The sequence below is a fragment of the Danio rerio genome, chromosome 9, assembly GCF_052040795.2.
Source record: "Danio rerio strain M-AB ecotype USA chromosome 9, GRCz13ab, whole genome shotgun sequence".
Taxonomy (NCBI): domain Eukaryota; kingdom Metazoa; phylum Chordata; class Actinopteri; order Cypriniformes; family Danionidae; genus Danio; species Danio rerio.
Window position 1 is genome coordinate 7,044,173 of NC_141029.1, and position 72,089 is coordinate 7,116,261.

At 34.6% G+C, this 72,089-nt stretch overlaps 1 long non-coding RNA gene across 2 annotated transcripts; it reads right to left on the reverse strand.

Annotated features, from left to right (window-relative positions):
* Positions 1-1,423: 1,423 nt before the first annotated feature.
* On the reverse strand, positions 1,424-43,725 carry LOC141376064 (uncharacterized). Of its 2 annotated transcripts, none has more exons than XR_015499105.1 (2): positions 43,650-43,725; positions 1,424-2,077 (listed from the first exon to the last, which is right to left on the reverse strand). It is a non-coding gene; the product is annotated as an uncharacterized LOC141376064 (long non-coding RNA). The 2 variants fall into 2 exon arrangements; XR_015499106.1 differs by lacking the exon at positions 1,424-2,077 and adding an exon at positions 37,068-37,777.
* Positions 43,726-72,089: the final 28,364 nt, after the last annotated feature.

Below are 72,089 nucleotides of genomic sequence, written 5' to 3' on the forward strand. Positions count from 1 at the left end.
TATATATATATATATATATAAATATATATATATATATATATAAATATATATATATATATATATATATATATATATATATATATATATATATATATATATATATATATATATAATTCACAGATGAAGTCAGAATTATTAGACCATGTTTGAATTTATTTATTTATTTTACTATTTTCACAAATAATGTTTAACAAGGAAATTTTCACAGTATGTGTGATAATATTTTTTCTTCTGGAACAAGTCTTATTTGTTTTATTTCAGCTAGAAAAAAAAGCAGTTTTTATTTTTTTTTAAAAACCGTTTTAAGATCAAAATTATTAGCCCCTTTAAGCTATATATTGTTTTCAATAGTCTACAGAACAAACCATCGATAAACAATAACTGCCTAGTTGACCTAATTATCCAAGGTAAGCCTTTAAATGTCACTTTAAGCTGTATGGAAGTGCCTTGAAAAATATCTAGTGAAATATTATTTACTGTCAACATAGCAAAGATAAAATAAATCAGTTATTAGAGATGAGTTACTAAAACTGTTATGTTTATAAATGTGCAGAAAATATATTCTCTCCGTTAAACAGAAATTGGGGGAAAAATAAACGGAGGGGTGGGGGGTTGTGGGGTGGGGGGGCTAATATTTCAGGGGGGCTAATAATTCTGACTTCAACTATATATATATATATATATATATATATATATATATATATATATATATATATATATATATATATATATATATATATATTTATTTATTTATTTAGGCAGTTAATAATATTCACCCTAAAATATTACTACTACTACTACTACTACTACTACTACTACTACTACTAATAATAATAATAATAATAATAATAATAATAATAATAATAATAAAGGAAAATTAAAGAAATCTTATAGTAGAAAGAAAATATAGAGAAAAGATATATAGGAAATTTGAAGAGGTCCTTGCTTTCTTTATTATAAAAATATTCGGGGGAAAAAAGAATAAAACTGTCAGTTCTGCCTTTTACTGTATACCTGTTCATTATTTGGATAAAATGTCCTACTTTATATTAAGTGGCCTTAACTACATGTATTAAAAAATAAAAAATAAATACAATGCATGTACTGTTTATAATGTAGTGCAGATCACTTTTGGTGTTACTGAGGGTAGAGTAGGGACAGGTTTGATGGTATGGGTAGGTTTAGGGATGGGTTAAGTATAAGTGAGACCAACCATGAAGTTATATGTTTAATTACAGAATTTGGTTACATTATAATTACATAAATGCATTTAATCAAGCAAATCAATGTAAAAACATGTATTCATGTAATAAGTACATTGTAACAAATGATTAATTTCAGTTTAACATATTAGTTGAGGTCACTTAATGTAAAGTGGGACTGGATAAAATGTTAAACATTTGTAACAATGGAAAACACATCCTTTTGTTGCTATATAACAAATGTCTTTTAATTACGTTGTGGAATTACAAGCTTGCATCTTGTCTTAAAACGTACAATATATCAAAATCAATATATTACAATTAAAACTTCCCAAAAACAAACAATTAATAAATGATTTTTTAAACTAAGACCCAAATACTGCACAACTGGGTTTTAAATGACTTAAATTACAACACAAGCTTCTATTATTTGTCCAATTATGTTTTCTACCTTAATCCATTCCTCTCCATCATTTCAGATGCTTCCGAAAGAAAACTTTAATCTGAAATATTATCATCAGACACATATTTTCTTTTTTAAAAATGGTCTCCCTCACCCAAAACCATCCTCATCGTCCGTATGGGATCTTCTGGTTGTATTGTGTGCAGTTTTCCGCTGGCTTCTTCTCAGCATGCATCACTCTGGTGCTTTTTGTGGCCAGAGAATGGTAAAAGGCAATTACACACATGACCAAGCTGATAGCCAGACAAATAGCTGCAGCCTTTATCATCGGGGAGTGAAGGCGCTGCTGTTGCTGTGACCCACTGCTGTAGTTTGCATTTCAATTAAAAATGGATGAAAACTTGTCCTATTTCATTCAAAAAGCAATTGTAGGACTGAGCACTGGATAAGGGTGGAAGAGAAGCCAGGTTTGCTGTAATGGAAAAAGAGCAGAGCAAACAATAAAAAGATTGTATCGAGAGGCAACATACTTTGTTTCTTTCATTCTCTTTCAAAGGCACTATTCAGATGGAAGCGTGTGTAAATTGAAATCTTAACGGTTTATTTGTATATATTCTTTAATAATTTGACTCGATTCGTTGTGAACTCAAAGGGAATTAAAAAACACACTTGCAGTACTTGTTCATAATGCTTCCCAAAAAAAATGTCAAACGTGCCATGATTGAAGTCGCTTGCATGATTAAAGTTCCACTGCACTGTACGGGTTGAAAAAATCCATAATCAGAGTGTGCTGAATATTAATAAGTCCTTTATGAGAGGTTAATTTCATAAGCATAAACAAAAAGCCCTGACGTTATGTATTGAAATCAATCAAATAATTGTTTAAATCCTACTCATGCTTTTCTAATGTGATCAACAATCTCTAGAGTGGTGCGGGAAAAAAAACAAAAAACAGATGCACTTATTTTCAGGTCCACCTACATATATAATGAGATGGATTTTATTTAATGCCTATATTTGCACTAGTTTATGTTTGATTCTGTTATTGAATTTTTTCATAATTGAGTTTTTTTATATCCCTCCCTCTAGTGAGTTTATATCTCACTGTTTAAACCTTTCTTCTCAGATGTGTGAATTACATCTAGCAATTTTGGGGTGGTTCATTCCACCATAGCGACCCCGTATTAGTAAAGGGACTAAGTCAAAAAGAAAATGAATGAATAAATGAATGAATGAATGAATGAATGAATGAATGAATGAATGAATGAATGATTGAATGAATGATTGAATGAATGAATGAATGAATGAATGAATGAATGAATGAATGAATAAACGAATGAATAAATGATTGGATGAATGAATGAATGAATGAATGAATGAATGAATGAATGAATGAATGAATGAATGAATGAATGAATGAATGAACGAACTTTGGATTATGAATGTAAGAGAATATTAAATTTGTCAATAACTTTGTATTATTCGTGTTGTTTAAAGTGTTTATTTGCAGGGGATAACAGAAAGACATATATATTTTTTGAGAAGCACTTTTTGATGTTTCCTTTACATTCACAGTTGTCATAATTATTAGCCCCCCTTTGATTAAATTATTTCCCAAATGGTGTTTAACAGAACAAGGATTTTTTTTTTTTCACAGTATGTATGATAATATTTATTCTTCTGTAGAAAGTCTTATTTGTTTCATTTTGGCTAGAATAAAGGCTGTTTTTAATTTTTTTTAATCCATTTTAAGGTCAACATTATTAGCACCTTTAAGCTATATTTTTTTAATTGTCTACAGAACAAACCACTGTTATACAATAACTTGCCTAAATACCCTAACCTGCCTAGTTAATCTAACTAACCTAGTTAAGCCTTTAAATGTCACTTTAAGCTGTAGAGAAGTGTCTTGAAAAATATCTAGTCAAATATTATTTACTGTCATCATGGCAAAGATAAAGAAATCAATTATTAGAAATGAGTTATAAAAATGTGTTTAGAAATGTGTTGAAAAAATCTTCAATCCGTTAAGTGAAGTTTTTAAACTAATTTCGAGAGGAGCACGTGATATAATTGACAGCAGCTGGCCACCTATCTACACTCATTAGTTAGCCAATCAGATCTGTCCTAACCCACTATAAGTAGCCTAGCTAGACATTACTCCCTTATCTTCGTTTTCCGAAGAAACCCCCCATCCACCCCTTTCTCCTCCTTTTCTCCTTTACAAAAAGGGGAGCTCTCGAGAACCACCTGATCTCGTACTCCCCTCACATGCTCTATGGACCTGGCGGGAGCCCTGGGCTCAACTATCTCCGAGCTCAGGGTTCTCTCCCGGGACAGCATGCCAAACCTGCTTACAGCTGTCAAGCAATATCTAAGTGTGAACTCTTGAAACAGAAATTGGGGAAAAAATAAACAGGAGGCTGATAATTCAGGGGGTTTAATAATTCTGAATTCAACTGTATAAGGCAGTGACATTTCTTGTTCTATTTCATGTATAATTTCTTTGCTTTTTTCTTTCTTTAACGCTGTTCATGTGAGACTTAGGTGTTGCAGGTAGATAATAGGAGAGAAACTGTTTTCTGCTGTTCATTTATGGATAAATCTATCTAAATGTTTAAGGAGACAGCAGTTAAAAGTTTTACAAGGTTAATGTCATAGGATACAGGAATCAAGTGGATTTGTTTTGATTAAACTAAGATTTGTTTATAGATTTTATTTTGTAATGAGTAGTAACTTTTTTCCCCACTTATTTACTTAACTGCATTATGGGACCTTGGTCTTTCCTCCAACAACTTTTAATCTGAAAATGTTGAAAAGGTGACTTTTATGAATATATTTAATATTTTGAAGGGATACATTGTCTGAGATGTTGTTGTATAGTATGCTGCGAAAACCTGATAATAGGCTGCCAGTACATTTTCTGTTATTTTATAGGCTTATTTTTCTCTGTATTATTTGTATGCACTGTAAAAATAAATTCGTAATTTTATGGTTTATTTCCAGTAGCTGGGGTGCCGTAAAAAAAAAAAAATTAAAATAACAGCCGTTAAATTACAGAAATTTCCTTGAATTGAAATCTCTGTTAAATTTCTGTAACTAAATATCCGTTATTTTACCATAAATACACCATCGGGTCTGTAAATCCTGTCCACTTCTAATTCAGTTATTTTCAACCTACCCTTTAAAGGAACACTTTGTCCTTTTATTGCTCTTATGCAATATCCCCGTTTTTGCATATTGAGTATTTTTGGACATCAGCTCCTCTTTGGAGAAGAAAATCTGTAACCACAACATTCAACCCTGCTCGAGTCAGCCTACATCATTATAAAATAAAGTGAATGCAACTAAAAAAAGAGGATACAAACTTCCAGTGTGAAGTCAGCATATTACAGTACTGCTGCTGAGCAAGCACTGATGACTGCAGATAATAATCACTGGCTAATGGTCACAACACTTGACATTATAGTCCAGTATCCAAAACTGAATAAAGATGAGCCAGATGCAGCACTACAGCTTTACTGTTACAGTAAACACCAGTGATAAAGTTTACAAACCAACAGACCAAAAAAAAAAAAAAAAGAGATAATGTTGTGTGGAATAGAAAATAGATTGCTTACAGTTTGGAATACTGCAGCTTGTTTATTCTGATGTTCACTGTGTCAACTGTAGAACTGTCAATAATACAACAGCAGGGCCGGATTAACCGGGCATTATGGGCACAGAGCACTTGGGGCCCCTGCGAGGGGGGGAAATGCCGATTTTGGAGTGTCTATTTAGGCTAAATGCAAATAGCACACCTTGTTGGAATAAGCTAATTGAGTGATTTACGTTTGATTGACAGACACAACATAACTAAATAGCGTGACACACAGCAGCGTGAGTGATGTAGCTCGTAAATCGCATGGCAACTTGTTTTGCTGCGATTATGAACCCGGTTCGAATCCAGCGTCTGATGAACAAATTTTTCCTCCCACTGCATTTTAGATTTTGCCTACTCTTCATCATGAGGTAGACAAGTATGAATCATTAATAAGTGTGTGTATTATAGAAGACTCAGATTCATAGAACTGGATTGGAGAGGTGTTATATCCAAATCCAACCCAGGCTTATTCTAGAAATGTAGCCCCACGGACGTTTCTGGAGACCGCGAAATACTCCCCAGGTACGTATTTGTGCAGTTTTTGTTTTCCCGGATCTGCGAGAGACCGCTGTGCTCGCTTTTGCATATCAAATGTCTGTTACGAGCGTGCATCGTTAGCGCTCGTGCTGTTTTCGCGTAAAAAGCCGCCGAAGGCTGCTGTCGAGCGACCGTTTGTCCACTGACTGACTGACCAAATGACTGAACAATTGACTGGGCGGCCGGCCAATTGGCCAACCCAGCCACCCTCCTCCTCCTCCTTCTTTCCTAAACCCGAGCGACGATTTACAAAAGCCATCCAGAAAAAGAAAAGCCCTCGTCCAATTTTGACCGCGTTTTCGAATTTCACCGCATTCTCGCCCTGTTACGAACTCGTTCGCTTTATTTTTTTATTCTGTTTTTTGTCTTACCTGATTTCTAGAACCGCTCTTCCCCGGACTCGAAACCCGGTCGTCACCGCAGCCGGCTCCTCCTCCTCCGGGCCTCCGCTCCACCGATGTAATACGACAAACAGAAAAGGGCAGAAAAGCCCTCCAGATGGAGGTGAGCGGTAAGTCGGCGAGCACGAAAAGGAGCGGCATCACACTGCCCCATAGCGTTCGCTTGAAAAAACGGAATGCGGCCATATGTACCTCCATCCGCGTAAATCGCAGTCTCCAGAAACGTCCGCGGGGCTACATTTTTAGAATGAGCTTGGGTTGTCTAAATCATATGCATTATATGTATGTAGAAGTAAGACATTAAAAATACCATTAAATATTATTATTTTGTTCTACTTCAGTGAACTTGAACAAGTATATTAAAATCCATTAATTTTCACAAGTTTTATTAGTATTTATTTGTTCAAAGTGTGCTTTAAATGCTTTAAAAATGTGTTAAATCTCTGTAGACTAGATTATAAATGTACTGTATATCCTTTACTTTAAAAATGCGGGCAATATATTATAGATTCATTTTATTTGAAAAATATTATGCTATTCTTATTTTTTAATTTAACAATAGGGGTGCGACCAGGTGGGGGGCCTACAAGACATTGTGCCCAGGAGCCTCTGAGTTCTTTATCCGGTCTTGTACAACAGAGTAGTTTTAAAGAATATAGGATTCATTTCAGTCATGACAGACAGTTATCTACTGTTGTTTATTCATATGCATTACTGTAGTTCTCTCATCTGGGATTCCTATTGACTTGCTTTTGAGTCTAATCAATATTACCAAGAAACTGTAAAGCTGTGCTAAGTGGAGACTGGAGATTGTTAATTACCACTAGGCTGATTACTAATTGATGGATACATCTCTTTAAACTTATCTCTAACCTTTCCTGCCTATCATGTTCTCCTTCATATAAAAGCTTGATAGAAAATAAAGAGTGAGCAAACGGATTGCACACAGCCGCTACATAAAATTAACAGAACTCTCTTTTTTTTTTTTTTTGGCTGCTTATGTCTGTTTATTGGGTTCATAAAAAGGTATCTTATTATATTAAAATAGAAAATAGTTACAATTACAGTCTGGTCACAAAACTTCATTGGCTGTGTAAGCTGATTATCGATTTAATCTGCTTCTGAACACATAAGTTCATGGCCCAGGTGATTAGTTGCCTTCGCCTCAGCTTCCAATGAGCTTGCTTCTCAACATTAACGTACCTCGATTTTGTTTGTGCTATTGCAGATATGCCTGGATACCCTCCTCCGCCATAGCTCCACCTGTGTGTAGATCTATCTGCTATGAGAAGTTCATGTATATTACACTGTTAACAATGTCCTGTTGAATCTACAGCAACTTACTGTCAGCAGTTCTACAGTAACTTACTGTATATCAATTACAGCAAGAATACTGTGTTTACATTTACAGCGCAATACATCTTGCTGTGTATGTATTCACCATATTGTTTATATTTACCTTAAAGTATGCAGTATTTTCAAAAGTGCAACTTTAAAATACTGCATAAATGGTAAAATACAGTTCATATTACAGTTAAATACTGTGTAATTTACAAAAAGTTTTAACAGTGTATGTTTGCACTGTTATAATCTCAAACAGATTATAGAATATTCTTTGTCAATATAATGGCAGTAGTGAGTCTTGGTACTTGCTTTGTGTCAATAACAAACTCTCTATGTCGCCAAGAAACATCAACAATGTTTTATGTTGTTTACTATTCTAAATTTCTTAAAGATTTGTCATGACAAAACTGTATATGTAATTGGAAGTCATTAACTTTTCAGTGTTTTTAAATAAATGTTTGAAATGTAAACATTATGAAATTGTCAAATACAGATAATTAAAAATGACTGCTTTATATATATATATATATATATATATATATATATATATATATATATAAAGCAGTCATTTTAGAGTCATCATAGAGAGTTTGTTATATGTATATATATGTATATATGTATATATGTATATATATATATATATATATATATATATATATATATATATATATATATATATATATATATACACACACAAATATATATAATGTATTTATGTATGTATGTATGTATGTATGCATGTGTATGCATGCATACATACATACATACATACATACATACATACATTATAATGTAATTTATCCTTGTATTATTATTATTATTTTATTATTATTTAATTTATTTTTTTTGTTAAACAAATTCAAGCATCTTGTCATGATCACCAGCGGTTGATAACCACCAGAGGTTGCTGAAAAACATTCACACTCACACAAACCACAAATCCGCCATGTTATGGACTACAGATCCCAGTTAAGCAATACACACACAACCGCTTCCTGATCCTGACTGATTGCCTACACACAGCTGATGCTGCTCAAGTACTGATCACACACACACACACGGAGCACAATTGTAAACATGAAGATCGCTAAAACTGAACTTTGAAAATAGTTTGAAAGCAAATTACAGCTAAGAGAGATTACCTTAATGCTTTTAAAAATTCCAACTTTGAATGTTAGAATCTTCTAAACAAATAGGGCATGGGGGGTAAGTGGGAATAGAACACAGCCAGGAACTATGTTTTTAACTACAGCTAAAGAGGTGTAGTTGCAAGTGCTCAGGTTTGCAACACAGTTTTCGAATGTTCGTTGGAGCGACGGATTTGGGAAACGCCAAATCAACAAACTATGTTTGTAACGACTGAACTTACGACCTTAGTTTGCTAACAATGGTTTTGGGAAACGCACCCCAGAAATGATTGAAAAGGGAGTAATATGTGACCCTGGATCACAAAAAAGTCTTATATTGCACGGGTATATTTTTAGGAATAGCCAAAAAACAAAACATTGAAGAGGGTCAAAATGATTGATTTTACTTTTATGCCAAAACAGAGAATAATATTAAGTAAAGGACATGTTCCATGAAGACATTTTTTTTCCATTTTCTTACTGTAAATGCATCAAAACTTTATGCTTGTTTAGTGATGTGCACTGCAAAGATCTTTAAAGGCAATTTTCTCATTATTTTGATTTTGTTGAACCCTCAGATTCCAGATTTTCAAATGGTTGTATCTCAGCCAACTATTGCACCATGCATCAATGAAAAGCTTATTTATTCCACTTACAGATTATGTATAAATCTCAATTTCCGAACAAACAATTACACTTACGACTTATGTTTTGTGGTTCGGGGTCACAAATACAGTATGTAGTCGGTTGGCACCCATTTATATCCACCCTCCTTTCTAATTAAACCTATTGTTTGCAAAACTAAATCGTTCAGGTCAAGACCTCACTTATGGCGTTGTCTGTATATAAACTCTTATCTACAGATCTGAGCCAACGCCGAGCACTGCCAAACACTATCTCTGCCAAACAACACTGGCAAACAACACACAGGCCGTTGCATCATGACTTTAGCGAACGAGATGCAAACAATCGAAAAGCCCTGTCCCTTTACATCGAGACCAAAACAGAAGACGAAAGAGACTATGATGATCAAAGACGCAAAACCAAGGCCCAGGTCCTCAGGAGCGATGCCTGGGCCAAGCAAGGAACAAAGGCAGCAGTATTTCCAACCAGATCACTCTTCACTCATATTGACTGGAAGAGGCTGCTCCTATAAACATTTATGCTGCTAAGTGTTTGAATCGTCCCCTGTGTTTGGACTCTCAGAGAGAAGCAGAGGATATTCGGGTCCCTTTGAAGAGTGACTTTGGCCAGCCTTCCCATCACCCTTGAGAAGAGTTCTGTAACTTCATAGCGAGCCGTTTTTCCTCAACTTCCTCTCGCTCCGTCGACTCAGCAGAAAAGTGCTGCATAACCTGAGGACATGTATTATTCCCCCAGTGCTTACCGCTCCGCACACCGCCTGTGGGGCTGCCTTTGTATGGGCATTAATGTATTATTTACAGCCAGGGCTGTCGACGTATTTGATCATGCCTTGATTAAAACACCCGCAACCTTGAACAATTAAGCCGCTTTTCTTCAAACTCGTGGTGAGCAGATATTGAACTTCTGACGTTTCACTTCAAAACACGGCTCTACAGAAGATTCATATCAAAACAAGGACATAACTAGAGAAAGAGACATCCTTAAAATAAGATCACACATAAAAACTGGAGGATTCCTCTAGAAATTAACACACTCGGTGCTTTATATTGAAAATGGTTATGCTCTATATGTAAAACACCTCAAAAATATATTGTTTTATCAAGTTAATTGTTAAAAAACGACACCTATACTATACACACAGTTTACTGCAGTTTCTAACTGAAATGAAAACAAGTGCAGTAAAAAATCTACAACTTCAATCAAATTATGATTACAGTGTCGGCGCAATAGCCTAGTGGTTAGCGCACTGACATATGGTAGTGTGTCAGGACGTCCCGAGTTCGATTCCCGGCTTGAGGACATTTCCCAACCCTACCCCCCTCTCTTTCTCTCTCTCCAACTTCGCTTCCTGTCTCATGACTGTCCTAGCTAATAAAAGCAAAAATGCCAAAACTAAATGTTAAAAAATAAAAAAAATATATGATTACAGTGATGGGTTACTGATAACTGATGTCTTATTTTTGTACGCTTTTTCCATGCAATCCTATGGGATTAAAATACATTTTCCAGAATGTTCTGTATGATAGACTAATGCATTTAGAGATTTTTGTCCAGGGGCGGCTGGCCATCTGGCAAATGCCAGAAGGGCCGGACCATTTTTTAAATGTGGGCCGGTCAGCTTTTTTAATAAATTTTTTTTAAATGTATTTTTTTTACATGCAGGCAGCTTTTATCTCTTGCAAGATGTGAATATTATGATGATTATAATAATAGTAATAATAATAATAAATGTTAAGCATTGGCACAATCTGCAACGTCCGTATGGTTTCGAGATGGGCCGACCCAATCAGAGGTTACCTGGCACATAAAGGAAATGCACCAGGATATATCCTACTAGGGTGAACTGGGGTGTTTGACTTTATATTTTTAACAGAATATTGTCTAAACATTACAGCGCTATACAACAATTTACTGTTGTCTCCCTTTTCAATAAATATAACATGCACAAAATCCTTATAAATATACATTGCACAATATAAATAACACAGATTTTAAAACGAATTTAGCTATAAATTCGCTGTATATTAGCTATACAGTCCTACACGGTATGTGCAAACCCATTTGTATGTTAACCAAAAAAAAAGACTTTCCACTTCATGTTATCGAGGAAGCATTAAGAATTTCATGCCTAGATAAGTGAATTAACTAACACTTCCATTAGCGGTCATGAGGGACACGTTGCAGCGTCGTATTCTTAATTAAAGAACACTCCTGACAGCTTGTTTCCCCACTCTGCTGGTAAATGAACCATATCAGATTCGCCATGTAGGTAATTATGAATGTTAATGCAGAGGGTTCTTCTCAAACGACGACCCCTCGCACCATATCCACAGCCATTCGCTTCTTCCTCGCTTCATCTGCGGCATTATTTTTCATACACGGAAAGAAAAGCGGCATTAGAGGCGCGATCAGACAGACGTTACCTCAGACGCGGCATTACGCTGATATTTGCTCTTATGCATTCGCAATGAAGCATGTGCAAGAACTAGAACCCAATTCGGCTTTCAGAGACACTGGGCGACTGTTCACTTCTGTAAACACTAATACACCTCTGTGCTCTTTCTCCTCTCCCTCAGACGCTTTTACTTCGTACTTCTTCTTCCTTTTTTTCGCCCTTCATCCTCTCTTTCCTCTCCATCACCCTCTCGCCCCCACAAGATTTGTACTTGCTAATGAGGTGCGAACTCCTATAAGAGAGATTGCAGCAGTAAAGGACCTGCTTTTAGTCCTAACACTTTACTTTTTGGTTTGTCTTTTGTAACTTTTGAATAAGTCCTGAAATGTAGACTTAAACACTCATGTTTTACTGAGCAAGTTGATTCACGGCAGCTAATGGCGAATTCATGTTCAATGTTTTAGGTTCTGTCTATATTGGATTATGTGAATCTATTGTATAACATACAGAAAGTTCACTGAAATACACACACCATACCGAAATACTAAATGGTTATTGTTTTTTTAGTGTTTGCAGATTTTTACAGTTTGATAAATGATGATGAATATTGAACTTTTTTTTTTTTTTTGGTGTTTGCAGATTTTTACAGTTAGATGAATGATGATGAATATTGAACTAATGTTTTTTTTTTTTTTTTTGTGTTTGCAGATTTTTACAGTTAGATGAATGATGATGAATATTGAACTAATGTTTTATTTTTTTTTTTTGTGTTTGCAGATTTTTACAGTTAGATGAATGATGATGAATATTGAACTAATGTTTTGTTGTTTTGTTTTTTTTTTTGAATTATTTTAACTTTTTTTACAATATTAATTTTGGGTGGCACAGCGGCTTAGTAGGTTGCCTCACAGCAAGAAGGTCGCTGGTTCGAGTCCTGACTGGGTTAGTTGGCACTTGTGTAGATTCATGTTCTCTCTGTGTTCACGTGGGTTTCCTCCGGGTGTTCCGCTGTCCCCCACAGTCCAAAGACATGCGGTATAGGTGAATTGAATGAACTAAATTGGCTGTAGTGTATGAGTAGTGTGTGTGAATGAGGGTATATTTGTGTTTCCCAATACTGGGTTGCAGCTGTAAGGGCATCCGTTGCGAAAAATATATGCTGGAATATCATTCATTCACTTATTAATTTTCCTTCGGCTTAATGTCTATTTCAGAGGTCGCCACAGCAGAATAAACTGACAATATTTACTAATATTTACAATATTTACAATCTAACTATCAATATTTACACTCAGTGAAAAATGGGTTGTTTCAACTCAATTTAGTGTGAAAATATGGACAAGCCCAAATGTTTGGTTAATTGATTGAATTAAATTCTTAACTCAACAATTTGGTTTGGGATGCATTTGACACAAAATTACCTTAAAACAACTCAACATTTTTAGAGTGTACTATGAACATTTACAGTGTTTAGCATAATTGAGTACACACCCTTTTGAAAATTTATATTTTTATCCATTTCTCTGTGAATAAAGGCAATGTATTTTGGGACAGTTTATTTAATTCACCTATACCAGCCTGATGTCACGAGGAAACATAAGTATTTTACGTTTTGTCAGGCTAATTCATACAAATTCATACGAGTTCAGTCATTTGAAAATTTACCATTTTTAAAATGAGGCACCTAACCCCAACCGTCATTGGGTGATGAGCAAATCGTACTACATTGTACGAATTCATACGAATTAGCCACTAAATCAAAAAGTTCTGAAGTCCCGAGCCATGACTCGAACCAGCTACCTTTTTGCTGTGAGGTGACAGTGCTAACCACTGAGCCACCGTGCTGCTATCGATATTTCATGCAAATGATTATTTACAGACTAGCAAACACACAAAATATGACAATTAGCCTCAATTATTTCATTATAATTTAAGCGGAACATATGATACATAAGGCAGAGACAGTCAAAATATTCAGATGAAGTAAGGTTGCACGGTGTACTAGTACCGTGGTAGTTTGTAAATGGTAGTATCATCATTGACGGTCTATCTACGATACATAACGTTGCATGTGGAAAAGTCACTAAAATGCTCACATTGTATTTTTAATAGTCTGTGGAGCCCTTTAGGATGCACATTTTCTGATGTTTTCTGACGTTTCAAACACACACCTAAATCGGTTCATATCACCTCCTGTCAATGTGATTTAGTTGCTACAGCAACCGCAACAATTTCTTAAAAAGAGTCACAAAATGAAGTTTTATTTACTTTGGATTGTTACCTGATAAGAGTGAAAACAAAAAAATAATGTTAATAATAATAATAATAATAATAATTATAGATGAAAAATTCTGAATAGCATTGAAACTATTTTTGACCACCTCATATACTGCACTTCCTTCGTCAGTTGAGAAAGGTTATCCTGCCACAGGAGCTGCTCATGCAATTTTACTCAGCTATCATCCAATCCATCCTCTGCACTTCAACCACCGTCTGGTTCAGCTCAGCTTCCAAAACCGCCTTCCGTAGACTACAGCGAATAGTCCGGACTGCTGAACGTATCACTGGCACTACCCTTCCTACACTTCAAGAACTGTACTCTTCCAGAGTGAGTAAAAGGGCTCGCAAAATCACTCTGGACGCCTCGCACCCAGCACACTACCTGTTCGAACTGTTACCATCTGGTCGGTGCTTCAGAGCACCAAGCACAAAAACAGCCAGACACAGGAAAAGTTTCTGTCCTTAGGCCATCTACCTCATGAACAGTTAAATATTCTCCTACTGTGCCATAAATATGTGCAATACTTTCCCATACGCACTTGTACACTGCACCTTATATCAATATACAATGCAATACTCTCCATTTGCATTTGTACACAACACCTTATAACCTGTATATTTATAACAAATCTGTACATACAACTCAACATCCAGATTTCTTGACTAACTGCATCTCTGTTTAATGTTTATCATCTTTCTTTTTATTTTTCCATATTTATTTTGTGTTGTCACTTGTCACTTTATGTACACTGGAAGCTTCTGCAGCCATAACAAATTCCTTGTGTGTGTGAAGCACACATCAGTAAAACCGATTCTGATATAGCCAAATTCTGTTGGAAAAATGCTCTTTTTGTAACAAAGTTCATTTTGTATAATGTGTATCTTTACTGTAATGTGTTTTTGTTGGACAGTTGTCTACAAAATAAACAAAAAGATTGAATACATTTTAGGTGAAGTGATGTGCAAATAATATTTTTTTCAGTTAAAAGGGAATTTTACATTAAATTCAAGTAGAATAGTAGTACCTATTATAACATGTAAAATATAGTATTTCTGACAATTTTATTTATAATTTGAGTTATGAATTACAATACTGCAATACTATTTGGTATTGTGATACTTCAGCTGGTATAGTATTATAAGACAAAATAATGGTATCGCGACAACCCTACTTTAAAGTGTGAGACTTGTTAATATTGAGTGTATTGTAAGTTAAGATTTTCAAGACAAAATGTCCTTATAAACACATACAAACATATTTTTTGCCATAATGTGATGTAATTTGTTTTATTAATCAAAGGTGATCAAACAAAGTTTTTGTAATAAAAAAATGGTTTATGTAGGAGATGAACCTGATATAAAATAAAATATTCCTTCATTCATTTACTTTTCGGCTTAGTTCCTTTATTAATCTGGGGTCGCCATAGTGGAATGAACTGCCAACTTATCCAGCGTATGTTTTTACACAGCGGATGCCCTTCCAGCTGCAACCCATCACAGGGAAACGACCACACACTCTCATTCACACTCATACACAAAAGACAATTTTATCTTACCCAATTCACCTATACCGCATGTCTTTGGGCTGTGGGGAAAACCGGAGCACCCAGAGGAAACCCACGCGAGCGCAGGGAGAATATGCAAACTTCACACGGAATTGCCAACTGACCCAGCCGAGGCTCGAACCAGCAACCTTCTTGCTGTAAGACAACAGCACTACCTACTGTGCCACCACATCACCCTAAGATAAAATGATAATTTAAATTTTTTTTTTGACAAAAATAAAACGGGGCCCTGCACACATCTTAATGAAAAATAAATAAATAAATAAAATTAATGTTTATTGTGGGCTAAAGTCTGTTACACTACAAGAAACTACAGGGTTCATACAGTCATGGAAATCAGGAAGTCATGTTATTTTGACATGGCATTTTTTCAGGCCTGGAAAAGTTTTGGAAAAGTCTTATATAAAAATCTCTGGTCCCACTTTATATTAAGTGTCATTAACTACAATGTACTTATATCAAAAAATAAATACAATGTACTTACTGTGTTTATAATGTATTTGAGAACACTTGTGGTGCTTTTGAGTTGGGATAGAGGTTGGGTTATGGACAGGTTTGGTGGTATGGGTAGGTTTAAGGGTGGGTTAAGGTGTAAGGGAGGGTCAACATTGTATTTACAAATTTAGTTACAAAAGTTAATTACAGATGTAATAACAAATGTATTTAATCAAGCATAAGTACACAGTAAATACATGTATTTACACAATAAGTACATTGTAACAAACTATTAGATCCTGTATAAGTACATGTTAGTTAAGGCCACTTAATCTAAAGTGGGACCAAATCTCCATATAGGTTATTTACTTCTTTTCTCTCCTTGGCCAATCACATACTGTCACATTAGTAGTGCGGTGTAAGCATTATCTAAATCAATTGTACATAGATTTAAGTATAAATTGAAACTAAATAGACTGTTTCCTATTTTATGATATGCTGTATTAAATTTGAACATGCATAATTTTTTCTCTTTTTTCTTTTCACATTATACAAAAGTTCATTTTGTATAATGTGTATCTTTATTGTAATGTGTTTTTGTTGGTCAGTTGTCTACAAAATAAACAAAAATATTGAATAAATTTTAGGTGAAGTGGTGCAAATAATACATGTATTTACATGAATTTAATCAAGCATAAGTACACAATAAATACATGTATTTACACAATAAGTACATTGATAAGTACATTGTAACAAGCTGTATAATGGGACCAATTTTACATAATGGAATATAAAGGAATTTTTATATCCTGTATAAAGGAATTTTATAATTTTATAAAGGAATTTTATATAAAGGAATTTTTATATCCTGTATAATGGGACTAATTTTTTATTTTACCACACATATGTAGACACTACATGAAACATTAGGTCCTGAAAATTTACATGAAAGTCTTGGAAAAATCATGGAAAAATCTGTTTAAATTTAGTAGTAAAATGTGTGTGAACCCTGAAACTAATTCAGCCATAAATCCTGCTCACCTATATACAAATGCATGTATCGATTCACGGTGAGAAACGCACAACAAGCTCAAACAGTTCAGAAACTCCCGTCCCAGTACACAGCAGTTCCATCTTTACTTGTCAGAGTTACAGTTTAAAATCAGCCTAATCCATCATTCTGCTATGTAAAACATTAAATTAACGTCACCACGGAAGAATGGATTTTTTTCGTCCTCAGAAAAGTACGAAGAAAGCGCTGATTAAGCATAAGAAGGTTACCACAGGGAAAAAAATAAGACATTGTGTATCCAAATTTACTTTCATCAGCCAATTCTCAATCACGATTACACATACTGTATATCTTCCCTCCCATTACTGACCAATCCTTCCAAAACTATACCGTATATACAAAAAAATGAAACAACTCATTCATTAATGCCTTGCCGAATTTGACACAGTGCATTTGCTTCGTTTTATTTCCTTTCCTCGACTTTATGCAGATTGTGTGTTTAAGACTTATGGCAATAGCGGCCAACTTATGTATGCAAATAGATTCGCCTCTCTGTTGGGTGAGATTACTGTGAAGTGCTGCTATTTGCATTTGAAAATGATCCGGATTGGAGTGAGCGTGAGGCGAGGTGCAGTTAGGGATGATGGGTAAAAGAGAGCTTGCCACGATAAGCTGAAAATTGTGTTTGCCTAAATGCTTGCAGCAGCACACCTCGCCAACGCTTTGTAATTTCCCTTTTCTTTTTTTGTGTCGGTCCCTTTTTTATGCACGTGGTTTAACAGTAACGCTGTTAACAGAGCTGCGGTTTAATACCGAGGCCTCTTTTAAGTCTTCAGGGTGGCGTGATTGCTCAGACTGTGGATTACTAGTCCTCAACAAAGTCAGATGTCAGAGAGACCAGCCGGTACCTGCAAACGCCACTGATCACATTGAATTAAAAACACTGTGAAGCACTAAAGCTCTGACCAACACACACATGATTCTTCTTGGGGTGGATGTGGTGGAATATTTATTTCTAGGATTTGGCATTTGATGTGGATGTTCCTGTTTATGGTATCAACCTTTTAAGAGAGTGTAAATTAAAAGGGCTTAAGGAAAAGAAAACATGTAGAGGAGAGCAGGGCGGTTTAAAGTGTAATAAATGTAAGGTCAGTAATTATGGTGGCTTGAGAAAGTCAACATACTGTTATACTACATAAACTTAATATTCTCCTTCTTCTTCTTCTTCTGAGGCTAATTTCTAGATGCATCTCCTCCTAGACCATTCATACTACAACCACCAAATAACACCAAACCTCCAAACTGGTCTGACTTGGTTTTTTCCAACTGATCCGACTTATGGTTTTCCGAAAATTTAGAAAAGTCCCATTTACTTAACATTGGATCAAATTTTGTGACCTCATAACTTTACGCCAGTCTGTCATATACTGTAGGCTTAAGTTTGGGGTCATTTAACTCAGACTACCAATCTGCCAATCACTGATGACCTTTAAAGGGCCATATAACCCCCCTGTTTCAGCAGGGTGTTTTGACACCTCTACTTTGGAAAAAGTCAGGAAAGTGGGCGTGTCCAGCTCTGTTTAGGGGGGAGTGTCGGAGGAGGAAAAGAGGGAAGGTGCATAAAAATTTGCATAAAAACGGGAGTGTCGGTTTGGGCACGCACTGATTTTCACAGAGGCAAAACAAACACACAGACACAGGAGAGAAAGACAGTGACTGTGTTTACATGGACATCAGTAATCAAATTATTTGACAAATTATTAAATGGTGGACTTTAACTGCAGTTTGGTGCATTCTTTCAGGTATTTCATTCATGACCCTTGTGACAAACAAGATATTTGATTCGAGGAGCTGCTGGAAGCATGTATTTTTAATGCAATGTTTGATACCGCGCACGGCGAATGAGAGGAAAAAAAACCTCCGCATTTCCCGGATACTTAGATGCACTCGGTAAGTAGCGTCAGAAAGCCGTGTGAGTTATTCCTGTCACAAAATGTGGCAAAAATCCTACACAATGGAAATAGTTCGATTGTGGTGCTTACATGTTTTTTACAGCATTTACAGCAGATTTTTCAGTCCATAATATTGTAGTGATATTAACGTACGGTAAACTTTGTTAACTTAGAAATCATATGACCAAGGTTCGTCTTTAAATGCTAGAGAAGTACTGCTGACGATATGAACTAACTTTGCCTTTGAATAAACAAAGACCACTAATTGCTCACTTACCAAATCTGCAAAGACAGGACAATCAACACCAACTGGAGCCGCGTCTTTATTAAAAGGAGAGGAGAGGCAAATCCGGATTTCACCATTTACAGATCAGAAGTTTTTTCTTGGACACATATTTCTGTCGAACGTCGCGTGCACTGTATTCTAGTCCAGCTGCACTCTCATGGAGGGAAAATAAAAACAAAACCTTAACTGCAGCAAATTATAAAAGCAACACTGACGACCCGTATTTCCGAACAATTCATGTTCTCCTGCTTGGCAACACAAAGTGGTGTCTCTCTGCCGTCTGAACACTGTAACAGGTAAAAACAGAAGCTATCATGCATATTAATGAAGTTGCACCGCATACACAATAGAGCTCGCTGATTGGTTTGAACAAGTGTTACTCATGCATTAATGCAGCACACTCAGAGATGTAATAAGGCACTCCCAAGTAAAGACAGCCAGTTTACACGCTGGAATACACGCTAAGATCTCATGGTCGAGACGCAGCTTTAAAAATTTGTTTCAAACCGGAAGTACAAATTTGCTCAAAATAATGCAAAAACAACCAATTTTCACTCTTTTCAATGTTATTTTCAATATGGCATTAACAAACATGAATAAATATTGTAATAAATGTGTCGTTTATTGTTTGTTCATGTTAATATGAATAGCATTAACCAATACAAGTTTCTACAAATATCAAATATCTGTTTTTTTTTAACTTTAATCATACACTACTAAACGTTTGGGGTTAGTAAATTTCAGAAATGAATACTTTTACTCAGAAAGGACACAATGTTTTTGTCCATTAAATAACTCATTCCGTTTGTTGCTCCAGGACTGATGTCACATATTTGTTTATGAAATAATAAAATGTTTAGTGCGGTACTTTTTTTTTTGCATTACTTAAGCATTTATAACTTTTATTCATTTTGAGCATTATGAACCTTAGATGATGGATAATAATGCCCAGGGTGTATTTAAAGATACATGAACTGTGAATGTAGACCAAATCATTCAGCAACTGTAAATGTTTTAGCTTGGGAAGATGATTTTTGAGAAAGTGCCTCTGACGGTGATGGAGAGAAGGACATCGACATAAAAACTTTTTTCAGAAATCTCATTTCGCATGCTATCTTCATCAAATTTTAAATATTAACTCATGAGACACTTGGCTTTCAAGTCATATTTTTGCTAGGACTTTACATTAATGTTTTCCTGTGTTTGTATATGGAAAGCAAATATTGAACACAATACTATTTTTTTCCTCATGACTTTATAATGTATAACTTTATATATTTCATAACATGTAACTTCTCCTTTTATCACAGTAAATCTTAAAGTATCTACTTTCCAATGATACATAATTTGTGTTTGTAGCTTACTGGAGTCAGGAACTTTTACTATTTAAAGTTAGGTAGGTGTAAATCCCCAAAATTGAGCGCTGTGCAGTGTTTCACACAATCAGCATTTATATGTAGCCCCGGACCTTTTTTAAATATTTCCCAAATGATGTTTAACAGAGCAAGGAAATTTTTACATTATGTCTAATAATTTTTTTTTTTTCAGGAGAAAGTCTTGTTCGCTTTTTTTCGGCTAGAATAAAATTTTAAGGTCAAAATTATTAGCACCTTTAAGCTATATATCTTTTTGATAGTCTAGTCTGTTATACTAAAATAAACTGCATAATTACCCTCTTCTGCCAAGTTAACCTAATTAACCTAGTTAAGCCTTTAAATGACACTTCAAGCTGTATAGAAGTGTCTTGAAAATTATCTAGTCAAATATTATTTACTCTCATCATGGCAAAGATAAAATAAATGAGTGATTAGAAATGAGTTATTAAAACTATTATGTTTACAAATGTGTTGAAGAAATGTTCTCTGTTAAACAGAAATTGTTAAACAAAAATATGCACGTTTCAAAGTTTAACTTAATAGTTAGATTGATATAAGCTGAGATGACTAAAAAAAAAAAAGTACTAGTTAATTTGATTTTTTTTAAAAATAATAATAATAATTCAGGCACCGATATTTTTTTACAGTGCAACAACCATGGCACAGCATTTAAAATACACTCATGAAATACCATAGGCCAGGCCCGGATTGGCTAATCGGGAGGACCAGGAGTATTCCTGGTGGGCCGGTTTGTTTTTTGGCCACGAGGGCCGGAGGCCCTCTTGAACAGTCGCATTTTCATTTATTTATTTATTTGACCTTAGCCTCTTTTTATTCATTATTTTACTACAGCTCCACTTTTATTTTTATTTTTTCAGCCCCATGAGCAGAATGCAGCCTGCAGGTTAATGATGTCCAATAAAGAAATCTATGAAGTCCGTTTCTTATCAGATGTTGACTTTTAAGCCTCCTTTCCACTGCACAAGACAAACAATAAGCGACAGACTGGAAGTCATTCATTTTCAATGGAGAGATTACTAATTAATTGGATTATCAATTAACAAGGTAATGTTTTGTTTTGTTCAGAGAAAAAGAAATGTGGAGAGAACACTTTTTTTTCAAGAGCTAATTAATAAAATAAATTTTTTATTGATTAAAATGAATACTGAACTTGATTATTCACGCAACAAGTTCTCTCTCTGACACACTCTTTATCTTTTGAATATTGCCATAAATAATTAACAATGAAAGTAAAATTAAAAAATGTAAAAGAAAAATCACAATCTATTGGCATTAGTACTCCAACATACTGTTAAGTTTGCTATTAGGAACAGAATCTAAAATCCAAGCACGTCAAACTTTAAATCCTTTGAGGTAATTAAATTCAGATTGACTTCATTGTATGTATAACAAAACAGATTTCAGCGTTTTCAACACACGCACACACACACACAGCCCTTTTGCAATGTCATATTATGAGTTCGGTAGAAAAGTAACATTGATCACATCCCACATTAACAGACCGAACTGACTCCCTGAATGAATTAAATCAGCCCAAATGAGGATTTCTCTGACATCAGCCGTTTTTATCTACAGTAAGATGCGTGGGACCCGCTCATGTGTGTCGCATCCTGGAAGAGCACGAGGTCGCCGCCGCCGTTAAAGCCCCGTATGAAATCTCTCAGAATGGCGTGTCTCCACAGCACACAGACTCCTGGCTGAATCCCATTAAGCCTGCACAGCGCTGGGTAATGGGATCGGCCACGGGCCTTTATGTTCCTCCTCCCCGCGACTCCCCCTGCTCCACATCACGGCCCGCGAGGATCCAGGATAACGTGCCGCAGCCCGAGCCACCGTCACAGATGAATATTCATTAGCGCAGCTTTTCGCGCATTTTCTCCAGGACTCTGCAGCCGCCCCTCCTCTGCCCCTCTGCGGGCTGAAGCGGAGAGAGGAAGCGGGGCGGGTGAAGGGGCGACCGGGTCTCGTAACACCTCAGGCTTTGAGACATGTGTGCACAATTTCGATTTCATTTGGGTGAGCTTTTTTTCTTTTTTACTCAAGACGTTTTGAGGCGGACGGGCTCGTGGAAGCAGAAAATGTACTATATGGAAGGACAGTGGAATAAAGCTGTGACAAAAATGATTGGCAGTGTAAAAGATGAACTACAACGAGTGCTGTTTTTGTGTGAAGAAAACAAAGATTATCAAGGAAACTGAACAAGGAATGGAAATTTATTTTGATTCATAATCTTTTGATAAATGTAGTAATCTAATGTAAACACAGTTTGTATATTAAAATCATAATTGTTGATCAGAAATGACTCGTATTCAATGTATCAAAGCAGATAAAATGTATTAAACTGTAAGATAAGACATCAGTGTGTACCTCTGAGATTAGGCTAATTCATTTATTTGTTGATTTTTATTTATATATATATAATTAGGCTGCTTGTTTATTTTTCTCCAATTTCTATTTAATGTAGAGAAGATTTGTTTAACACATTTCTAATCATAATAGTTTTAATAACTCATTTCTAATAACTGATTTATTTTCTCTTGCCATGATGACAGTAAATAATATTTTACTAGATATTTTTCAAGACGCTTCTATACAGCTTAAAGTGACATTTAAAGGCTTAGGGTAGGTTATGGTAATTATGCAAGTTATGAAATAATGATGGTTTGTTCTGTAGATTATCGAGAAAAATATAGCTTAAAGGGGGCTAATAATTTTGTCCCTAAAATAGCGTTTAAAAAAAATAAAAACTGCTTTTATACTAGCCGGGAAAAAACAAATAGGACTTTCTCCAGAAGAAAAAAATATTATCAGACATACTGTGAAAATTTCCTTGCTCTGTTACACATCATTTGGGAAAATTTTAAAAAAGAAGAAAAAAATTTGAAGGGGGCTAATAATTCTGACTTCAAATAATATAATTTATATTAGTATTTATTATATATGGAATTCATTAAAACAAAATGAATTAAAATGTAATTCTTTATCGTTGTAAGATTTTATTAATGTTTTTTTTTCCTGCTTACCAGGACTTCTATTTGATCAAAAATACAATATAATCAACAAATAAACGAATTAGCCTAATCTCAGAGGTAAACACTGATGTCTTAACTTGCAGTATAATTCATTTTATCCGCTTTGACACACAGAATATGAGCCATTTCCGATCAACAATTATGATTTTAATTTACAAACTGTATTTACATTAGCCTGCTACATTTATCTCAAGATTGAGAATCAAAATACATTTCCATTCCGTTAAAAAAAAAAAACAGTAAAATGGTAATTTTGAGAAGTAGTACACTGTAAATTTTGATTTAATTTTAAATGTAATTTACACTTAAATTTACAGTAAATTACTGGCTAATGTTACGGCCCAAAACTCAAAACTGGCTCGAACAACAACATCATTCAAGGTTTTGAGCCGAACATATGAAAGACACAGACGATTAAATTAATAAATTGGCGTCCCGTCAATACTCTTTAATATTCAAAATCATAAATTTCCAAAAGAGACTAAACATTAACAAAAATCCAGAAGACAGGTAGGATGGCTAAGGAAAACAGGTCTTTGACTATACTGTTTTTAAATAGACAGATCTTACCTACAACTCCCGTGCAAGGAATAAAAAACAGGTGAGTCTTCCGGGCCACTGCTTACCTTTGCTAAACTAAATAAATAACAAAACGTGACTAATTGCATTACTTTCACAGTAAAATACTGCATGTAAATTCACAGCAAATTACTGTGAGGTAGTATTTTGTTTCATTAAACTTACTGTGAAATTACAGACATATAGTGTAAATTCACAGTTGATAATACAGTCCATTACTGAGATTTCACAGTATTATCTTGTAGAATAACTATATTTTACTGTGAAGCAGGCTTTCCTCGGCTAATCATTCTGACATTTACCCTGACTTTGAAATCATTTTGGGTGTTTAACAGTGTTTGGTTTGGTTTCAGGAATCGATTACTTTTGTTCTAGTTTATTATGTTTTTGGCTGAGCACAAAGTTATGTTCATTAAAAATTATTTCCTTTTCTATGTTAGCCTTATAAAATAAATAAAGGTGCAGTGCACCCAAATATGAAAATTTACTGACATTCATGTCGATTCAAAACAGGATGATTTTCTTTCAAGTTATTTCTGAAGATAGGTAAAAATCTGCGGAATTATTTTGGAAGTATCATAACTAAAACCTTAATATGTGAAATAAAAAAATATATCTTTTTAACTTTAATTTAATGTTTAAAATGCAAATCCAATCAGATTCACTTTATTTGGTAAACAAAGCAAGTCTCTCATATAATATCTCTACTAAAAGACAGAAAATATTACTGTACAAACTGCATTATACATCAATCAGATGAACATTTTCACATTAGTCCATAATATTACTGTAATTAAATTAGAAACTGAATAAATATAGATTTACACACATTTACTCAAGTAAATAAACAGAATTAATAATGGGCTAAAAATCTGCGGAAATCTGCAAAAAATCTGCGGAATTCTGCGCGCACAGATTCTGTGTGGGCCTAGCTATAACTAATATGCAAAAAAAAAGCCCGTTTTTCAGTAAATTGGTAAAATCATACTACCTGCCCTAATTTCATTCATAATAAAATTATGAATACAACACATTACTGGGAATTTTTACAGTTTAAAAAAAAATTACTGTGAAAAATTACAGAAATATGTTGTGAAAATCTGGAAAGTTTTTACAGTGTATGCTATCACCATATAAAACCAATTTTATTTAGAAAATATTTAAAAATATAAGCTGCCTTTTTGGCATTATTGCCCAGTCTTCAGTGTTATGTGATGTACTATGCTGATGGAATGCTATAGAAACATTTCTCCTTTACATAAATGTCAATGCTGAAAAATAAACTCCTTTCAGCTTTTTGGATAATAGTAATTGTTTTAGTCAGAATATGACAGTTTTAAAAGATTTCAAACAAACAAAACATAGAAATTGTGTCACTTATGAGCAATTTAACACATCCTTTCCTAAATAAATGAACTAATCATTTTTAATTATATGTTCTTTTAAGACAAACCTAGGAAAAATTAAGTCAACAAACATACAAAAAAAAAAAAAACTTAACCAAAAACAACAATTTTATTGTCACTTTTGATAAATTTAGCACATCCTTTCTAAATAAAAGTAGTACTTTCTTTCATAACATAAGGAAGTACTGAACCAAGCCTCTGATCAGTATACGGTATGTTTAAAAGCAAAAATACAGTTCATTCAATCTATTATCTAATTTACTAATACAACAGCTTTATTCTTTTCATGATTACAGTTATATTTTATGTTTATTGAATTGTGATTAAAACATTGAATAAATTCCAGCAAAGAGTGCTTATTTATTTATTTATTTATTTTATTTATTAATCAAATATTTTAGACCAGATTTTAATTTTAAAACGCATATACACAATATTTCTCTGAACATTATATTATTAAATATTTACAAATAAATTAAATCCTGCTTGTGGAAAAAAATGCTGACGTTATGTAAACTGCAATGCGTTACATTAAGATAAAATTTCTCCATTTCAAACTTACAGAACACACATGTAATGCACACAGAAAACAGTGGTCAGGGAAAGAAAGCACCATGACCTCTGACTCTTAAATTACTGCACATCTACTAGTGACCTGGACCAGCAGCTGAGGAAAAAACACGTCTACGCAGCGAAAACGCTTGTGTTTGAGCCTCAAGCCTTCTTTCCTCAAGCCAAGTCCTCTATCGCCATTACTGCTATATCAGCAGCCCGACTCAGCTTTGAAGTTTCTGCAAATCTCAGAACAAAAGCATGAATTATTCCTATTTTTATAATGACATCAACCGCACAGTAATATACTGATTCATTTAGTCTGATGGGGAACGGATAGAACAACATATTAAGGCAAGAAACTGCAGGCTAAATAAAAAAGATATATATAAACTACCGGTCAAAAGTTTGGGTCAGGATTTTCATGTTTTTTTTTGTTTTTTTAAGAAAATGAATCTGTTCATCAAGGTGGCATTTATTAAAGTAAAAAAAAACTTTTTTATTTATTTATTAAAATTGTAAATTACAGCAGAGCAAAGATAAATAAATCAGTTATTAGAAATGAGTTACTAGAAATATGTTGAAAAAACCTCAGCGGAAACAGAAACAGGGGGGCTAATATTTCTGACTTTAACTATATATATATATATATATATATATATATATATATATATATATATATATATATATATATATATATATATATTTATTAATTTATTTTATTTATTTATTAATTTATTTTATTTATTTATTTATTTATTTATTTATTTATTTATTTATTTATTTATTTATTTATTTATTTTCTGTGGTCATGCACCCGTCAATTTTGACACTAAGGGCCTTTTGGATTTAAATAGTGTTTTTTTTTTTGTTTTGTTTTTTACTTCAGTCAAATGGAAATAATATATCCAAATTAGACTTTTTAATGTTTCTTTTATCACACTTTATCAGTTTATGCTTGTACATTTCAATTTCAATACATATTTTAGAGTCTCTTGCACTGTGTGCAAAAAACAAAAACTTCCTTTACAACAAACATTTTTATTTATAGAGGGATATGTTCACAATGTTTGTGCAAGAAATATATGCATTTTCATTGATTAATGTGTCGATTTCATATTCAAACATAACAAACATATGATACTACATAGGGGACTGTTGCAACACTTTCCTTCAGTTTCTCAGAGACTGAGAGATTTCTTAATCACTTTTTGCGGAAACCCAAAATTTTTATATAATAAACCCACATCTATTGAACACCCACCCACATTGATCTAATCCGAGTACATCTGAAAATACATGCAGACATTAAACTTGAACAGATAAAGTCAAACGCTGCAACTGACCCCGAGCAGGGGGACGATTGCAACTACCCACATTCTTTAAAATGTGATAATAAAACCATATTCTAAAAGCATCAGGTATATTTTATTTATTTGTTTGTTGGGGTAAACAGACTAAATGAAAATTGGTTAAATTGATCCATGTGTTGAATTGGATAGAAATATAGACTAATAAAAGAACAAGCAACAAGGCCTAAAAAACTGAACAAAAATATAGTTTACTGGAAATCTAGACTGAACCTTTACTAAACTACTCATTTGCAATTAATTAATTAATCAAACAATAATTATTATTAGTTATTATTATTATTTCTTTTTTTTCAAATTAAATCATATTTAAACTGTAGTAAAATTAAAATTGTACAAGGTTTTAAAGTAATTTTGTCATAGGGGACAGCTCCAACAGCATGTTGCAACTGTTTTAACTCTGTCAATCCTGATCAAACTGTCTATGCAGGGAGATACAATAGCTTTAACAACTATTTAAAGCTAAGAAAACAGTGATTTAAATTATACGAATGAATAATTAATTTTTAATTACGGTAGTTGCGGCTGGAAGGGCATCCGCTGCGTAAAAACCTGCTTGATAAGTTGGTGGTTCATTCCGCTGCGGCGACCCCGAATTAATAAAAGGACTAAGCCCAAAAGAAAATGAATGAATGAATGAATGTTTGAAAAAAAAAAAACATTAGACAGTATAAGAAATTTTCTGAACATTATTATTATTATTATTATTATTATATAAAATATTGTGCTCATTTCTCTCAGATTGAAAGACGGTCTAACTGAGAATATGTATTAATATCATCACTCTAGCTCATTTCTGGAAGGAGAAATAAGTCTTGTTGCAACTACTCCATGTTGCAATCATCCCCACTCTCCCGTACGAAATTCATAATGTAGTATAGGGATAATATTTAGTTATTTTTTACCATATTGTCCATATAGTGTCCTTTCCTCCTGATCAAAAGCATGTTTCTTCTTTCACATTAGTCTCTCTATTTGCGTTATATGTTATTAATTTACCTAAACCTTCACAGGGCAGACTTAAAAAAGGCGGAGCGAGTTTCAAATGAATGAGAATAATAGTGACCTTTGCCAAGGGTGATGGATGAGAGAGAAACGCTCACTGGCACTGGAGACGTCACCATCACAGCCCTGACAGCCGCGGCGGCGCACATGAATATGTACGAGCCACATCTGGACAGCTGCTTTGGCCAATGCACTCCTGGTTAGGCGGTCTATGTGTGTGAATGCATGCACATTTGCATAAACTGTGTGCTTGTGTGTGTGTGTGACAGGTTCCATTCCTTATGCTATTTACTCAACCAAGGCTCATTGGAAAAACGTGCCTCTACCATTTTTGTAAAACTCCAAAAAAAAAAAAAGTACCTACTGTACAATTTTGAGGCAAAATGAATATTAGAGTCAGTAAAACGCCAACAATGTTTACTCTGTTCAATGTAATTCTGATTAACAAGCAGATTATCTGATAATAAAGGCCTCTATTGTTGTTCCTAAAATTAAGAAAGTCACGTGATACATCCAATACTTGAATTAAATTTATTGCACGGGTGCTCCTGTAAAATCTCCACTAGTTTTTCCTTCATTTCTTGGGTCCAAATAAACCCAAAATGAGCGCTTTTAACTACACCCTCAACCTCTCGCTGGCCTGCAGGTACACACACACACACAAGTGAATGCTGCTCTCTCATTGGCTGTAGGCGACGGCTCCAGATATTTAGCATTCCAAATATCTCACAGGCATCGGCTACTCATTGGCGATTCTCTTAGCGTCTTTGATAGTTCATACTGTGTGATTGACACTCATGTGCACGATCACGATCACGATTTGCCTGTGATTTCAGGCATTTGTTGGCGATTTCTCAAAACCTGTCAGCGAAATCGGGGATAAAGTCATGCAGTGTGAACTCTGCATTACTTCCAGTGCATCTGAGATTGTCATTAGCCCCATTCACACAGTGATACCGGTAAATATCCGGAAAATTTCCAGAACGACTTTAACCGGTAAAATCAAAAAAGCGCTGTTCACACAGGCGAGGACGTTACAGAATTTTTCTGAAAAAGACCAATCACACATTTATTCCAAAATACAGGTGAATTCTGACATCATTAATCACAAATGACATCTAAATGGCTGCGCTTGTATTTGTAAACATTTGACTACATTACAAACTGTTAGTATTGTGAACAACTTCAACGAAAACATATAGAGAAACACTTTCACATCTTGAGATGTTCATAATATGTATGTGTGCTGACGCAAGCTGCTTCACGCCTCAGAGCTTGAAGGTAAACAAACAATGGCTTATCATAAGCATTTTATAGATATAAATTACTTACACAGTTGGCATAAAGAAGGAACATAGAAATGTTATTTATACGTTTATGTGCATAAACAGTGTGGATGTTAATGCGTCTGAATGTTCTGATTGGCTGGACGTCTCACGTCCGCGTGTTTTAGATGTGAACGCGCTTTTTCCGGCAATCTTCCTTCTGCGTTCACACAGCGCAGCATTCCGGCAAATTACCGGTAATGTTACAATTTCTCTTTCCGGAAAATTGGAAAATAACTAATTTATTGGTATTTTCAAATAGGGCCTGTTCACACATACAGAACTTTCCGGGAAATTGCCGGTAATTTTCAAGGAAAAGTCATCTGGCCCCAGATGATTATTAAACAGCATACACGTAGTAAAAAAAGGTGACCCTTAGGCTTTGTGATCTCCAAACTGCCACAATACATAGAGGAAGTAATGTTTTAAAAGTGAAACATGTTTTTTTAGCACCATCCATTGAGAATTTCTCTTTATAACTGCTACGAACCATAACATATAAATTTAGGCAAAATATCTACTAAATTTTCATGTGTTCCTAAGAATTATTTGATCAAAAACATACATTTTAAGGGCTAACTTAATACAATACAAATATACAAACATAATTCATCCCTCAAAACGCCAGCCAGCCAAAGCCTATCGGGTAAAGATGTTTTTCTAACATTTCCTGAGGTGAACTTCACTTGTATTGCAATACAACTTGGTCAGAATACATCCGTCAACTCACGACAGTTTGGCGTGACACATAATTACTGGCTACCCCTTGGATGTTTGAAACCATATGGTTTCTGACCCGTTTTTCATTTCAAGTCATTTTCAATTAGAGAAAAGCACGAGGACGTTGCGCGCGAAAGAGAGCCGTAGCATGTTCTGACTTCATCCATCACACCATTTAATCTGAGGGGAGAAAAATACATAGAGAGAACCAAGAAAGAGAGCAGGAAAGTGCGTCTTCTATTTATACAGCATCTGGACTCTCTTTTCAGATTATTTGTTCTTGCTGCACCCAGCAGTGTATGTGCGCACATGTGAGAGCGAGGGAGAGAGAGAGAGAGAGGAGGGAGGGAGGGAGGCTTTGTTACTCTTACTCAGTTCACCTCATTGAATTGTAAATAAGGTGTGATATTTTTACAGAGGGAAAAAAACCTGCACAGCCGGTGCACAGCAGACAGGCCGTCTGAATGTCTGAATGTCTGCCCGCGCTAAGCCTTTCCTCCAATGTAACTACAACACACACAAAAAAAAAAATCTGCAGCCTCGGCCAACGCGTAAGGGAAATTTGAGTTTAAACACGTAATTCTTAATCCCAAAACAAACAGAAAGGAAGGCCGCCGCATAAATCTAAACACTGCGGTTCAAGACTTCAATTCATTTACAAAGCCCTGGACGGATGAACTGACTATCAGTGACAACTTAATGAAGTTTAAGTGCGGGTAATATTTATGGTACCTTTTTCCGTTGATAAATAATAAGAAGCATAATATGCGTTTAGTATGGTCATCCTAATTGGTGGTTAAAAGCAAACGTTTGACAGAGAAAATGAAAAGGGAAATATTCAGTATTATTACAAAAAAAAACTTATTAGTTTACATACATCAAGTTAGGTAAAATTATGACTGAATGTTTACTTCTAGATAATATACATTTAAGGACCAGGAAACAATGTACATAATATATATGAGCAATATCACACAAGTAGCAGTGCGATATTGCTGTATATCGGCACTGGAGGGAGGAGTGCCTTAGTGCCCCCACCAGTGCCGATATACAGCCATATCGCACTGCTACGAGTGTGATATTGCATTCATACAACAGTTTCAGGGCATAATAGTGTATATAAAAACAAAATCAAACATGGAGAGTCTCAAAAACCCTTTTGTATGAGGAACTACTTTCTTCCGAATTCAAATCATAAGCTGACAGTTAAACAGTTGAGCAAGCATCTTTTAAACTTTAGATCTGTAGTGTCTGCTTTTTGCTGGCTGTATGTGGGCGGAGTAATACACAAAGGGTAAAGAGGCTGTACGGGTGCTGATATTACTTAAATATATCTTGGCTATCAGCCAATCAGATTCGAGAACCAGACAGAACTGTTGTATAAATAGTAATATAGTACAGTTGAAGTCATAATTATTAAACTCCCCTAATTTCTGTTTAACAGAGACATTTTTTCAACACATTTCTGAACATAATCGTTTTAATAACTAATTTCTAATGACTGATTTATTTTATCTTTACCATGATGACAGTAAATAATGTTTGACTAGATATTTTTCAAGACACTTCAATACAGCTACAGCTATATATATATATATATATATATATATATATATATATATATATATATATATATATATATATATATATATATATATATATATATAGCTTAACGGGGCTATATGACCTTAAAATGCTTTTTTTTTATAAAACAAAATAATACAAATAATACTTTCTCCAGAAGAAAAAAATATTACCAGAATTTTTGGGAAATATTTAAAAAAAAAAAGAAAAATAATCAAAAGAGGTTTAATAATTCTGATTTTAACTGTATATAGTAAGTAAAATATTTTGTGGTGAGCTTCTCTCTTTACTCAAATAAAATGAGCAGTATCTCATTCTAATGGGACAACCTGAACTATTAAAGATGTACAGTAGCTGCATACAGACAATTACTAAATAATTATATAAACTGAGGAGGATTAAACATGTCCAGAAATTTACATCAAATCATTTCTGACAATTTGTACACTACTGTATGACAAAGGATCTAAGGATCTGTAATATGGTTATAGTTATTTAATGAAAGGATGATTTTCTTCTTACAACCTCAAATCAAAAAAGGTTGGAACAGTAGAAATGCAAAAAAAAAAAAAGAAGAAGAAGAAAGTGGTGATTTCCTAATTAACTTTGACTTGTGTTTCATTGCAGACAACATACACAAAATATTTAATGTTTTGTCTGAGCAACTTGATTTCAAATATACAAATAAACTTAATATACTTAATATAACTTAATTTTAAATATACATCCTTTCCTGTCATTCAGACCTGCAACATTTTCCAAAAAAAAAAAAAGTTGGGACAGGAGCAATTTAGGGCTGGTAATCAGGTAAACTGGTTAAATAATGATGTGATTTGAAACAGGTGGTGTCAACAGGTGATTGTAATTATGATTTGGAACAAAAGCAGCATCTAAGAAAGATCTAGTTCTAGTTCTGGGAGCAAAGATGGGCCGAATTTCAGTGCATAAATGACAAGGGCACGAGCCTAAGCTGAACTACTGTGATCCCTTAGGCGACACTGCATCAAGAATCATCATTCGTCTATGAGTGATATCACCACATGGAATGCACCATCATACAGTGGAAACCGTATGATGAATCAAAATTTCATGTATTTTTTGGGGGTAAAAATGGACCCTGACCAAAGAAGAAAAGGATCATCCGGACCGTTACCAGTAACAAGTCCAAAAGCCAGCATCTGTCATGGTAGTGGATTGTGTTATTGAAATTAGGTAACTTGCACTTCTGTGATGGCATCATTAATGCTGAAAAATACACAAAGATTTTGGAGCGCAATATGCTGCCTTCTTTTCCAGGGACGTCCATATTTCAACAAAACAATGAAAAACCACATTCTGCACACATTGCAAAGTCCTGGCCGCGGAGGAAGAGGATACAGGTACTAGACTGGCCTGTCTGCATTGCCGACCTGTCTCCAATAGAGAATCTGAGGTGGATTTTGAAGCGCAAAATGTGACATTAAAGACCCCACACTGTTGCCCACCTAAGGCTTGTTTGCAGAAAAAATGGGGCAAAATTACACCTGAAACACTTCTCATTCTCATTTATTTGTACATATGGTAATACCTTATTTTACGGTGTCCTTGTTTCATGACAGTGTACTAATAACAGTAAATCAGTTCAATTAAATTGTTGGTTTTATCTCCACAGAAACACTACATTTCAGAATTATTACACGTTTCTTCCAGCATTGTGTTTAACTTAAAAAGATCTCAAGCAATGATGCAGTTGTCATGCGATATATTTTTAGCTCCCCAGTTTCTGTCAGATATACAACAGACAGCATCAGACTTGAGAAGAACCTGTGGTCTAGCCTTGCCTCGCACTATCATGACTTCCCACACTAGAGAAACTGCATCTTGCCCAGAAATTGCATCAGCTTTCACATCATGAAACTTGTGTAATAATACTTTTGCATAAAAAAATCATAATTAATATTCTGTAAAACAATAACACAGACATTTACTGTATGTATATATATATATATATATATATATATATATATATATATATATATATATATATATATATATATACCCACAGTATAGCATGAAATGATTGTTGCTTATAGACACATAAAAAATAACATTTAATGTATGCCAAGTTTTTAATGGACGAGTGCAAAACGTATGTATGCACTGAATAATGTTACAAAAAAAATAATTTTAATTTTCTATAAATGCAAATTTGTGCAACTTTCTTTGCATTAAAGACTCAAGTGTTATGGTTTAAATATTATTTTGCTAAATAATATATATATATATATATATATATATATATATATATATATATATATATATATATATATATATATATATATATATATATATATATATATAATTTAATATAATAATAATAATAATAATATATTATACTTTCTTAAATAATAATGATTTGAAACGGGTGATGTCAACAGGTGATTGTAATTATGATTTGGCACAGAAGCAGCATCCAAGAAAGGTCTAGTCCTTTAGGAGCAAAGATGGGCCTAGGATCACCAATTTGCCAACAAATACATAAGGACATTATTGAAATGTTTAAAAAGAATATTCCTCATAGAAAGATAGGAAGAAATTTTGGACATTTCACCTTCAACAGTGCATAGCATAATTAAAAGCTAAAGAATTTCAGTGTGGCGGCATGGCATCAAGAATCCTCATTCACCTATAAGTGATATCAATACATGGGCTCAGGACTACTTTGGCAAACCTTTGTGAAGTACCACAAAACATAGTTTCATCCAGAAATGCCAGTTCAAATTGTACTGTGTCCAAAGGACGCCCTATGTTAACAGTGTCCAGAAGTGCTATGAGAATTTTATTATGTTTGTGTGTGTGTGTGTGTGTATGTATATATATATATATATATATATATATATATATATATATATATATATATATATATATATATATATATATATATATATATGTGTGTGTGTGTGTGTGTGTGTGTGTGTGTATATATATTTATATATATATATATATATATATATATATATATATATATATATATATATATATATATATATATATATATATATACAGTTGAAGTCAGAATTATTAGCCCCCCTGAATTATTAGACCGCTTGTTTATTTTTTCCCCAATTTCTGTTTAAAGGAGAGAAGATTTTTTCAACACATTTCTAAACATAATAGTTTTAATAACTGATTTCTAATAACGGATTTATTTTATCTTTGCCATGATGACAGTAAATAATATTTTACTAGATATTTTTCAAGACGTTTCTATACAGCTTAAAGTGACATTTAAAGGATTAAGTAGGTTAATTAGGTTAACTAGGTAGGTTAGGGTAATTAGGCAAGTTATTGTATAACAGTGGTTTGTTCTGTAGATTATCGATAAAAAAATTAGCTTAAAGAGGCTAATAATTTTGTCCCTAAAATGATGTTTAAGAAATTAAAAACTGCTTTTATTCTAGCCGAAATAAAACAAATAAGCCTTTCTCCAGAAAAATAAATATTATCAAACATACTGTGAAAATTTCCGTGCTCTGTTAAACATCATTTGGGAAATATTTAAAAAAGAAGAAAAAAATTCGAAGGGGGCTAATAATTCTGACTTCAACTGTATATATATATATATATATATATATATATAGTAATAGTGATCTTTCTTTCACTATCGCACACAGAATGTTTTTCACCGGTTTTTCACTTGGCTTTAAAATGAGATTAAAATGAACTTTTAATTTATAAGTTGCCTGATGATCTGGGACCTTTAGCCTAGACAAACTACTGTGTATAGTTTTATTCATTCGTTCATTTATTTTATTTTCAGCTTAGTTTCTTTATTAATCTGGGTTGTGTATAGTTTTAGATAAATGAATATATATTTTTAAAAATTTAATTTATTGTTGTTGTTTTTAAGGACATTTTTGTTAAATAAAGTGTACGTATACAGCTATATTTAGCTTGTTTTGACATTATTTGTGGCAAGGAAATAATTAGTTTGGCGTGGCCAGATAAAAAAAAAAAATGGGTAAACCCTTAGTGTTGAGCCCTAAAAAGTCATGTGAAATGAAAATTTTAAAAGTTCTAATAACGAGGAGGCATGTGGACATGAGACAAAATTTTAAAAATGGTCATTTTTAGCAAGCCAAAGTCAAATGTATCCATGTAAAATATATTTTTCCAACAATAAAACTTGTGGCTAGGGAATAAAGCATGTGACTAGTAACGTTGGAAAACAGTAGCTAGTGATTAACAAAGTTAACATCAAGCCCTGTATATATGTATATGCTTAAAAAATTGCCAGGATCACAGGAATAAATAACACAATAAAATATATTAAAATAAAACCTTTTTATATTTTAAATAGTATTAATTAACAGTCAAATAAACACAGGCTCGGTGACTTATTTGTTAATAGTAAGTGTTATAGTGTCAAACTTTTGACTAATATAGTGTAAATACATTTGTTCTGTTGATCAGACAATATTTTTTCAACCCTTTTTTTTTTAACATAATAGGGTTAATAACTAATTTGTAATAACTAATTTCTTTTTTTGGCCATGATGAAAGAACATAATATTTCACTAGTTATTTTGCAAGATACTAGTGTTCTTAAAATCCAATTTAAAGACTTAACTAGGTTTATTAGCTATAGTCACATTATCGGATAACATTGTTCTGTAGCCAATTGTAAAAAAAAAAAAAAAAAAAAGGCTAATAATATTGACCAAAAACACTGTTTTTAAAAAGTTTTTAAAACGGGCTTTTATTGCAGCCAAACTAAGGCAAATTATTAAAAAAAAAAAAAAATTACATCCCAAAGTGTCATAGGAGGGCTAATAATTGTGCAATCTACTGTATTTGTATAAACACACAAAGACACACACACAAACACACACAAAGTGATGTTTATTTAATTAAGAAAATGTAAAGAATGTGATTTAAAAAAGTAAAGAGAGAAAAAAAAACTTTGCTTCATGATTTCAGAAGACCACACACAGCTCATCTACAGTATATTCAATACGATTCAGTTCTGTTTCACCACAGCTTGTGTCTAGTAATGTCCTTTTCTCTCCCATGCAGTCGCTGTTGAAGAACGCTCTATTCTTTAATTTAACAGGAAGGTTTGAAGATCTCGAGTTCATGTAAACAGCACTGACACTGAGCTTCTCCTGATCTTTTGTCTCGTCTCTTTCTTGTAGCTGAAGGTCAGAAGATGACTGAGCTGGATGAATCTCCTCAGAAGAGCTGCTGTCTGATGTCAACTCCAGCTCTCTGGTAAAGCGTGTCCTTCCTCTCATCTGAAAACTCTTCCATCTCTCCGCCGTCCTCCGTTCACCTTCTCTTTCAAACATCATCTGTCCTCTCATCGCTCTCTCCACTCTTTTTAACGATTCACTCTATTCTTCTCACCTTTTTTTTCTCCCCGCGTCCCTGTATCTGTGTCTGCGTTTAAGTGGCTCTTTTGAAGGGACCAAAGGCTTGACCTTGCGCTGCTGAAACTGCAGAAGAAAGCGTGCAGAGTTTGGTTGTACTTGTTTGAAGTGAAGGTGGACGGCCCTTTGAACCGCTGCTCTCATAAATAAAGCCTCCTTTGAAAAAGCAGACCTGGTCATACAAGAGCATCTCCAGGTGAGAGCGGTGAGAGGCTGCACACATTCACAGCTGTCGTCCACAGACTGCTGATATGAGCAGGGTTGAAATCAACACTCGCCATGCACTAACTGCATGCAAAAAAGGCAATATGCACTGTTAAAGATGTAGGGTTCCACACAATTCAGTCATCACTCAAGTTAACTTAACACATTTAAGTGGACTGAACATAAAACAATCAAGTTGTCCCATAAAAATCTCAAGAATTGTCATTTCAGCTCGTATTAATCAGTAGTTTGAACAAGCAGCAGCATATTTTGTTGCATGTAAGAGGTTAAAATTTCATGTAGTTATGGTTGCGAGAATTTTACTGGTATTAATAGGTAGTTCACCATAATAGGTAGTTCACACTATCACATTTTATTTATTTCTACAGTGGTAATGTTACAATCACCAGTGATCTAACCCTCACAGATCGCTGGAGAACATTCACTTTCACTCTGACTATAATTCAGCACTCACATGAACTACAACTCCCTTCAGGCACCACACACACACACCTGTCCCGGTTTTGCATTGTGTGATGCACACACACAGCTGGGAGCTACTCTAGACTGATTAAATGGACCATTTAAACAGCACACACACTAACAGACACAGTCTTGTTGGTGCATACCCTGTAACCAGTGGTGTAAAGTAACAAATACTCCAATTGCTGTATATTTTCGCCGAATTGTAATTTACAAAGTAGTTTTAAAAATCGTCACCTTGGAATCAAAAGGTTCTATCTGTGTTCTGAATGATTTTGAGATATTGAGCTTCAAAGTTTTTGCATTCCATGTAGCAAACATGAGCCCTATCATACAGTACACGCAGCGCAATGTGACGCACGGTGCGACACAATTGTTGTTTGCTAGTTTCAGCTCGGCGCAAGAGTCATTTCGACATTTTGCATCACACTGCTTAAACAGCACATGCATTTGCACTCATATGTGCGCCCATAGGCGTTCTGGTCCAAAAAAGGGTCGTGTTGCTGTTTTGAGGAACTATAATGGACTGTTCAGTAGACCAGATTAAAGCAGGTCTATAGTCCAGCGCAGAGCGCGTTAGTTGTGGCCCTCGCTTAAACATTGCTTAATACACACAGAATGTACAGCAATACGCAAATATCGTTACATATGAAAAATAATTAAAAGATTAAAATATAATAATACAAAAATTATTATTTTTAGGCTACAAAAACAGAACTATACTTTCATGCTTTCTTCATCTCGGGGGGCTTTTTCAGTTTATTTATAACAATTTGCTTTTGTATAATGTTATTATTATTAGCAGTATTATTTATTAGTGCATATTTATATTTGTTTTATTAAAAACAAGCTTAGATTTGCCCACCTGCTGGGTTTAGACTATATGGAGCATAGCATGTGTATTAGGATATAACTCATAATAGCACACTATTATTGTTCATTTATTCATTTGCTGGAAATTAGAACTGAATTTAGAAATAGTTTTTTTAAACAAATCTTTGCGCTTAACAAAAAAAAAAAAATTTATAGGCTAATGGATGTCTGCTTACAACACGTTTCCCTATTCACAAGAGTGAAAGCGTAAAGAATGAGGAGGCTCATCTCTCATTCTCCTGCTGTAGATGCTCTGGTTCATCATTTGATGTCTTCAGTTCCTAAATGTCTTTTAAGTGTTGTAAAAAGCAATGACAACATTATCAAGTGGTAAATGCTTTACTGTTCCATTTTTTAAATATGTTGCAAGAAATAAAATTGGAATGTGTTTATTTTGAAACATAAAAAATCCTAAGGAACACATAAAAAGTGTGCTCTTGTATGTCTGCAATGAAATACAAGTCAATTTAGAAATCACTTTATTTTTTTGTTTGCGTTTTCCATAATTTTTCTGATTTGGGATTGCAAATAAACATTTTCATACATTTCATGTATGTATATAATAAAATATTAAAATATGCATATATATACGTGAAATTAAGTAGAACAAACTTTATTTTTTTGGATTTGATAAATCAGTATTGATCATAAATAATGATTGGCAGAATTTTTTCTCATTTCACCATCCTTTTCCAGGTGTGGAAAATTATCTCTATTTAGGATTGAAACAAAAATCTGAGCTCTACCTTGCTGTTTATGGAAATAGTAATGGATGCATTTGCATTATAAAGAGCATTGTAAAACAGTTTGGCAAAGATGTTTTTGCTTTAACAAATGCAAGCATCATTGCATTGTTTTATTTTGTGATAAAATTGTCATTGAGCTTTTTTCTGAAATGTGTTGGCCAGCAATGCTAGATTCAGCTTTACCATATTAAGCGAAACACATGTCTGTTCAGGAAAGGTCGAACTCGGGGTGTTTATGAATATTCAGATGACACATGCAAAGTAAATTGCAGTTGTTTGCAGCAAACTTCTCGAAACCCTCTTGAACCCAATTTGTTGAATTTTTCAAGTGGGAATATTTTTGAAGTACAATCAGTTTAGAGGCTCCAACAAATAAAAATGCAAGTGAAGTGTTCTCTCTTTTTTACTTATTACTTTCCTAGCAACTTTCAAGCAAGTTATTTTGGAAGTTTTAGTGACATGCTTGTTAACATTAGTTAATCAAAATACAGTCCTTCGTTGATAGTTTATGTTAACTCACTGTGCATTAACTAATGTTAACAAGCATGGATTAGTATTTTAATAAAGCACTAGTAAATGTTGAACTATGGTTAATAAATTCTGTACAAATATCGTTTGTGCTTAATTTATGTAAGCAAATACATTAAAGAGCACCTATTTTATCCCTTTTTCAAGATTTAAGTTAACTCTTTTGTGTCTCCAGAATGTTTCTGTAAAGTTTCAGCTCAAAACACCTATCAGATTATTTAATAGACCTTTCAGAAGTTTGGAAGGTTCTGCTCTGAGCACATTGTAGCTGTTTTTGTGGCTTGTGCCTTTAATGCTAGGGCTTACCGCCCACCATTCCCACGTGCCTGTCAGTGTGCCTCAATCTCCGCCTCGGCTGTAGCAGATAAACAGTACAGTGACAGACATGAAGGAAGCAGATCTCACGAAACATTTGTGAGGAAAAACTACAATAAGAACTCCCAATGATTATTTTATGGATTTGTTGTGGAGTTAATTCAAGCCTTTCTGCAATGATGAATCACACACAATGTTGTTACAAAGTTCACGCACACACACACACACACATACACACAGTACTCGTTTACTTTGCACAGCAAATGTGACAGGGTACTTGTAAATACACACTACTATATGGATATCCGTTATGTTGATGTAGAAAATAAACCTGATTTAACGTCCACAAACTGGTATTGAAGCGTCTTCTCTAATAGTTGTACTGACATGCAGCTGTAGTGATAAAGATGTTAAAATAGCTGTAATTAATTACAATCATACACTGTTTTATTAATGTTTTAAACTTGTAAAACTCACTCTTGTTCACATTTGATGATGACGGATGATCACAGAGAGCGATCTTTTAATCCCAGTTGCTTTGCGCATGTTCTGTCCAGTTGATATGATTATACGTAATACTATGGAGACATGTTAATATGCGGCTGTCAACCAATTCAGTGGGCGGGGAAACTGCACTCCTACGTCACTTTGCGGTTGGCCTCAAAATGGGAGGGATTTGGATATTATTTTAACGTCAGGAAATTTTTAAATATAGACTTATTGTCTTTATATCACTTCAATATGACTGCGGACACACTATACCTGCACATAGTTCTGTCCGAACAGCTTACAAAAGATGATGTTCATCATAGGTACCTTCTAACTAATGAAACCCTATTGCAAAGTGTGACCAAAGTTTTATAGCGATACACAGTTAACTAAAAGAAACATTCAACTAAAACATTTAGTTTTTTTGAAAAAGGAAACAACTGGAATAAAATAATATAAAATAAAAAAAATGTGTTCATCTTGTGCTGAAGATGTAAGGATGCCAAGTATCATTCATTCATTTTCTTTTAGGCTTAGTCCCTTTATTAATCCGAGGTCGCCACAGCGGAATGAACCGCCAACTTTTCTAGCATATGTTTTACGCAGCGGATGCCCTTCCAGCTGCAACCCATCTCTGGGAAACAACAGTACACACTCATTTACACTCGTACACTAGGAACATATTAGCTTACCCAATTCACCTGCACAGCATGTCTTTGGACTGTGGGGGAAACCGGAGCGCCCGGAGGAAAGCCATGCGAACGCAGGGAGAACATGCAAACTCCACACAGAAACTGAGCCGAGGCTCGAACCAGCGACCTTCTTGCTGTGAGGCAACAGCACTACCTACTGCGCCATTGCTTCGCCCCATATATATATATATATATTTATATATATATATATATATATGTATATATATATATATATATGTATATATATATATATATATATGTATATATATATATATATATATATATATATATATATATATATGTATATATATATATATATATATATATATATATATATATATATATATATATATATGTATATATATATATATGTATATATATATATATATATATATATATATATATGTATATATATATATGTATATATATATATATATATATATATATATATATATATATATATATATATATATATGTATATATATATATATATATATATATATATATATATATATATATATATATATATATATATATATGTATATGTGTATATATATATGTATATATATATATATATATATATATATATATATATATATATATATATATATATATATATATGTATATATATATATATGTATATATATATATATATATATATATATATGTATATATATATATATATATATATATATATATGTATATATATATATATATATATATATATATATATATGTATATATATATATATATATATATATATATATATATGTATATATATATATATATATATATATATATATATATATATATATATATATATATATATATATATATATATGTATATATATATATATATATATACATATATATATATATATGTATATATATATATATATATATATATATATGTATATATATATATATATATATATATATATATATATATATATATATATGTATATATATATATATATATATATATATATGTATATATATATATATATATATATATATATGTATATATATATATATATATATATATATATATATATATATGTATATATATATATATATATATATATATATATATATATGTATATATATATATATATATATATATATATATATATATATATATATATATATATATATATATATAAAAATAATATTTTCACATGTGCAGCAACACCTCCTCTCCTTGATTTGGTATCACTCTGAGGGGGTTCTACAGAATTTTGCCTTTACTGAACAAGCACTCTCTTGAAACAAATTAAATCAAATGTAAACTCTTTTTTATTTTAGCCACATGTTTGGTTCTCATTAAATAAACAACAAAACATCAATCACAACCAAAATAAAAGGCATTTCAAAGTCAGAAACTAAATAGTCTTTCTGAAAAAAAAAAAAAAAAAAAAAAAAGAGTCAGTGACCACATCATATTAGAACACTTGAGAGCGATTAAATAATTCCTTCTGATGTCCTGTCGCTCATTAGAAGAGACTGTTGTTATGTGTATGAAAGCAGTCAAGTTACCTTCTGTTTAAGTGAGATTGTTGCTCCCCGAGAAGTTTGTTAAACTTAGCTTCTCCCAGTGAGAAACAGCAAGCCAACATACGCAACATATAAACAGTCCTTTCTAAAACAAGCAATCAAAAATGGCATAAATAACTGCTTGCACACAACACATCAAATAAAACACACATATACTCACAATTGAGCGATAACTTCAATAGTTCTCAAACACTGGACTGACTTTGAAAGTCGGTAGCGAAAGTGGTACATGAGGTGACCACTCTACCAAACACTTCTATTTACTCTATGGTAAGTGACTCTTCATACAGGTGCAAATCAACCTAGTGCCCCCAGAGGTCGGAAGCAGTATTGCATGTCAACATGCCAAACAATACACAATGCAAAACAAAGAAATCAGAAAATAATAATGGTAACATTTAACATGATACAGTGCTAAAAAGGCTTAAACACATTTAATTTTCACCCATGCTGTTAGTTCAAAGAAATATGTATAATTTTTACCAATTAACCTGAATTAATCAAAATAAATACCTAATAGAATATTAATAATAAACAATAAAGAGAAAAATACAAAATATTAAAATCAAATTTGTTCAAACTATTAAGAAAAGCTACAATCCTGTTTCAATGATACTATCTTCTTTTTAAATTACTACACATTAAAATCTATCTTGTAATAGACACAATTGTATGATAACAACTAATATAATCCCAAAACAAGTCTAAAGTCTGTAAACATTTTCCTCTGTGGATGTTTCTTACACATTAAGCATACAAATTATTCTAGAAAAATTAAACGCTATCACATAATACTTATTTAAATTAACTATATTTAAAAAGTACCAGGTTATACATTATTAATTTATTTAGGCAGCACTGTGGCTCATCTCACATCTCACAGCATTGAGTTGGTATTTCTGTGTGGAGTTTGCATGTTCTCCCCGTGTTTCCTCTGGGTGCTCTAGCTTCCACCATAAATCAGAAGACATGTGCTATAGGTGAATTGGGTAAACAAAATTGTCCTTAGTGTATGTGTGTCAATGGGTGTGTATGGGTGTTTCCCAATTCTGGGTTGCAGCTGGAAAAGCATCCGCTTCTTAAAACATGTGCTTGAATAGTTGGTGGTTCATTCCATTGTGGCGACCCTTGATAAATAAGTGACTAAGCCAAAGGAAAATTTATGAATTTAATTAATTATTTAAAAAAAAAAAAAAAAACATAACACCTGCTTTCTATAGCATTAACCTTCACTGAAATTTGTCAATAATCAATATCACGCTGTACTAATTGGTGAATTTACAATACAATTTTTTATTATTATCTCACCAATAAAATAAATAACACATCAAAAATGATGCTTCACAGTTTCAAAATTCAATTTCCAGATCTCAAAGCAACAGTGGTCTGCATTCCCGCAGAAACCCATGAGCTAAATTCCAGATTAACACTCATATTATCCACAGGATCCCCATTAAGTGTATAAATGTGACCGTCTGAAATCACCCATAAAGCATTTAATGATATGACCCTTGGTCTTGCTCACCCCACTCATCTCCACCGCCCGCTATACCTGGATCAGTGCCCCGCGCGGCCCTTTCATGAGCTCCACCACACTCCCCCACTTCCCCGAAAGTGTCACCCATCCGCCTAACAAGGGTGAAGGCCATATGTGACTCTCTCATTAACAACTACATGAAAGAGACAAGAAGTACAGAGGGACATCTGGACCCGGCAGAGACAGAGAGAGCATGAGCCAGACACACGCAGCACACAGTTTCTACTCTATATGCTACAGTGTAGAGAGTGAAGGCCATTTCCGACATGTACTCCAACTTATAGCTACAAACCTATAGGTCGTTTGTCACTATACGAGCCATAAGATGCAAATAAGACAATGCATTAGGCGTTTTCATTATTAATTATATTAATAAATGCAGTAGCAATTGGCAAAATGTAACTGGCTCTAAATTGTGTTCCAAATGTGGTAATTTAAATGTCAGATTTGTGAATTTGAAATAGGAAATATGGGCAGCATGGTGGCTCGGTGGTTAGCACTATCACCTCACAGCAAGAAGGTTGCTGGTTCGAGTCCTGGCTGGGCCAGTTGGCATTTCTGTGTGAAGTTTGAATGGTCTCTCCGTGTGTGTGTATGTGTGTGTGTGTGTGTGTGTGTATGGGTGTTTCCCATGACTGGGTTATGGCTGTAAGGGCATCTGCTGCGTAAAACATATGCCGGAATAATTGTTGGTTCATTCCGCTGTGGTAACCCCTGATAAATAAGGGACTAAGCTGAAAGAAAATGAATGAATGAAATAGGAAATATAGTGGGTAAGGGACTGTCTGTAAAATGTATACACTGTATATAAAAGATCCTGCATTTTAATTGGTTATGTTGGTCATTTGTATCTTCCTCATGAAACAAGCAACATGATGTTGTCATTGTTTTTACTCCAGCTAGAGAATGCTTAACTTTAAAGGTACCTATATCTATTGAAAGAATAGATATACTTAAAAGAAGTATATACTTAAGCATAGCTGAGTAATAAAAGTTCAGCACGTTGAAAAGATATACAGTGATCCTTAAACAACATTGTTTTCTCATTCTCATGTAAATCCAACACAATCTCACGGCAATTCTTAACTTTTTGATTTAGTGGCTAATTCGTATGAAATCGTACGATCTAATTTGTACAATTTAGTACGATTTGCTCATCCCCCAATGACTCTTATTTTAAAAAACAAAACAAGAGCAGGCAGCCATGCATGACTACGAAGCATCACATGTGTTTACAGCTTGTCAGAATGCAAAATGCAGGATATACGGATTATACATTTATATATACTGCATTTTCCCAATCTTCTATTGCCCCATTTTAGTGAGCCTGTGAGAATTGTAGCCTCAATTTCCTGTTCTTAGCTGACAGGAGTGGCACCCGGTGTGGTCTTCTGCTGCTGTAGCCCATCTGCTTTAAGGTTCAAAGTAAAGTACACCTCGTTGGTAATGAGTGGTTATTTGAGTTACTGTGGCCTTACTATCAGATCAAACCAGTCTGGTCATTCTCCTCTGACCTCTGGCATCAACAAGGCATTTTCACTCAGAAAGTTGCCACTCACTGGATATTTTCTGTTTTTTTGGCCTTTTTTTTCTGTAAGCCCTAGAGATGGCTGTTCATGAAAATCCCAGTAGATCAGCAGTTACTCAGACCAGCTCCTCCGGCAACAACAACCATGCCAAGTTCAAAGTCAATTAAATCACCTTTCTTCTCCATTCTGATGCTCGGTTTGAACTGTAGCACATTGGTCCAGGGGTCCATTCTTCCTACCTTGCTTAAATGATCTAAGATGATTTGGCAGATCCTGGATCTTTTGATCTCGATAACTGATCTCTGGCTAATTTGGTTCTTCAAACAAGTTCGCGAATCAGCTAAAAATGTCTGGATGAACTGATCTGAGATTGCTGCGTGTGCTGTGAAGGACAGATCTATCGATCGTCGAAATTATGATCAGCAATGCAGCGATTGGCTGACGGCAGAGCCGCGTAATGACATCATCTGATTAATATTCAATTATCCATGTGAGCAAAATTACATCAAATTAGCAGCAAATGGTTTGTTAAATACCACGTTTGTTAAATTCCACGTTTGTTGTGAGCTGCAAGCTTTACACTTTCATGTGTCATAAGTATTAATCATGTATTTCAATGCATATCAATGTATTTAGTTTTACATTTAGAGAAGATTTTCTTTATTATAGTAGCCTATAGGCCTACTCAAGGTTTTTTAATCAGCATAAGGAATAACTGCATAAATAAATTTTGCATCAAAAAAACATTTGAATATTGGTAAAGGTGTCTGCAACTTTTTATGAAGCATCAAATCACTGGTACATTAGAAGTCAAAACACGTGGATGACTGCAAAAATTATTCTCTTTTTTTTAAGTCGAATATTGTGCATGTACGCGTTTGTATCTAAAAAGTTCATATCAATAAATTTTCTCTTTGAACCACCAGGTGGCAGTCTTTGTACTTTTATTCTGGAGTGCAGATTGCATAAGTTTTATTAATATATATTTTACTTAATTTATATATATACTATTTACCCAATGTATATAACTACTGTCAGAAAATATCAGCATTTGGTACATGCTTTCAATATTATCTTTGCTCAAACTGACCTAATCGTGTTTATATGAAACGAGCCTGCTCCCTAGCACGTTTGAGCTACCAGAACTGTTGCTATGACAACAAGTCTCAAGTCAAATGAGTTTTGAAGAACTAAATGATCCTGGATTGTGTCAAATCGTCAATATCCAAATCCAGTTAACTAAGTAATCCACATACAAAGAACGGACCCCAGGATTACATACCAAAATGCATTGAGTTGCTGCTATGTGATTGGCTGATTAGAAATTTGCGTTAACGAGCAGTTGGACAGATGTACCTAATAAAGTGGCTGGTAAGTGTATTTGAATACTATGAAAAAAACAACACAGCACCAAAGTTAGTGAATTGATGTTATGAAAGCAGATCTGACTAGTGTAAACATTCTGAGGGCAAACGCCAAAACGCAAACGCATTAAGGGCTTGTCAGAATCCACTTTTGCTATTTTAAGGATGGAAAAATCCACTTTACCATGGATTTATAGGTGTGTTTTGAGAATAAACCAATCACAGTCTCATCTTTCATTCCCTTTAAGAGTCAATTAAGTCGCGCCATGGTGCATTTGCTATTTACATGTCGGACTTTTTAAGTGGAAAAACTGAACACTTCACTAGCAATAAAGCAGTTAAGCAGAACATCTGCAGCAGGAGAATGAGAAATGAGCCTCATTATTTACTTTCTCTTGCACTCTCATGGCTAGCGAAAGTGTTGTACGCAAAGACATCTGCGTAAAGATTAATTTTGTTTGTTATGCGCAAAGATTTGTTTCAAAACTATTTCTAAATTCAGTTCTAATTTCCAGCAAATTAATAAATGAACAATAATAACAAAGTGTGGTCAAAAAACAGTTATTTCCAAATATACATGCTGTGCCTTATATTGTCTAAAACCTGACAGGTGGACAAATCTAAGCTTGTTTTTAATAAAACAAATATAAATATGCATATAATAAATAATATTGCTAATAATAATAACATTATACAAAAGCAAATTTTTAAGAATAAACTGAAAAAGCCCCCTGAGATGAAGACATGAAAGTAGGATTTTTTGTAGGCTAGAAAATAATATTTTTAGTAATATTTGAATCCTTTAATTATTTTTCATATGTAATGATATCTTCGTATTGTTGTACACCCTGTTTGTATTAAGCAATGTGTAAGCGAGGCGCACAACTAATGCTTATAATGGACTATAGACCTGATTTGATCTGATTTATTGAAACGTCTATTTAAGTTTCTCAAAATAGCGCCAGCAATGCGCCTCAACACACCTCCTTTTTTAGACCAGAGCGCCTATGGGCACACATATGAGCGCAAATGCATTTGCTATTTAAACAGTGTGACGCAAAAAATCAAAACGACTTATGCACCAAGCTAAAACTAGCAAACAACAATTGCGTCGCATCTTGCACTGCATTGTGCTGGGCATATGATAGGGCCCTGATACTTTCATTTCACCCCTGCATGTTGTGATGCATTAAATAAATCATATACAGTACTGTAAAGACTCGAAGATGAAACAAAACATGTACAATTTTTTATTCAGAGAAGTCTGGGGACTGGTTTCTTTCTAATGAAAATCATTCATAATGCCTGCATGCGCCGTGTAACCCACAGCTGGGTTTTAGGGAATGAAAAATAAAATACTGAAAAAGAAAGAAATACGTCCTTCTACAATCTCCTCTTTCGATTTGTGTTGTAAAATACTGTAAACCCCCACTGTGAAGCTTTCTAGCAACATCATAAACTCACCTCAGTGTGACGATACACTATCTGCATGCCGCGAGCACTGAAGCCACGCTGTCAGGTGAAAGAGCGTTAAGAGTGTTTAAAAACACTCTTTAAAAAGAGCAGAAGCACAACAGAAAAGAGGACAGCAGATCCAGCAGATCAGAGGAGCGACACGACAGAGATCTACACCTACAGCCGGCGTGAAGCAGCCCGCTGTGAGCAGTCAGCGCTCGCTAGCAGGCGTAGTGCAGGCCCACTAATAGGACATCACCAGCCGATCATTTCTGCCGCCGAGTGCTGACAGAGACGTCGTCTGTCTCTCCGACAACCTCGGCGGTAAATACACACACAAACACTCTGCTCGCTGTCAGCGGAGCAGCTCTGTGAGCTAAATCAATCCCAGGATGCAATGACACTCCTGTCATTTCCCACACCTCCGTTTTCATGAAGACTCACAAGTGCGGCAGAAAACTCCATCGAAGAGCGCAGGGCTCAGTCACTACAGTCACTGCCAGCTGACAGACGAGGCTGTTTAATGTGCCCCTCTCTGAGTGTGAACCAGCAGGGAACGTATTAAACATCTGAACTCATATATGAGAATTTTGCATCTTAGGTTAATGCATTGCAAATGCCTACGTTATACAGAAATGGCAGAGAAGGAAGGCCAGTAGCTGTGCATTTGATCAGAGGTCACGTTTCTATGGCTGTTTACACTAGTGCTTGTTTGTTTTCAAACACTATTAAAATGAAATGCATCCAGGCTGGCGTTTCTACTGTGTTTCAGAAAATTATCTCTGTCCACATTATAGAGTTACCAAAGACTTGCAATACCTCAAATGTGGGAAGGTACAATACTTAGCATTGCTGCCACAGAAAAGGAAGTTCCACCTTCCAGTCAAAATGGCCATACATCAGTATTTATAGCCATGCAGTTTAGTGGGGGAGGGGCTTGTTTGTTACGGCAAACCATGTCACTTGTCGACTACTATGCGCCTGCATTAATTTTGACAGTAGACAACATGCACATCACATAAAGTGTCATTACGGTATCCTCCTCCAGGCTTTTGTCTCTAGATCAGGGCTATTTAATTAGTTTGTCATGGGGGCCAGTTTATGAGAAGCATCCCAAACGAGGAGCCGGAAAGATATTACTTGCAATATAAGTGATGACACAGGTGCATATGCCGGCAGATAGCTCTATACAACTCTCACATGGTCACCCACTGACGCTAAGCAGGGCTGTGCTTGGTCAGCACCTGGATGGGAGACCACGTGGAAAAGCTAGGTTGCTGCTGGAAAGGGTGTTAGTGAGGCCAGCAGGGGGTGCTCAGCCTGCAGTCTTTGTGGGCCCTAATGCCACAGTATAGTGAAGGGGATTCTCAGTGTGCGCCATATTTCAGATGAGACATACAACTGGGGACATTAAAAATCCCAGGATGGCCTTTCGAAAAAGAGTAGAGGTTTAACCCCAGTATCCTAGCCAAATTTGCCCACTGGCCTCTGCCCATCACAGTCTCCTAATCATCCCTATATCATAATTGGCTTCATCACTCTGTCTTCTCTCCACCCATCAGCTGTTCTGTGGTTTGGCGTGATATGGCTGCTGTCGCATTATCCAGGTGGATGCTGCACACTAGTGGATGAGGAGATCGCTTTGAGTGTCTAGAAAAAAACGCTATATAAATGTCAGGAATTATTATTATTATGAACCTCCCGGAGGCATTTCAAATATAGCCGCTGAGTGAACAGACTCTCCCATAAAAGGAACTTTGGCATAACGCATGACCATTCACAATCACCAGGCATAAGAATATGTTTCCTCTATCTGTACTTGCAGTGTACTGGTTGCATAATGGTAATATGAGAGTGGCTTGGCGAATCAGGGAATGATACCAAATCTAGAAGATCAAACATACCCCTTTTCCACCAAGGCAGTTCAAGAGCTAGTTCCAAATTGGTTACTTGTCTTATGACACCCAAAGCACAGTTCTGAACCAGAAAAAGTCTGAACAAGAAGCACCAATACATTGCTGAGTTAAGATAGGATCGCTTGAGTCAGGGGCTGAGGGCGGAGTTAGGCCCAGTCCCAGTTCTACCCCTTCCCCTTACCCCTGCCCCTCGTTTTTACCCCTCGTCCCAATTTTCTTTACCTTGAAGGGGTAGATACCCCTTTAAACAAAGATTTTTCAGCACCACTCTTGAATCCAAGGGGTAAGAAAATTTCCCAGAATACACCAGACACAGCTGCACCCGGAAGGAGATCCAAAAATTTGTATTTTTTGCCATTATTACAAATTTTTACAACAAACAAACACATGTTTTAATACATTCATAACAGTGTTCGTGTTTTACCATCATGCTTAAAAAAAAAAAAAAACACTAAGATAAAAATCGCTAAATTTCACGATCTATTATCCATATACATAACTCCTGTACAGCAGTCCCATAGCATTCTCACATTCGATGACACTGGAATTCCCTGTCAGTATTGTCTATTGGCTGGAAATTACCTTTTTACAGTGTCTGCTATAATGTTAATGTTGTGTTTGTGTGTTAACAGAGATGAATATGGTCACTGTGTTAATGCACAGTACAGTTATGAGCTTATTGCCTCATTATGATAACATAATATGTGCCTTCAGTGATTTCCTAAAGATAAATACCAAAAAATAACACAACTAGAGTCACTACAGCGATCGTCTGATCTCATATGAAGCATGAGATCACGATGACATACGATGACATGTGCAGGTGCTGTAGTGCTGTCCTAAGTCTTAGGGGTAAATTTTGAAGCCCTTTCCTCTAACACTTGGTTTTTAAAGTCCAAGGGGAAGGGGTACAAAAATAAAATTGGGATTGGGCCTTACTGTGACCAAAGAGATGAACAGAAGCTGTTTTGAAACAACATATTTATCATAGAGGTACAAAATGCTGAACCCTTTATCTTTTCTCCATCTATACAAACTATGATGTTCCTCATGAACACATTAGATTCATTGTGTTTGGACCCCAATGAAGGTTCACAAAATTATTAAGATTAATGCCAACACGTTGTTGCTGCATTATGCAATGACATAAGACCTGGGTCTATGGTGGCTTTTTAGCTGGTGGAAAAGCAAAGCAGTTCTAAGAGGACTCACCAGATGAACCAGCTTTGAACCAGCAATATCAATAGCTCGGTGATACCCTTCATATTGTACATGTATGGTATATGAAATCTGTAATTCTGTCTAGAATATATCAGCATTATAGAAAACTCAAGAAGTTTTTTTTCTTACATACTAAAGACAATAAGTTGCACAAATAAGTCTCTGTGGAGATTATAAGTGCTGGGGTGAAGGACAGAGGTGAAGCAGGGTTTTATTTAATGCAGTCAGACTCCTCCAGACCTCTCTGAGCCTTCGGTTTCTTCATCTGTGAACACTACATATTCTTTTTCCATTAGCTCTCTGCTGGAAAACTGAGGGAGGTTAGAAAGGCTCCATCATGGGCGAGGGCATCCAGGGCCCCCTGGTCTGGCTAAGAGCCCCCCTTCCTGAGCTCCTGTCAGGCAGAACAGCTGGGGCTCGACACTCTCCGACCTCCAGCTCTTAATGGGAGATCACCTTCCTCTATACAAACCCCTCCAATGCATCTCACTTTAGCAGAGCCAGTTTACTTCAGCAGCTTCACCTCTTCAACTGACTCAGTACTCACACAACGTTATCTGTTAAACATTACATCTTTGTTAAAGAGGACTGATAATGTCTCTTTTACAAGATAATATAAGTCTCAGGTGTCTCCTGAATGTGTCGGTTTCGGTAAAAAAAAAAAAAAGATGGATTGTTTGTCACATTGCATTTCTAAAACTGCCAGCAGATACCCATGCATATGACTGGACTGTTTTGATATTTGACTGGCGCATAGAAAAGTAGCTTGCAGAGGGTGTGTGTTGCAAGAAAGGGCATCTATTTTACCCCTTTTCAAGATTTAAGGTAAGTCTTTTGAGTCTCCAGAATGTTTCTCACACAAAACACCCATCAAATTATTTATCATACCTTTCAGAAGTTTGTTATTTTCAGTTCTGAGCACCTTATAGCTGTTTTTGTGGCCTGGACCTTTAATTTTTAATGCACTAGTTTTCCCCGCTCACCATTCCCACATGCTTGTCAGAGAAAGTCGTCATCTCCTGCTGTATGTATATATCTGGTTTCCCCCACAGTCCAAAGACATGCGGTACAGGTGAATTGGGTAGGCTAAACTGTCCATAGTGTATGAGTGTGTGAATGAGAGTGTGTGGATGTTCCCCAGAGATGGGTTGCGGCTGGAAGGGCACCCGCTGCGTAAAAACATGTTGGATAAGTTGGCGGTATATATATATATATATATATATATATATATATATATATATATATATATATATATATATATATATATATATATATGAAGACATATTGAGACAACATATTATTACTATTGGGTGACATGGTGGCTCAGTGGTTAGCACTGTCGCCTCACAGCAAGAAGGTTGCTGGTTCGAGTCAAGCTGGGTCAGTAGGCATTTCTGTGTAGAGTTTGCATGTTCTCCCCATGTGCACTTGGGTTTCCTCCTGGTGCTCCAGTTTCCCCTACAGTCCAAAAACATTGTGAATTGGATAAACTTAATCGGCCGTATTGTATGTGTGCATCGGTGTTTTCCAGTACTGGGTTGCAGCTGGAAGGGCATCCACTGTATAAAATATATGCTAGATAAGTTAGTGGTTCGTTCTGTTTTGTTGACCTCTGAAGAATTAAAGGGACTATGCTGAAGAAAAATGAAGTAATGAAATATTATTGACATTATTACAGAAATAACAAACAAATTAGAAAAATACACATAACTTAGTAAATAAACATTTAATTTACTAATATTTATTTACTAAATAATTAAAGCTGAATGCATAACTTAGGAGGTAAAAACTGTCAAAAATTGTTTTATGCATTACATCTTCAAGCTAATATTTTCTATTTTTTCAAGACAAAATGTCCACAATCAAAACTGTTTCAAGGTTTACTTTGTTTCCTAATTTCTGAAAGATAACACAATAATATATAAGAAAAAAAACATCTGTAAAATTTACGGTAAAAACATGGAACCTATGGTTGCCGGAATTTAAATATTAAAATTTATGATAGGAATGTGAAAGAAATTGTCATCCACCAATGTTGTAAAGTACATCTACACAACATAACTTTTCTAGACAGTCAAAAACACAACCAAAAGCATCACAAAAATGTTTTCCTACAAGCAGAGAAACATAATAATATATAGGCCTAGATGGTGCTCAGTGTCATTGACGCAACCTCTAAACACACATGAAATTAAATTAATGTAATATACATTACTAATCAACATGAAGGCCTCTGCGCACCGGGATGCTTTTTGCTTGTGTTTCCTGTCTACATTTAACACCTTGTGACTAAATAAAGGGCGTTGATGTGATCTTGCACAATAACGTACAAAACGGCAGGCATAAATGCATCATTAAAAAAAAAAAAAACGCCTCATGCTCGTTTTTCTTCCCCACCAATCAGATTGCCACTTTTGTTCACGTGCATGAAGCTGCTGAAGTTAGAGTAAACAGCGCATGGAGGCGCTCAATTGCAAAACTGTCAATGCGAGCGCACATTGAAGAAGACGCCCGGAGGCGATATGAACGTGGAGCTGCTTATTGCACTAGTGAACAATAATCGTTTCTTCATCACCAGAGCTGGAGTTGCTACTTGAACCATCCATGCTTGTTTGAAACGCCAGTAACTTTAACCACAAGCGCGTCAATTTTCTGTCTTCTTCTCCTGTATTACAAGCGGTGTCAGGAGTTTAAAGTTGTGTAGCGCAACCTAACGTCAAGGAGTGATTTTGCATACTCTTCTGCTTGACGCCAGTGAAAATCGCTTGGGTTTTAATCTGGAAAAATGTCTCGAAAAACGCTGACGATAGAGTGTCTAAAGTGTCGTGCAGGGAATTCCGTGAAAGTGAATTTACAATTATTCACCGTATATAGTATATTAAGGAAGCTTACAGTTAAACAGGTTACAGATTTTAATCGTAGGCTAGTATTTTTACAGGTTTTTACCATAGAAATCATTGACTTTTTTAGTATACTAAAAACCTTGTCCTTCAGTCAATGTAATCTTCACATTCTCTCACACAGCTTTTTATTTTTCAAGCAGAGACAGCATGTGAGCTGCTCATCTCAGTCTGTGTGTGTGTGTGTGTGTGTGTGTTGGTGGAGAGAGTCCCTTGCACAGGTAAATTATAACTCTCCCAGAGACAGAACTCGTTAGCCGGCCTGTCAATCAAAATGAGGCGCGTTGGGGAGGCAATCACGGCGTCGCCAGCAAAGAGGTCACCTATGAAGACATTCATTTTCAATTCATCCATCAGATCAGCACTGAAATCAATTTAGCGCACATCGGCGACATCGGCCTGCCCCCACTGCGAAACACAGCACAAACCTCTGGGAATTCAAACTCTTCGGACACGCCGCACATCTGATTACCAAACACCCAAACGCCATTAAAACACCCTCGTCTGCCACTAAATCATAATCCAACATTAAACATATGCTTAGAACTGAGTAAATCTACGGCTGATTGTGATTATTATCTTTCTCAGTAGATAATTCTTCATGGATTGGGCAGTGAACAAACTGTATGGATAGTCTCTCTCTATGGCAAGCTGTTTTAACATTTCATCCTGCTAGCCTTATATATTTATGCTAACACTAAATATGTTTTTGAAATTGTATACTTACTTTTTAATACTTTGAACTGACCTTTAAAGGGTCACGAAACACCAAAACACATTTTTTGAGTTGTTGACAGTCGTATATGTGTCTCACACTGCTAAAAACACTATTAGGACACCTATATTTCACTAAAAAGTGTAAATTGGTTGTTTTTGCGTTATTTCAAGCAAATTCGTACTTCCTGTTTGAAACAAATTTTTGAAGCTGCGTCACGGTCATGACATAATAGCGTGTATTCCAGCGTGCAGACTGGGCGTCTGTGCCAGAGTGAGTCTTATTACATCTTACAGTGTGTTGCATTAATGCAAGAGTAAGGCTTGGTTCAAACCAATCAGCGCGCTCTATTGTGCAACTTCATTAATATTCATTAGTGTCACCGTGTTTACGCCACAGAGACGCCATGTTGTGTTGGCAAAACAAGCGTGAAGTGTTGCTTTTATAGCTTGCTGCCATTAAGTTTCGTTTTCATTTTCTCTCTGTGAAAGCTCAGCTGGATCACGTGTGGATTAACAGTGTACGCGACGCTCGACAACAATAACTTACGTGTCTAAGGAGGAACATTGTTTACCTGAGAGCTGTTCTCATCTGCAAACGCTGAAATCCGGATTCGCTTGTAACGTTAGTCTCCTCTTCATAAAGACGCGGCTCTTGTTGCTGGTGATTGTCCTGTCTCTACAGATTTGGTAAGTGAGCGACCAGCGCTCTTTGTTTATTCAGTTTGTTCGTATCGAATTAAGTTAACTATTGCACTGAGTGCAAACATAGCACCGCATTTTGTGACCGGAATAACACACGCGGCTTTCTGACGCTACCTGCCGAGTGCATCTAAGTTTCCGGGAAATGCAGAGTTTTTTTTTCTCATTCGCCATGCGGTATCAAACATTGCATGAAAAAATACACGCTTAGAGCAGATCCTCGAATCAAATATCGCGTTTGTCGCGAGGGGCATGAATGAATTCCCTGAATGAAAGAGCCAAACTGCAGTTAAAGTCCAACATTTAATAATTTGGCAAATAATTCGACTACAGATGTCCATGTAGGTTAAACACCATCACTTTCTCATGTGTGTGTATTTTGACTAAAACTCACGCGTGCCCAAATAGACACTCCCACACCATCCCACTTTAGTTCCTCCGACACTCCCCCCTAAACAGAGCTGGACTTATCATCACTTATCATCAATAACCTGCAGGCTACTTATATATAAACAGAGCAGAGCTACGGTAAAATAATGAATAAGAAGACTGTGGTCAAATAAATCAATTAATTTAAAAAGTGTGACTGCTGAGAGCAACAGATTCTGAAACTAGGGACACCAGGCCTCGCAACCAAAAAACGGACCGCCCACTGGGAATTCTCCCGGTCCTCCCGATTAGCCAATCCGGGCCTGGATGTGACAATAAAAGTGATTTGATTTGATTAAAAAGTACTAGTTTTCCCAGTGTTGGTTTGCAGCTGGAAGGGCATCCGCTGCGTAAAACATATCCTGGACAAGTTGGCAGTTCATTCTGCTGTGGCGACCCCTGATTATTAAAGGGACTAAGCCGAAAAGAAAATGAATGAATGAAAAATTACTAGTATTTAGTATTAGTAATAAGTACAAGTAACAGTGTACTGGTGTATAATGAATTGAAGTACTTGTGCATAATGAATTAATACTGATATCTAATAAATAAGTACTAATGTCCATTTAATAAGTATTATTGCCCGATAAATATAAGTGCAATACATGCAAGTACTTAACGGAAAAATGTAGTATAGTATCTACTAACATGAAAATAAATGCAAGTGGTTTATAGCTTAAATTTAAAATGGCTTGCCATGTGCTCTCTCTCTCTTTCTCTCTCTCTCGGTTGAGATTCTGGCATGTTCTCATTGAGATGCAGCGGGTGACATGCAGGCCACAGGGAGATTCGATCAGCGGCGTGCGTATTAAATTAGTTGTCTGCGTTCTGCATATGTCAGCACAGTAGTTCATTAATGGTGTTTGTTTTTGAAAACCTGAAGAAATATGATAAAAAGGCAAGATAAAGGAGAGGATGAATGAGGAGTGAGGGAGCGTGGCGAGGGGATACAGCTGAGTCATCAGAGCATCAAGGACACCACACTAGAGCGAGCTTTGAATTCATAACAGTACTTATTAATAATAAACACATTCTTTGGGTTTTTATTAAACAGATTCATTGGTTTATTTAGGAAAAAATGGTAAATCAAAAAAGGTAAAGTGTGTATAAGCCCTTGCTTTGAATTACTTCATTACATCTGTGGCAACAAGACATCTCTAGTCTCAAACAGGACATCACTAGTCTCCCACAAACCCCACTAGCCTCTCACAGGTCATCACTAGTCTCTCACAAACATCACAAAGCTCTTAGAAACATCATTAGTCTTTTACAAACATCACCAGTCTCTCACAAACAACACTAGTTTCTCAAAAAAATCTCTAGTCTCTCACAAACATCACTAGTCTCTTACCGGACATCACTAGTCTCTCACTGGACATCACTAGTAACTCACAAACAACACTACTTTCTCAAAAAAAAATCAATAGTCTCTCACAAACAACACTAGTCTCTCACAAACAACACTAGTTTCTTAAAAAAATCACTAGTCTCTCACAAACATCACTAGTCTCTCACAAACAACACTAGTTTCTCAAAGAACATCACTAGTCTCTCACAAACATCCCTAATATCTCAGAAACATCTTTAGTCTCTCAGAAACATCACTAGTCTCTCACAAACATCACTAGTCTCTCACAAACATAACCAGACTTTTAAAAACATCTCTAGTCTCTCACAAACATCACTAGTTTCTCAGAAAATCACTAATATCTCACAAACATCACCAGTCTTTCACAGGACATTATTAGTCTCTCAGAAACACCACTATTCTCTCAGAAACATCACTAGTCTTTCACAAACATCACTAGTCTCTCATAAACATCACTAGTCTCCCACAAACATCACTAGTCTCTCACAAACATCACTAGTCTTTCACAAACATCACTAGTCTCTCATAAACATCACTAGTCTCCCACAAACATCACTAGTCTCTCACAAACATCACTAGTCTTTCAGAAACATTACTATACTCTCAGAAACATCACTAGTCTCTCAGAAATGTCACTAGTCTCTCACAAACATCACTAGTCTCTAGCAAACAGTACTAGTCTCTCACAAACATCACTAATCTCTCACAAACATAGTCTCTTACAAACATCACCAGTGTCTCAAAAATTTCACCAGTCTCTCAAAAATATCACTAGTCACTCACAAACATCACTAGTCTCTCACAAATATCACCCGTCTCTCAAAAATTTCTCTAGTTTCTCAAAATATCACTAGTCACTCACAAACATCACTAGTCTCTCAAAAATATCACAATTCTCCCACAGATGTCTCTAGTCTCTCAGAAGAATCACTAGTCTCCCAGAAACATGATTAGTCTCTCACAAACTTCACCAGTCTCTCAAAAACATCATTAGTCTCTCACAAACATCACCAGTCTCTCAAAAACATCATTAGTCTCTCACAAACATCACCAGTCTCTCAAAAACATCACCAGTCTCTCAAAAACATCACTAGTCTCTCAAAAACATCACCAGTCTCTCAAAAACATCATTAGTCTCTCACAAACATCACCAGTCTCTCACAAACATCATTAGTCTTTCAGAAACATCACCAGTCTCTCAGAAAAATCACTAGTCTCTTACAAACATCACTAGTCTCTCAAAAACATGACTTGTCTTCCACAAACATCACTAGTCTCTAACAAACATACAGTAACATTACTAGTCTCTCACAGGACATCACCAGTCTCTCACAAACATCTTTAGTTTTTCACAAACACCTCTTGCCTCATCTCATTTCATCTTTTTTTTAACATTTTTCTCAAAATAATTTGAAGCAGTATAATGTTTCTTTGCATTTAATTTGCCTTCATGAAGCCATTATGATTCCATTTAAATACACATTATTGAATTAATACACACTATATGCATGTGCAGACATCTACAGTTCCAATAAGTTCTTGTCTTCTCTACTTTCTCTTCACTGAACAGATGCCCTTCACTCCCCGCGTTGGCGCTGCCAGCAGACAGTATGTGTGAGGAGAGGTCTGCAGGCCATGGCAGGGTGCAGAGGGGCACAGATGCACATCACGCTGCTATAGCATCTCTCAATTCCACCTCCTTTCAGCTCCCTTTCTCTCTCTTTCAGCTCCATCCATAAGCCCAGGGATCGAGGGGTGTCTCCCCACAGTCCTCTTTGAACAATACAACACCTGAGATTCAATTAGAGCAAGTTAACAGTAGCAGCCAGGGAGCCTCATTAGCAGACCTCTGTGTTTTGTGTGGACAGGTAACAAGTTATCTAGCATCTGATCACAAAAGCGACTGCAGGATGTCTGTTCAGATTTGCATAATTAGAAAATTTACTCAATCTTAGGTGAGTAAATCTGATCGTATCTCAGCATGACAGACATTTCTTATTGGATGAAAGGCCATCACCTAAACCTAACATTACTGACACTGTAAAAAGCAATACGTTGACTTTACTTATATAAAAATGAATGATATATAATTCTTATAATTATATAAATCTTAAGTAAATGTAATGTTCTTAAGTAAGAGTGTAATTATAAAAATAGGTCAACTTAAGCCTAGTTCACACTACATTACTTTAAGAATCAGCAGATCAATTTGATGTTCGGACTACATGATTGTGTCTTTAATTCTTGTAGTGTTTACACTATGCGACAGTATGTGAATGGTCTGCAAGAAGGTGTTACACTCTACATGATTTTACAATTATTCTGTCACCCAACAACTCTGTCCATCCCCCAAACCAAGGCAGAGCCATCAGAAAGAGCAGAAAACGCTATACAGTATTAGCTGCTGATGTGCCGATGACCTGTTTGAAAGCCGTGTCTATCAGCTGATACATCAGCGGATTGATCAATGTCCATGTAAACATAGTGATCATTAATATAGATGCCCCAGGCTCCTTTTGATAAGCCACAATGTTTCCTAATAGGCACCAATCATCGTTATTCATTCATTCATTTTCTTGTTGGCTTAGTCCCATTAATTATCTGGGGTCGCCACAGCGGAATGAACCACCAACTTATCCAGCAAGTTTTTACGCAGCGGATGCCCTTCCAGCCACGACCCATCTCTAGGAAACATCCAAACACACACATCCACACACACACTCATACACTACTGACACTACTGAAAACCGGAGCACCCGGAGGAAACCCACACGAAGGCAGGAAGAACATGCAAACTCCACACAGAAACGCCAACTGAGCCGAGGTTCGAACCAGCAACAAAGCGATCTTCTTACTGTGAGGTGACAGCGCTACCTACTGCGCCACTGCCTCGCCCTCCCTCAGTTATTTTAAAGTTTATATTAAACTGAGGTGCGGATCCAAATGCAGGGTTTACTGTATTATGCAAATAATGGTCAGGCAAGCAACAGTCAACACAGGAGCAAACAGATGTATATGGGCAATCCAGAGTCGTGGTCAATACACAGGCGAATGGTCAAAAGGCAGGCAGCATACAACATGAACAAATAAACAAACAAACAAGGTGAGGGACCAGCAAGGCAAAACCAACGCAATCTCACGGCAATTCGTAACTTTTTGATTTAGTGGCTAATTCGTATGAATTCGTATTATCAAATTCATTCAAGTTAGCATGATTTGCTCATCACCCTTTTGACAGTTGGGATTAGATGTGGGGTTTGGTGGCCACTAAACTGACAAAACGGAAAAACTTATGTTTCCTCTTGAGATCAGGCTGGGCAAAACACATCGTAATGTTTACAAAAGCAGTATAACAAGACTCAATGAGTGTCAAAGTGACCTATATATATATATATATATATATATATATATATATATATATATATATATATATATATATATATATATATATGTGTGTGTGTGTGTGTGTGTGTGTGTGTGTGTGTGTGTGTGTGTGTGTTTGTGTGTGTGTGTGTGTGTGTGTGTGTGTATTCAATCCATGAGCAACATCATTTTATAATGATGGTGTTGCGTGTGGCGTTCACTCCTGCCCTTAATAATTACTTTCAATTGATCTTGTTTGTCCTTTTCCCTTTTTAGTTTTCTATTGGTTAATCTGGTGGCGTCAGGCCTTTAAAACGAACGGAAGCGGACTTCTACGGCCTCATTCCTCCACGTCACCACAGTCTTTGACGGCTTTATTGTTGTGTTCTCCTTCATGCTTTCCTTTTGACATTTGTTTGGAGTGGGGAGCTCCAACCTGCTTTAGGTTTGTTTGGTTGTTCTTTATTATGTTGTTGGGCTCCCCATCTCTTGTCAATTTGGATTGTTTTGTTGGTTATGTTATGTTAATAAATAATTTAGCTGGAGCACTTTGGCCGTTGTTTATTATGTTACGTTGTCTTTTGGTCACGAGTCTTATTTAAGTTAGGGACCGTAACAGATGGTATGTTTTGTACACAAAAAATATATATTGCTTAAATGGGGATAAAAAATTATAATAAAATAAAAAATAAAAAAATAAAACTGCTTTCATTTTAGCCAAAATAAAAATTAAAGGACTTTTCTTGAGAAGAGAAAAATACTATAGGAAATACTGTGAACAATTCCTGGCTCTGTTAAACATCAATGCAGCTTGTAACAGTATAGTTCTACCAGGAAGACCTAAATTTCACGTCACTCATCACAATCAGTTCCAACCAATAGCCAAGAGAAGAGACACAAGGATATATATGAGCTGTCTATTCATTTCATTCATTTGGTTGCAGGCACCGACGCAGACGTTCACCACCACCACCAGGTTGGCCCTGCCCAATCGGGAAGGCTTCACCCCTGCCTTCGTCCTCTGCAGAAATAGCTGAATCTAAATGCTTACAAACCAAGCTATGGTCGGGGCCTCCGCCAAAGAAATCCTGTTTCATGATACTCTTGTCAAACAATACTCATCAATAAATGTAATTCTGGATCATAATTTTCGCCATGGTCTTTCTGGTGAAATTTAGGAATTGTTTTTAAAAAATTCACAGGAGGGCAGAATTTACTACACACACACAAACACACACATATATATTGTGTATATATATATATATATATATATATATATATATATATATATATATATATATATATATATATACACTTGAAGTCAGAATTATTAGCCCCCTTAATTATTACCCCCTGTTAATTTTTTCACAATTTTTGTTTAACTCAGAGATTTTGTCAACGCATTTCTAATCATAATAGTTTTAATAACTCGTTTCTAATCACTGATTTTAAAGCTTATATTTCTATCACTTATTTAAAGGCTTAACTAGGTTAATTAGGTTAACTAGGCAGGTTAGGGTAATTAGGCAAGTTATTGTATAACGATGCTTTGTTTTGTAGACTATCGAAAAAAAAAAAATAGCCTAAAGGGACTAATAATTTTGTCCCCTAATTTTTTTTTTAAAAATTAAAAGCTTTTATAAAAGCTTTTACTCTAGCCAAAATAAAAAAAATTATATATATTATCAGACATACTGTGAAAATGTCCTTACTCAGTTAAACATCATTTGGGAAATATTTAAAAAATAAAAAAGGTAATAATTCTGACTTCAACTGTTTACACTATATAAACCTCTAATACTTCTATTGCTCTTGTAAGTAAGTCACTTTGGATAAAATCGTCTCCAAAATGATTACATGTAAATGTAAATCAACCATCCGTCATATTTCTCCAAGCACAGCTATATGTCTGGCAGTGAATAATGCTCCATCTGAGAGCTGAAGTCCAGTCTCAGGAGAGAGAGAGAAGCTCTTCTGAAGCGGCTCTAGAGGAATGGAGGAGAATCAGCCACACTGACAGTGTATTATTAAAATGCATGTGTCGCTGGGGCATTCAGCTAAACGCCACAACTTAAACCCCTGCTGAGAGCGGCTCCAATAACGCCAGCTCAATGTTGATTTAACACTCATCTCCGGGAAGCTCTGGACTAATACAATGATGATTTCAGAGACCGGAGCTTTACAGTAGGAAGAAGAGGAAACCGGACGTCTGCCAGATGACTGACGGGGCAGAAATGAAAGAAGGTTCATTTTTCACAATCAGTTCCCTGCGGAAAAACCCAGCTTAAACCAGCCTAGGATGGTTGGCTGGTTTAAGCTGGTCGACCAGGCTGGTTTTAGAGGGGTTTTGGCCACTTCCAGGCTGGTTTCCAGCCATTTCAAGCCTGGTCTTAGCTGGTCAGGCTGGAAAGTGACCAGCTAAAACCATTTAAAACCAGCTTGACCGTCCTGGTTTAAGCTGGACATAGCTGGTTTTGGCTGGGCTCCCAGACTGGCTAAGCTGGTCAAGCTGGTTTTAGATGGTCATCTCCCAACCAAACCAGGCTGGAAATGGCTTGAAACCAGCCTGGAAGTGGCCAAAACCTCTCTAAAACCAGGCTGGTCGACCAGCTAAAACCAGCCAACCATCCTAGGCTGGTTAAAGCTGGATTTTTTAGCAGGGTTGAGGAACTCAGAGCAGGTCTACAGTATATATGACACTGAGGAAACTGCCTTTCAAATCAAAAGCTGTTTGACTGCGGCATTAGAGTAATTAAATGGAGGAATAATATTAGCATGCAAAATAAAGGCGTCCTTGCTATTCATTTAGCTACTAACGAGTATTAATTAATTACATGTAGGCTATACTATATGGTTAGGGTTAGTATAGGGGTTAGGTTTAGGGGTTAGTTTGATTTAATTATGCATAATTAGTAGTAAATATTACAATAAGTAAAAGGAACATGTGAAGCAAGTTGCCTTAAAAAGGTCGGTTACCAAAACAAACATAACAAAAATAACAGTTTAATAACTACACACACACACAGACACACACACACACACACACGCACACACACACACACACAAAAAAAACATTTGATTTTTTTCTAGATGTTTGTAATGTGTAATTTTTTTTTAAACTGCTAAATGATTAAATGTAAACATCCAAAACCCGTCAACATAGTCCCTACAATTAATGCATACATATAAATAAAATAAAAATTTAACTAAAAAAAAAAATCTTGATTTGTTGAATCAAATGAAAAGTTTTTATTAACATTAATAACATTTTTTGTTTGCTTTTTTGTAAAAGTAAGTTAAAGAAACATATAAAACAATTGTTGTGATCACTTTTTTTCATATATATATATATTTTTTTTACATTGTATGGTGTAAAAAATCCTGGCTATCTTAAATTTTTAAGCTGAATCAAATTAACCTCATGAGTCCATTGAACTTAAATTATGCTAAACTGACTTAAAACAGCTTGTGTACCTTATATAATTAATCTAGAACATGATTAACTTAGTTTAATAAGTTTCAATGAATTAAATACATAATATGCTGTCATGACTAATTTTTTATATAATTTTTTATACTGTACATAGCCTGTACTATAGTGACTGTTAGGTCAAAAATATTAATTTCGGCTGTAGAAAAGCAAATTAATAAAACATAAAGATATAACTGTGTGATCACAAGTACAGGTGCACTGCTTGAAACAGCTATAATATTTTAAATATATATTTTAATAATAATTAAAAACAAATAAAGTGATTGGCTTCTGGAAATAATAAGCAACAAGTGAAAATATCACACAGACTAACAAAAATATTTATAAAAATACAGGCAAATTAAAACTAACTTTGAAACAGTCAAATGTAATAGAGGAATAATAAAATGTGCAAATATATTTACAGGCGAAGTCAGAATTATTAGCCCCCCTTTGAGTTTTTTTTTTTTTTTATACATTTTTCCCAAATGATATTTAACAGAGCAAGGACATTTTCACAGTATGTCTGATAATATTTTTTTAAACAGAAATTGGGGAAAGAATAAAAAGGGAGGCTAATAATTCAGGGGGGCTAATAATAATAATATAAACAACATAATACTAAATTGAGCAATGTATTAATTTAAGTTATTGATTTATGGCTGTAAAAAAACTAAGAACAAGACATATATTTATAACTGCAGGCATACTGGTAGCTTTATTAATGTAATTGGAATTAAGGGAGTATATATATTGCGATATATAGGGAATTATTATAAATGCATAAAAAGATAACTTACAACTAAATATAATTAGGGCTATGCTAAAGTAAAGTATAAACTAAAACACATCCTTGCACAAATCTTGTTGATTAATGATGTTCATATTTTTATAAATATATTAAAAAAAACAGATAAACAATTATTGCATTTTTAAAATGCACATAATAATACATACAAAATTCTTACTATTAAAACTACAAAATGGATTAATCAGTTGCATTTCTTAATGTTTAAATAAGTCAATGAATAAACAAAATAGTGGACTAATTAAAGCATTGGGACCTTTTGTATGTTAACCCCTGAACTAATGTTAACAAATAGAGCCGCATTGTAAGGTATAACACATTTTTAGAAGCAAATCAATTATTAAATCAGCTAAAATAAATAAATTCATTATATAAAATATATCATCCCTTCACTCTGTATTACATCCACACTTTCCTTGAATGTATGTCAATAAAAAAAGTCTACAATTGTACCTATTATAAAAAGTGACAAAATGAACGTGTGCGCTTCATCATCAAGGTGTCTGTGGAAACACTTTTACACCAGACCCTGTGAAAAAAAAACGAATTTAATCTAGAATCAGAAGCTCAACCAGTGCTCAACTCAGACACGAAAGACCTTGTTTCCACACTGTAACGCCACCTAGTGGTTCAGAGTTGAAAGAAAACAGCTCAAAAAAGAGAGAAAGAGAGCGGGAATAAAACAAGTCCTAAGTTATACGATACACTGGAATGTAACATCTCATCTTAAATCACATACTTACCAAAGTTATTTTAAACATCAAAATGAATGCATTAATTTAAAAGTCTATTTAAAAGATATTGTTTACCATAAAAACAACAACACATATCTGCAAAACACGAACATGGCAATCTTTCCAGAGTTTTCTAATTCTTAACTGTACAATATTTGTACAGCAGGACTAAAAGGAAACGTTTCAATGCAAATCAAACAACTCAATGTACATGAACCAACAATATTTCCAACCTAAGCCACCCCCAGTTAAAATATTTAACTTCTCATTACACATGCTGAGAAGTGTAAAAGATCTGATTGTAGTAATTTTACTTGATTATTGTACTTAATTTGAGTCATTTGTGCTTTACTGGGTTACTATTCAAACTGTTTACATGTACTTCCCCTCACTGATAAAGGTCCAGAATTTGTCCCATATGAGCTCATTTGTCTTATTTTCGACCTATTTTGACTGCTATGCCATCATAAATAATGAAAATAATCCATCGAATAAGGCTTTATTTTTTTAACCAAAGAGGCTAGAAAAAATCAGAAGAATTCATTATTATTGTATTATTATTATGATTATTATCATGTTTTAATTATTATTTTTTATTAAAATGGCCAAATTGTGACCGAGTTGAATGGGCTGGCCAGTTAGTTTTTTGTCTAATAAATGATAATAGACTAGTTTTTTTACTTTAAGACTTGCTATTTTTTCCTAATGTTATATGGTAATAAATTTGTATTTTAAAAATCAATCTTGTTTTATTTTTTTAATTGCAATTTTTAGGACATCTAAAAGTGTGGTTATGATAAAATCTGACTAGCTAATCCAGCAAAAAGTCACTAAAATGCAGTATTTAAATCTCGTAGTTAAATAGAAACTGAGGCGTATAACTGCAAATAGGTCCACTTTTTGAGAAAAAAGAACCAGCCCTTATACCAGGCTGGCTACGGGCCTGTACATGAATACATAAAGAAGGAAAAGTACTATTTTCTCCTTACAATTTTATTAAACTAAAGAAGTTCTACACTCTAAATTAAACGCTGGGTTGTTTTAACCCAATGCTGGATGTCACTTAAATGTCATTTAAAAAAGTTAACTCAATGTTGTGTTTGTCGATATTTGACTTTGTCTGTGTTGTTTTAGAATGTAGTTGCACATTTACATTCTTTTTTCTTAGATCCTATTCACATGAAATATGAACAAACAAACAGTTTGGATAAAAAATACAAATGCCATTTAAATATAATTTAAAATTCCCATATTTGAACTAACACTGGGACAAAACAAGGCATCGTTATTGTAGTATATACTTGAGTACACATTAAAAAGAACAGCTAAAACTGAATCTGAAGCAATACAAAATGTAAAAGTAGACATGCAAAAATAAAAACGAGAGGAAATGATACACTCTTACAAATGCTTGGTTGTACTAATTTAATGTTGGTTCAAAGACTGACAAACAAATGAAACCATCAAACACATGCTTAACATACAAGACACCACTCAAAAAAAGCTGGGTTACATTAAATTAATGTTGGGTTAAAACTGTCATTAAATTAAATATAAAACAAGTAACCCTACATTAGGTTTGTCCTTCTTAAAACCAAAAAATAAGTTAAAACAACCCAGCATTTCAAGAGTGAAGGATTTCCTTTCCTAATTTTCGCAAGACTACGTTTACTCTTTTTTTTTAAATACTGATTTAATTTCAAAGCGTTTTTATTTTCTCAAGTAGCCTATACATTAAAAAAATGCTGGGTTGTTTTATCCCTATTTTAGATCAAATATGGAGTTGGCTTAAAAAAAGTACTTTAATTTGAAAGTCTAAAAATGAAATACTAATGAATGAATTAGTTTGTTTGTTTGTTTATGTGTCTGTCTGTCTGTCTGTGTATTTATTTATTTAGTTAGTTATCAATTAAATTACATTTACATAAATAAATTACATTTACAAGGCTTTTTACAGATTTGTAATTTTACAGAATTTGTAAATCTGCAAAAGACTTGGTTGCTTTTGTGTCAAATATTGGCAAACCCAAATGCTAAGTAAATTTTCATTTTTTATTTATTTATTTATTTTTATTAAGTTTGAAAGGCATTTTTTAATCCAGGATATCTGACCCAATGTTGGGTTAAAACAACAAAGCATTTAATACTTGTTCTTTATACTTGTAGTTGTGAAATGTCCACTCAGTATCTGTACTTTAAATGCAGTTGAAATCAAAAGTATCAAACCCCCTTTGATTTTTTAATTTTATTTATTTTTTTATTTTCCCAAATGGTGTTTAACAGAGCAAGGAAATTTTCACAGTAAAAATTTTCATTGTAAAGAATCCGTAAATTTATTTATTTTATTATATATATATTTTTTTTGGTTTATTTCCGGTAGCTGGGGTGTCGGGAAAAAAGGAAAATAACAGCCGTTAAATTACAGAAATTTACCGTAAAATAACAGACATTAAATTACAGAAATTTCTTAAATTTAAATTTCTTGTAAATTTCTGTAATTCAACCTCTGTTATTTTACAGTAAATTTCTGTAATTTAACGGCCGTTATTTCACTTTTTTTTTTTTCGACACCCCAGCTACAGGAAATAACCAATAAAACTACTGATTTTTTTACAGTGTGTCTGATAATATTTTTTCTTCTGGAGAAAGTCTTATTTGTTTTATTTCGGCTAGAATAAAAGCAGTTTTAAATGTTTAACCATTTTAAGGTCAGTATTATTAGTCCCTTTAAATTACATATATATATATATATATATATATATATATATATGTGTGTGTGTATATATATATATATATATATATATATATATATATATATATATATATATATATATATATATATGTGTGTGTATATATATATATATATATATATATATATATATATATATATATATATATATATATATATATATATATATATATATATATATATGTGTGTGTGTGTGTATATATATATATATATATATATATATATATATATATATATATATATATATATATATATATATATATATATATATAGATAGATAGTCTACCCTGCTGAAAGGCTGGTTGGCTGGTTTTAGCTGGTTGACCAGCCTGGTTTTAGAGGGGTTTTGGCCATTTCCAGGCTGGTTTTTCAGTCATTTCCAGCCTGGTCTTAGCTGGTCAGGCTGGAAAATGACCAGCCAAATCTAGCTAAAACCAGCTTGACCAGCCTGGTTTAAGCTGGATATAGCTGGATATAGCTGGACTCCCAGCTTGGCTTGGCTGGTCAAGCTGGATTTTTCAGCAGGATACAGAACAAACCATCGTTATACATACAGTAACTTGCCTAATTTCCTTAACCTGCCTAGTTAACCTACAGTAGTTAACCTAAGTAACCTAGCTGTATAAAAGTGTCTTGAAAAATATCTAGTCAAAAATATTTACTGTCATCATGGCAAAAATAAAATAAATCAGTTATTAGAAATGAGTTATTAAAATGATTGTTTAGAAAGTGAAAGAATCTACTTTCCGTTAAACAGAAATTGAGGGAAAAAATAAACAGGGGGACTAATAAATCAGGGGTTTAATAATGACTTCAACTGTACTTAAGTATATATTTTAAGTACTTTTACTTTGCAGGCCTTACATGATCAGATCAATTTAAATCAGTAAAATGCTGATGTACCATCAACATTCTTCTACGTAGGAAACACCATCTCATTAGCTTTAAAGGACGAGCTGAGCTCCAGCAAGAAGGAGGGATCTTTTCGCATTTGTTTTGCACTGCTTCAAGGCATATGGGGTGTTGTACGGAGTGCGAGGCAGATTTTGCATGCAGATATTTTAAATGCAATTGTCTTCTTCGCACGGGCAAGCGAGGGGCTCTTTGGAAATTGACTTTTTGATTATTCATTTAGTGCGATAATTAAATAGTCCTTGCCCTGGGAGCGAAGAACAAGTGAACCATGGCGAGGATATCTAACAGGGCTTGACGGATCCTTTAAATAATGTTTATTTATCTACACTAATATTTCGCTGCCTAAACAAGGCTCAGTGCTGCTCCGTGACCCGTGGCTTTCATATCAGAACTTCAGGATTCAGCTCATTTTGAAGAGGTTTTGGGGGAGTGAAAAGTTTAGATGAAGTCACTTTAACTTCTTTTGAAGCAAAACACACACACACACACACACACACAACTTTTAAGATGTGGCTGACTTTTTCTTTATAATGAAAGATTTTTTAGATTAAATCTTTGGTCCATGATGCAAGTCAACAGCTAACAATGACTTTGAGAGTTTAAAAAAATGTAATTATACAGGTTAATAAATGTACATTTGTGTCTTATAACACGATCAGAGATACACAATCATTGTGTGCAGCAAACTAAACAATATATACGACATTACTTACCTTTAATCAACAAAAATCCATAAGCATTTTTGAGCCATCGCTTTTCAGATACCCCCGCAATGATTAACATATGTTACAACGTGTAGGCCTATCTAGCATTTTTCTAGATTAATAAGAATTAGCATTTTGTTAGCATGATCATCATGTTACTGTGTTGTTGCTGGCATAATTATCTAAATAAGTTACTATATGTATAGAGCAATTTCTAGATTGATTAGCATTTTTTAGCAAGCTTAGCATGTTAATAGCATGTTACTAGCTTATGTAGCATGTTACATATGGAAAAAAAAAGTAATATTTAGTCAATTTTTCTTTTAACGGTTTTTGCATCGGTTGGGGAAAAAAACGATGTAATGACGAGTGTTTGCCAAAACCTGTAGTTTCTCTGTTGCAGATCTATCACTGGAACAACGTTAGATATAATGTAGAATGCCCATAATGACGCTCTAAACTGAGTGATAACAACTTCTTTAGAGAAAACCTTAGTTGGCTAATGATGGCTTTGGGAAATGCAATTAGGCAAGTTATTGTATTACGATGGTTTGTTCCGTAGACTTTCGAAAAATTAAAGAGGCTAATAATTTTGATCTTAAAATGGATTTTTTTTTTTTTTAAACTGCTTTTAGTTTAAAAACCTTAGATGTGGATTGAGTGAAGGTACATGTGTATGCATGTATATGGTTTGTAATTGTAATTTTTTTAATATATTT